Raw genomic sequence first — 72,089 nt, forward strand, 5'->3', positions numbered from 1 at the left:
CTGCCTCTGGGTACCGGGTAGCGTAGTCTACCACAGTAAGGATGTATTGCTTTCCAGAGCTGCTGGGGACGGCCAGCGGGCCCACAATGTCCACCGCGATCCTCTGGAAAGGCTCTTCTATCACTGGCAAAGGGATCAGGGGAGCCTTAAGAGCAGGCCCTGCCTTCCCCACTCTTTGACAGGTGACACAGGAGCGGCAGTAGTTTGACACATCTGTCCCCATCTTAGGCCAATAGAAGTGTTGAGACAGCCGGGCCTTAGTTTTGCTGATCCCCAAGTGTCCAGCTAGCGGGATCTCATGGGCAATCCGCAACAACTCACCCCGGAATTGCTGCGGGACGACCAGCTGTCTTTCCCTCAACCACTCCTTTTGTGATTCTCCGGGTACTGTCTCCCGGTATAACCTTCCTTGTTCCCAGAACACCCTCTCCTTATCAGTCACGGAGGTGGGCGTCTCGGCGAGTTGTCTCAAACTCTCTAGGCTCGCATCTGTGTGCAGAGCGGCCTGAAACTCCTGGCTAGGGGAAGCCAAAAGCGACGTCAGGGTCCCTTCCCCACGGGAACCCTCTTGGACCTGCTCTGGGTCCACCTCTGGTTCAGTCACAGTGGGGACTGAGGAGGGTCCGGAAGGCAGACAGTTATCTGCGTTCCGGGCACTCTGACTGCGGGTGACAGCAGCTACGTAGGCTGTCTCCCCGGGGATTTCTACAGGCCCATCAGCCGGCGCTGCTATGGGCTCTACCTCCCCATCCACCCCCAACACTCCAGGGGCTGTGCTACTTATGGGCCAGTTACCTTCCTCGGTGGCACTGGTCACTTTCATGGCGTCACCTTCCTCACGGTTCCCATGCATCTCCCCATTTTCTGTAGCACCGACACTTGCCCCTGTTAGGGGTTCCTCAGCCGTCTCACTCCGCAGAGCGACGTGGCTGGGCACACCTGTACCTATGGACACATTAACCTTCACAGAAAAATCATTATCAGGTTCAGCTGGCACAGGTACAACATTTTCACCATCAATCCTAGGGAAAAAATCATTAGTAGATGCATCAACACAAGATAAAGCATGGTCAGGTAACACATGCGATTTCCCATCATCATCATCATCAGGGTTAACTTTACCCTCATTAGTAGATTGGGGAGGGGTGTCAGGAACGTAGTATGCATACATCCTCCCCAAATCAGTCCCCAACAAAACATCAGTGGGCAAATTATCAGAAAGCCCCACTTCCTTCACCCCGCTCCCAGCACCCCAATCAATAAAAACCCGGGCCATTGGTAAGGGACAGCTGATGCCCCCAATCCCAGTGACAGTTAGGGTTTTCCCCGGAATGATTTCTTCAGGGGCCGCCAGTTCGGGTCGGATGAGGGTTCGTTCAGCCCCGGTGTCCTTGAGGCCTGTAGCAACATGGCCTCCCACAGTGACGGGCTGTACGTTGTCACACACCCTCCCAACCACACCACCCACCAAAAGAACTGCTGCATTAGGCCCTGGGGCCTGGGCTGGGGGGTTCTTCGGCCTGTCTGGACAGAAGGTACTGATATGCCCAGGCCGCTTGCAGGTGTAACACGCGCGAGGTTCGGTGGTAGGTCTGGTGCTGTTGGCCACAGGGACAGGACCTCTGGTGTGTTGGCTGGCAGGGGTACTGGCGTTGGTTGCAGGCTTACCCCCTCTCCAGCTGGCAGTGACTGGCTTCCGCGCTTCCGATCTACGGTTGGCCTCATAGGCATCGGCAATCTGCGCTGCTTTCGTCACGTCTTTGGGTTCTCTGTCCATCACGAACTGTCGCACCTCAGCTGGGCAAAGATGAAAAAACTGGTCTTTGATCATCAGGTCTCGCAGCTGTGCAAAGGTGGTCACTGACAGTCCTTGGGTCCACTGGTCAAAGTGGGTCCCCAGTCCATGCACCACATCACTGTAACTGTCGTGTGGGCCACGTTGGAGGGTCCGGAACTTTCTACGGTACACCTCGGGTGTAAGCTGGTACTTGGCTATCAGAGCCTGCTTGATGGCCTCATAGTCTCCATCTTGTTCTTGAGGGAGGGCAGCAAACGCCTCCAGAGCTTTACCTTTCAGCCCTGGTGTCAGGTATCGGGCCCATTCATCTGTAGGCAGCCGGTACTGTCTGCAGGCTTTCTCAAAGGCCCGCAGAAAAGTGTCCAAGTCTCCGTCCTTCTCCATAACAGGGAAGTGATCGGGCCGGGGCTTAGGTATCTGAGCGCTGCTGGGCTCACGGTTGGTCTGAGACAACCCCTGCATTTGCAGTCGGGCTAACTGCAGCTGGTACTCCCGCTCAGCTTGCCGCTCGGCTCGCTGGGCCTGTGCCTCTCTCTCAGCTCGGGCCTCTCTCTCAGCTCGGGCCTCTCTCTCAGCTCGCTGGGCCTCCTGCCGGTATTGCTGAATCAGCTGCCGACGTCCCTCATGGTCGTCAATGGGGAATTCTTTCAAGGCCGCCTGCAGGTGGGGGTCCAATTCGCCCGGATTGCTAACAGGGCCAGCATTCAGTGGTTGGACCTCTGCTGCAGCACCATGTTCGCTTGTGCTGGCTTCTGCGGCCTCTGAGCTCTGAGATTGGTCTCGAGCGGCTTCCCATTGCACCAGATCTGCGACCAGTTGGGCTTTGTTTTTGCTTGCAGAGTCAATGTGCTGTGACTTGCATAAGGCGACAAGGGTGTCTCTGGTCTGCTGCTCATAGAAGGTTTCTCCCAGCACAACCATGGTTGCCAAATAAAAGATAGGATAGAAAAACGAAGAGAAAGGGAGGGGATAATTACCAGTACGCAATTGTCTCACAACTAAAAAGCACTGAGTTCGTTCTCCAAACTTATTTGCGCAGAGTCCTCGCAAGAACTTTCTGCAAGTTTTTAGTGAGAGGAATGATTACTCAAACCAAATCACTAATGCTCTAAGATATCCCACCGCCTTGCCACCAATTGTCACGATTCCCCTGACCGCTGTCACCACTGGGTCAGGATTCACACCGTGACCGTCACCCCTACGTCACGGATCAGGGTGACTTTAGGCCAACAGACGGCTATCACATGTGCAGGGGGGCTTATCTTAGTTATCCCTCCACTGCTAACAATGTGATGAAAAACCACACACAAGGCTATTGACCTCTTAGTTTACAGCAGGGGCTTATTCTAGGTATCCCACTGCTTTTCTATATACCACGAACTGCAGGGATTTATGTATATCCCGCTTACAGTTCCACTTAACACTTGCAGCTCTCTGGCGCCCCCCTTACTCTCAGGTCAGATTAGGTACTGCACCCTGGGTAATTAGTCGCCAGAAAGGCTGCCTGCTATGTACTGGCTATTGGGCACGCTGCAGCGACGCGATAACTACTCCCACACAGGCAGGAACAATAATTATCAAACCCGCAGTTGCTTCAGCATAATCCAACCGTCAGCACACTTTCGCTGCCACCAGCTTCGATTAAACGGGTCCGAAGCTAACCCAACACAACAGTAACAGTAGCGTATTTCCCTTCAGAGACTTAGGGTACGGTTTAGAACAGGAGAACGAACTAATATATAACAGTATATCCCATTAAAAATAATTAGGCAATGCTTTATCAAAAATAGTTTATAAAGAGGTTATAAATGAGACAATTGCAAATATGTACAAGGGTAATTATAACATAAAGGGAATAAATGAGAAAAGATAACACTCACATATTAAAAGCATTGCAGGCATCCAGGCTAGTGCAGTTTCCATACATCCCAGTCCATGGGATGTACCAGCTCTTCCAGGACAATAGGACAAAGCAGTCCAGAAGGAGAAATCAGCAAAAAGTGACTCCTCAGAGCCTGCCAGACACTTAAAACATTAAGGCTGTGACATCACAGAAAGGCTGGCTTATCCAGACCCTCCTCTCTCTACATTCTGCCTAAACTTTAAACTATTCTCTCTAATTTCTATAACTTCACTACAAAGCATGACAGAGTCATACCAAACCCATAATTCATCTCGGATTAACGTGAGCATTCTAATGAGATCAAATATGTCCTATCTGGGATACATATTTACAGAGAAAACCCTACTTCTTTACCAGATGGAGTTAGAAACCCGAGTGTCATGAGATGTGTAGCTACACCGAGTGGGACTACGAATATATATTTTCGTATTTCTAGCTTAAATCGTTTGCCTAATATCTAACAAAAACTAAACAAAGAATCTTTCATGGATTTTTGGAGCCATTTTTCCTGTTCTAGCTGGACAAGAGCTTACACAGGAAATGCCAGTCGTAAATTCCGTTCGGCCATAAAACTTCTAACCCCCACACTCTCTGAGAAGGAAAGCCAGGAATTTGCAGCTACAACTGTTACTCCAAGAAGGGGGGGGCTTAGCCCACTCAGGCTAGCAAAAGAACTACTTATGATATTTCATACCATATCGTGACACCTGTATACTGCTCCCAGTACACCATTATATACAGCTTCCAGTATACCAGTATAATATACTGCTCCCAGTACACCAGTATATACTGCTCCCAGTACACCATTATATACAGCTCCCAGTATACCAGTATAATATACTGCTCCCAGTACACCAGTATATACCGCTCCCAGTACACCAGTATAATATACTGCTCCCAGTACACCAATATATACAGCTCCCAGTACACCAGTATAATATACTGCTCCCAGTACACCATTATATACAGCTCCCAGTATACCAGTATAATATACTGCTCCCAGTACACCAGTATATACCGCTCCCAGTACACCATTATATACAGCTCCCAGTACACCAGTATAATATACTGCTCCCAGTACACCAGTATATACCGCTCCCAGTACACCATTATATACAGCTCCCAGTATAATATACTGCTCCCAGCACACCAGTATATACCGCTCCCAGTACACCATTATATACAGCTCCCAGTATACCAGTATATACCGCTCCCAGTACACCAGTATATACAGCTCCCAGTACACCGGTATGATGCTCCCAGGATGTCACTATCAATCACACTAGCTCCCAGTACACCAGTATATACTGCTCCCAGTACACCAGTATATACTGCTCACAGTACACCAGTATAATATACTGCTCCCAGTACACCAGTATAATATACTGCTCCCAGTACACCAGTATAATATACTGCTCCCAGTACACCAGTATATACAGCTCCCAGTACACCAGTATATACAGCTCCCAGTATAATATACTGCTCCCATCACACCAGTATATACTGCTCCCAGTACACCAGTATATACCGCTCCCAGTACACCAGTATAATATACTGCTCCCAGTACACCAGTATAATATACCGCTCCCAGTACACCAGTATAATATACCGCTCCCAGTACACCAGTATAATATACAGCTTCCAGTACACCAGTATAATATACTGCTCCCAGTACACCAGTATAATATACCGCTCCCAGTACACCAGTATAATATACTGCTCCCAGTACACCAGTATATACAGCTCCCAGTACACCAGTATAATATACTGCTCCCAGTACACCAGTATATACTGCTCCCAGTACACCAGTATAATATACTGCTCCCAGTACACCATTATATACAGCTCCCAGTATACCAGTATAATATACTGCTCCCCGTACACCAGTATATACCGCTCCCAGTACACCATTATATACAGCTCCCAGTATAATATACTGCTCCCAGTACACCAGTATATACCGCTCCCAGTACACCATTATATACAGCTCCCAGTATACCAGTATAATATACTGCTCCCAGTACACCAGTATATACCGCTCCCAGTACACCATTATATACAGCTCCCAGTACACCAGTATAATATACTGCTCCCAGTACACCAGTATATACCGCTCCCAGTACACCATTATATACAGCTCCCAGTACACCAGTATAATATACTGCTCCCAGTACACCAGTATATACAGCTCCCAGTACACCAGTATAATATACAGCTCCCAGTACATCAGTATATACTGCTCCCAGTACACCAGTATAATATACTGCTCCCAGTACACCAGTATATACTGCTCCCAGTACACCAGTATAATATACTGCTCCCAGTACACCAGTATATACTGCTCCCAGTACACCAGCATATACTGCTCCCAGTACACCAGTAGACTGTGGAGACCTGGGTGTCGTAACCAGTGCCTTCCCCCCTCCCATCAATCCCGTAATGAAACACACACAGTCCTAGGTGGGTTGAACAGGTCGGTCACAGTTTATTAATTAAATAAGCAGAGAAAGGGCAATTACATATCGTAACGAGCGGCTCGCGCCGAGCTCCTGTCCGTGATCGACAGGGGACTTGGCCTAACGAGCGGTTACGACCTTTGCCCTCCTCCGCTTTTTCCGCTGTGACTTGATAAAGGTTACCAGGGTTAGTTATATCAACATGCATGACAAAAATTTTTTTTTTTTTTTTTTAAATTACAACATAATTCACACATTTACATTCTCCTGTGGGTTAGTTTAACCATTAGCCTTTAAAAGGGAGGGTGGGTGGGACAAAAGCTTCCAGGTGTCCTGCCGGGAGTGAAAGAGAAAGTTTCCGGCCGGACACCTGGATTTAACCCTGTAGGAGTGGCCGTAGGACCCCTCCCCTCTAGTGCCCACTGGCCGGCTGGGGGTCTTCCAATTAGTGCATCACTAAGGGGGGAGTGATGCTAGGGGGGAACTGGCACAGACCACCTTTACGTGCAGCTGTCTATAAGTGCTCCCCAGTCAGAGACGCGCACCTTAATCAGTACCGCGTCTGCCAGACTGTGGAGACCTGGGTGTCGTAACCAGTGCCTTCCCCCCTCCCATCAATCCCGTAATGAAACACACACAGTCCTAGGTGGGTTGAACAGGTCGGTCACAGTTTATTAATTAAATAAGCAGAGAAAGAGCAATTACATATCGTAACGAGCGGCTCGCGCCGAGCTCCTGTCCGTGATCGACAGGGGAATTGGCCTAACGAGCGGTTACGACCTTTGCCCTCCTCCGCTTTTTCCGCCACGGAGGATCCCGTGTATTAACTACGCGGGACTCCGACCCCCCCCCTCGATGCTAAGGCCTGTTCAACCCCATCCTGTAAACCAGACAGAAAAATATCGATGCCAATGTCCGTTAGGTGAACTCCGTCCGGTCTTAATTGTGGCGTGTTATCCCCTTGTAGCGGGCGGTGACGAATCACGATACCGCCTCTTCCTCTCACATATTTTCCAATCCGCGCGTTGAATTTCCTTCTTGTCCGCTCTATGGCTTTTTTATCTCTTACTCCTCGCCAGACGGCCCGTGGTGTTATATCCGACCACACCAGTATCATGTTCCTGAATAGACAGCTGAACCGATCCATATCAGTTGTCACCCATTTGTACAATTCGGCCACCTTTTGTTTGCCCAGGTCATTGCCACTCGCGTGTACCACCATTATCACCGGGTGTTCCGCCAACCTTGCTATGCCAACCATCTCTTTAAACACCTGTTTCCACTGGAGGCCTCTGATACCCCTCCAGTTTACTTTTATGCCCGGGAGGTAAAGATTTGTTCCTCCTGGCCGCAGTTTGGCCCTCTTTTCGGCCCAGTAAACGTAGGAATCTCCTACAACCCAAACTTCAACCCCTGTAAGAGACAACACATGTTAATTAAGCAAGTTAGGTCTTATGTATCTGGCGAAGCATGCGGACTTCCAACGACCGATTCTCTGCACCTCGGCCTCTGACACTCCTGCCCTAGCCGCTTCTGTGGCCGCCCCTATCCTGAACGAATGTGTTCCGTACTCTTTTGGATTCGCCCCGGTTTTTTCCAAGCATAGCTTGAACATTGCCTGGAATTGGTACTTGGTCAGAGGGGACCCGTCTGTATGAGTGAAGAAAAATCTACCAGCGTGTCTTATCACGGCGTATCTTCTAACCATTTTTAGCGGGCAAGCTGGGTCCTCTGTGGAGTTAACCAGGACCCATGTACCCCTACCGGTGGGATCGCATTTGGATTTTCTAACCCTGATGCGCAGGGCGTCGCTGCATATTACCATGTCCTCATTAATTAGGCCTCCTTCCGACGCGTTTTTTGCCCGCGGTAGCAATTCACTGATACGCAGTGCTCCGAAAAAGACGGTCGCAAAAGCTGCCGATAAGAGGGCTGCCTCGTATTGCGATGAGCAGACCGACGGGGATATAGCAATCAGGTCCTGCAATAGTCTCAGAGAAATGGGGCGGCGACATTCTTGGCTCGGCTGAAGCCTTTTCCAACCTTTTATGGCTTGTCTTATGCAGAAGGACTTAGTTACGTCTACCCATCCCAATAATTGAAAGAAAAATGCTAGCCCCGATAATTTCCGTTGAGCTGAGGTGCCCGACGCCCAATCTTCTCTCATCCGCATTAGAAAATCAGTTGTCACCGCGCTTCGTGCTTGATCGCATTTATCGACTGGCCTACCCCGAATTAGTGAGCACCACTCCTCCCAAGCCTTACCATACACCTGCCAGGTAGCTGGCGAAACGGAGGCCCGGATTAAGGGCATCAATGATTGGCCACTGTATCCCACAGGGACAGTGGACACAGGATACCCAGGGGTTGCGCGTTGGGCTGCTGGATTCTGAAATCCTGCCAATTGGAAAATAACAATGGGTTAATGATATTCTCGTCAACCTCCGCCACCACGGTGGCTCTACACCAAATATTGTTTTCTAGGCATAACAGCGCAAGCCGTCGCAAAAGAGCAAGTATGGGCAAGGATGAAGAAGACATGTGATTTAAACTCTTCGCTGTTTTCACATTTTTAGTTTGGAACCGAATGTTCATGTTCCTCAACTGATCGGCCCATATCTCCAACGCTGCTACTACCGCAAACAATTCCCATAGGGCCGGGTCTTGCCCCCACTTTGTTGTCATCCATCTCTCTGGCCAACCAGATTTGCACCATTGCTTTTTATAGATTGCTGCGAAACCCTCTTTTTTGTTCCACCCTAATGTCAGCCCTAATTCCTTGCTTGTGATCTCTTTAGCCATGACGCACGTGTGACCGTTGTACGATTGTAGGAACGTCTGCCATACCAGCAGATCTGCTTTTAGCGAACGAGTGAGCCTAATTCTATGGCCGGGCTGAGAAGCGTCTTTTGTTGCCAGAGATAGTCTGCGCGAGAATGCTCTGCCAGCCGGCATTACGCGGCAGGCGAAGGTCAGTAGACCCAATAACGCCTGCATTTGCTGTAGGGTTACCTTTTTAACTTCGCAGAAGCCTTTCAACATTTGCAGGGTTTTTTGTATTTTATCCTCCGGTAAGCGGAACACCATCCTGTTGGTATCTATTTCAATGCCCAGAAAGGGCAATACATTACATGGACCCTCCGTTTTCTCCGGCGACAAGGGCACGCCGAATTTGAGAGATATGGATTTGAATTTTTCTAGTAGATCGAAGCAGAGTTTAGAATTTCTGGGGCCGACGAACAGGAAATCGTCGAGGTAGTGAATTAGGGATTTACTGCCCATCTCGTACCGAACTACCCAATCTAGGAAGGTGCTGAACAGCTCGAAATAGTGACATGAGATGGAACATCCCATCGGGAGGCACATGTCGAAGTAATAGTATTGGTCCACTTTGCAGCCCAGAAGGTGGAAACATTCGGGGTGCACGGGTAGTAAACGGAATGCCGATTCAATGTCGGATTTGGCTAGCAGGGCGCCGGTCCCGGCTGCCCGCACTAATTCAACCGCCTTATCAAAAGACGCGTATGAGACAGAAGCTTCTTCTGAGGTAATTGCGTCGTTAACCGAATCGCCCTTTGGGTGGGATAAATGATGGATTAGGCGGTATTTACCGGGTTCCTTTTTTGGTATAATGCCTAACGGTGATATTTTAATGTTTTTGAAGGGGAGCGACGTAAAGGGGCCTGCTACCCTACCCAATTCTACCTCCTTTTCAATTTTTTGCCTAAGAATTTTGGGGAATTCGCGAGCTGATTTAAGGTTATCGGATAGGGTTGGCGTTCTTGTTAGCCTAAAGGGTATAAAGAAACCGTCGGTGAATCCCGCCTGCAGCTGCTGAGCCGCTTTCTTATTGGGGTAGAGCTTTAGCCAGGGGGCCATCGCGGTTACGCTCACTGGGGTTCTGCCTTGTAGGCCCTTTGTATGTCTGACGAGTGCACCTTGATGCTTGGTGTCCCCCCCCCGCAAGCGGAGCATTCGTGTCTGAATTTGCATAGCGCGTGGAAACGGCAGTTTCCCTCGTTATATAGCCAGCAGGCCCCGGGTTTTCGCACGACCACTGAGTTCTGACCTGCGGCTCCGGAGTAATGAGTGGTCGTGGCTGAAAAGGGGGGCTGCTTTTGAGACATCATACGCAACCACACGTCTGTCGCTTTTACCCCCCAGCCTAGATCGGGCTGTAGGGCAAGACGCCTGCGGAACTCTTCGTCGTACCGTCGCCAGGCTGAACCGCCGTGCGACTTGTATGAACTATATATCATGTCCTGATATATAAACAATTCGGAGCAGCGTTCCGGATGTTTCTGGCCCATAATACAGCCCAATACTGCGAAGGCCTGGAGCCAATTATTCATGGTTAGAGCAATTTTCGATCTCCCCCTATCAAAACCCCTATCGTTAGCTCTATCCACCGTTTGTTGGTCGGCTGATAACAGCGACCATATATCTATGTAATCGTTGCTCCATATCTTCAGTCTAGTTTCCTGATCTATATGAGCGCCTAGCGGACTGATCCCGCAGAAGAAGGCGTCTTTGTGTAGGTTAGCGGATTGTGGTGTTGTGTTGTTCACCACATTTCCCCTTGCCTGAGATAATTGTAGGATTATCTCCTTTAACGCTGAAGTTAGCTCCATTTCCTTTACATTAACCCCGTAGCGTAACGTTTCCTCGCTATCCTTGGTACACTCACCGCTGTGTGACTCTGGACGAGTGGACACCGATCCTGGAGGAACCCCCGCAGATGTTGACGGGGGGATGTCGCAGGACGGGGAAACTCTGGCTCCCGCTACAGCGTGGGACTGGCCGATGTGCTGGCCGATGCACTGAGTATCGTGCGTTGGAGCCCGATTACTACCACATAGTGGCGGATTAATGGCTCTCTCTTCAGCGACTGCGCGGTGGTAGTTGTGGCTGGAAGCCGCGGGGGATTGTTCTCCCCGGCTGAAAGCCTTAGAGGGTGCCCGCGATTTAGAGGACTTGCCACGTGCACGATGACTCCTATCCGGACTTAGCGATACCTCGGACCCCTCGGATGTTGCTGATGACGGCCATCCTGTGGCCCGGGATCTGCGGCGGCTCCTATGGGAGTTGCGTCTGCGGCGGTGACGGGAGGGGCGTTTAGAGGAGTGTCGGGAACGGCGCCGGGAGTTATCGGAGGAAGATTGGGAGGACGTGCGGCGTCTACGCCTTTGTCCGCCGTTGTTATGCGGTGCAATGGGGGGGATTCTATCAGTAGACAGAGGGGGATAATTGGCCGTAGATGGTCCTGTAGCGCTAATCGGAAGGGGGGGCGTCAGGAGGTAACCATATTCCTCCCCATTGCTGGGATTTGACGGGGCGGTGGTACACGGAAGCTTTTTATTAAGATTTTGGGCAGTGTGGGGAGGTGATAATGTGTCTGTGCTTGGTGCGTTTACTGAGAAGTCGCCGTGATTCCCGCTGCGCGGCTGTTGAGCGCCTTGCTCGGTCCCATGGGACCGAACAACGCGCTCTTCAGCCGCCCTGTGACCTATCCGGCCTGACCCCTGATACCCCCGTACAGGCATCAGTGCTGCGCCTGCCGGGGGTAAGCTGGAGGTCACGCCAGGTGATAAATGAGCACGCTGTTCGGACGAGTTTGACCGAACAGCGCGCTCTGGGGAACATGAAGTGTTAAAACCCGCCCCCAGGTTACCCCCTGCGGGCGGCGTATATGTGCCCGCAGGGAAGGCAACCGAGGACTGGCCAGCGCTGTGTTCAGCGCTGATCTGCGGTGACCGGAAGTGGCTGGGCGGGGACCGGAAGTGGCTGGGCGGAGCCTCCCCAGCACTCCGAGCGGTGCCCGAGGCCTCCGGAAGACGCCTGCAGCTGCGAGGCGGAGAGGCCCTCCCATCCCCGACCTGGAGCCGCTCCGGGGCGCGGGGTAAGCGGGCAGATCGCCTGCCACCCGGCGCCACCACCGGCCTCTCCGGAGCGGCCGGGGAAGGGGGCAACATCGCCCGCTGCCGGGCGCCGCCCGATGAAGCCCCGCACAGCCGGGACGGAGCAACCGGCGCCGGCTGCCCATCGCTGCCCTCCGCCCCCCCCGGAGTCCGGACAAGAGCCGGCGAGGAGACGCCGGCCACCCTCCGACGGGTGCGACGCCCGGCTCTCCCCCGCCGCCTTCGAGAGGCCCCCTGACCATCTACAGCCGAGGGCCCCGATACCGGCAGCGGCACAGAGAGGGGCCCCTGCCCAGCGATCGGGGCCGGACCAAACGACGGACCACAGGGTGCTCCCGAAGGTATTGGAGGTGAGCTAGGCCTGAGGGGGGCCGAGGGCGGAGGGGTAAGGGAGAACAGCCCTGGAGAAGGGATACTGGGGGACGGACCCAGGGGACCAGAGGGCGACGGGGAAATGGGGGACGAACCTACTGGACCTGGGGACAAAGGGGTAATGAAGGACGGACCTATGGGGACAGGGGACGAAGGGGTGAGAAAAGACAAAGCGGGGTCGGGAGAAGGCCCAGGGAGGTGAGCCCTGAGGCCGGTAAGGATGGGCTGAAGCCAGTGCTCACCTCTCTGTTCCAATCCTTTCCTCAGGGCCTCGACCAGGGGGTCCGACATTACTACAGGGATGCAGGGACAAAAGCTTCCAGGTGTCCTGCCGGGAGTGAAAGAGAAAGTTTCCGGCCGGACACCTGGATTTAACCCCTGTAGGAGTGGCCGTAGGACCCCTCCCCTCTAGTGCCCACTGGCCGGCTGGGGGTCTTCCAATTAGTGCATCACTAAGGGGGGAGTGATGCTAGGGGGGAACTGGCACAGACCACCTTTACGTGCAGCTGTCTATAAGTGCTCCCCAGTCAGAGACGCGCACCTTAATCAGTACCGTGTCTGCCATAATATACCGCTCCCAGTACACCAGTATAATATACTGCTCCCAGTACACCAGTATAATATACTGCTCCCAGTACACCAGTATATACTGCTCCCAGTACACCATTATATACAGCTCCCAGTATAATATACTGCTCCCAGTACACCAGTATATACAGCTCCCAGTACACCATTATATACTGCTCCCAGTACACCAGTATATACTGCTCCCAGTACACCAGCATAATATACTGCTCCCAGTACACCAGTATATACTGCTCCCAGTACACCAGTATAATATACCGCTCCCAGTACACCAGTATAATATACTGCTCCCAGTACACCAGTATAATATACTGCTCCCAGTACACCAGTATACACAGCTCCCAGTACACCATTATATACAGCTCCCAGTATACCAGTATAATATACTGCTCCCAGTTCACCAGTATATACAGCTCCCAGTACACCATTATATACTGCTCCCAGTACACCAGTATATACTGCTCCCAGTACACCAGCATAATATACTGCTCCCAGTACACCAGTATATACTGCTCCCAGTACACCAGTATAATATACCGCTCCCAGTACACCAGTATAATATACTGCTCCCAGTACACCAGTATAATATACTGCTCCCAGTACACCAGTATACACAGCTCCCAGTACACCATTATATACTGCTCCCAGTACACCAGTATATACTGCTCCCAGTACACCATTATATACAGCTCCCAGTATACCAGTATAATATACTGCTCCCAGTACACCAGTATATACAGCTCCCAGTACACCATTATATACTGCTCCCAGTACACCAGTATATACTGCTCCCAGTACACCAGCATAATATACTGCTCCCAGTACACCAGTATATACTGCTCCCAGTACACCAGTATAATATACCGCTCCCAGTACACCAGTATAATATACTGCTCCCAGTACACCAGTATATACTGCTCCCAGTACACCAGTATAATATACTGCTCCCAGTACACCAGTATACACAGCTCCCAGTACACCATTATATACTGCTCCCAGTACACCAGTATATACTGCTCCCAGTACACCAGTATAATATACTGCTCCCAGTACACCAGTATATACCGCTCCCAGTACACCATTATATACAGCTCCCAGTATAATATACTGCTCCCAGTACACCAGTATATACAGTTCCCAGCACACCATTATATACAGCTCCCAGTATACCAGTATAATATACTGCTCCCAGTACACCAGTATAATATACTGCTCCCAGTACACCAGTATATACTGCTCCCAGTACACCATTATATACAGCTCCCAGTATACCAGTATAATATACTGCTCCCAGTACACCAGTATAATATACTGCTCCCAGTACACCAGTATAATATACTGCTCCCAGTACACCAGTATATACTGCTCCCAGTACACCAGTATAATATACCGCTCCCAGTACACCAGTATAATATACTGCTCCTAGTACACCAGTATATACTGCTCCCAGTACACCAGTATAATATACTGCTCCTAGTACACCAGTATATACTGCTCCCAGTACACCAGTATACACTGCTCCCAGTACACCAGTATAATATACTGCTCCCAGTACACCAGTATATACAGCTCCCAGTATACCAGTATAATATACTGCTCCCAGTACACCAGTATATACTGCTCCCAGTACACCATTATATACAGCTCCCAGTACACCATTATATACAGCTCCCAGTACACCAGTATATACAGCTCCCAGTACACTATTATATACAGCTCCCAGTACACCAGTATATACAGCTCCCAGTACACTATTATATACAGCTCCCAGTACACCAGTATATACAGCTCCCAGTACACCAGTATATACCGCTCCCAGTACACTATTATATACAGCTCCCAGTACACCAGTATAATATACTGCTCCCAGTACACCAGTATAATATACTGCTCCCAGTACACCAGTATATACAGCTCCCAGTACACCAGTATATACCGCTCCCAGTACACCATTATATACAGCTCCCAGTACACCAGTATATACTGCTCCCAGTACACTATTATATACAGCTCCCAGTACACCAGTATATACCGCTCCCAGTACACCAGTATAATATACTGCTCCCAGTACACCAGTATATACCGCTCCCAGTACACCAGTATAATATACCGCTCCCAGTACACCAGTATATACCGCTCCCAGTACACCAGTATAATATACCGCTCCCAGTACACCAGTATAATATACCGCTCCCAGTACACCAGTATAATATACCGCTCCCAGTACACCAGTATAATATACAGCTCCCAGTACACCAGTATAATATACTGCTCCCAGTACACCATTATATACAGCTCCCAGTACACCAGTATAATATACCGCTCCCAGTACACCAGTATATACAGCTCCCAGTACACCAGTATAATATACAGCTCCCAGTACACCAGTATAATATACCGCTCCCAGTACACCAGTATAATATACCGCTCCCAGTACACCAGTATAATATACTGCTCCCAGTACACCATTATATACAGCTCCCAGTACACCAGTATAATATACCGCTCCCAGTACACCAGTATATACAGCTCCCAGTACACCAGTATAATATACAGCTCCCAGTACACCAGTATAATATGCAGCTCCCAGTACACCGGTATGATGCTCCCAGTACACCAGTATATACAGCTCCCAGTACACCATCATATACAGCTCCCAGTACACCATTATATACAGCTCCCAGTACACCATTATATACAGCTCCCAGTACACCATTACATACAGCTCCCAGTACACCATTATATACTGCTCCCAGTACACCAGTATATACTGCTCCCAGTACACCAGTATAATATACCGCTCCCAGTACACCAGTATAATATACTGCTCCCAGTACACCAGTATAATATACCGCTCCCAGTACACCAGTATATACAGCTCCCAGTACACCAGTATAATATACCGCTCCCAGTACACCAGTATAATATACTGCTCCCAGTACACCAGTATAATATACCGCTCCCAGTACACCAGTATATACCGCTCCCAGTGCACCAGTATAATATACTGCTCCCAGTACACCATTATATACAGCTCCCAGTACACCATTATATACAGCTCCCAGTACACCAGTATAATATACCGCTCCCAGTACACCAGTATATACTGCTCCCAGTACACCAGTATAATATACCGCTCCCAGTACACCAGTATAATATACCGCTCCCAGTACACCAGTATAATATACCGCTCCCAGTACACCAGTATATACCGCTCCCAGTACACCAGTATAATATACTGCTCCCAGTACACCATTATATACAGCTCCCAGTACACCATTATATACAGCTCCCAGTACACCAGTATAATATACCGCTCCCAGTACACCAGTATATACTGCTCCCAGTACACCAGTATAATATACCGCTCCCAGTACACCAGTATAATATACTGCTCCCAGTACACCATTATATACAGCTCCCAGTACACCAGTATATACTGCTCCCAGTACACCAGTATAATATACCGCTCCCAGTACACCAGTATAATATACCGCTCCCAGTACACCAGTATATACTGCTCCCAGTACACCAGTATATACTGCTCCCAGTACACCATTATATACTGCTCCCAGTACACCAGTATATACCGCTCCCAGTACACCAGTATAATATACAGCTCCCAGTACACCAGTATATACAGCTCCCAGTACACCAGTATAATATACAGCTCCCAGTACACCATTATATACAGCTCCCTGTATACCAGTATAATATACTGCTCCCAGTACACCAGTATATACCGCTCCCAGTACACCAGTATAATATACAGCTCCCAGTACACCAGTATAAGAAGTTCCCAGTATCATATGCAGCTCCCAGTACACCGGTATATACAGCTCCCAGTACACCAGTATAATATACAGCTCCCTGTACACCAGTATAATATACAGCTCCCAGTACACCAGTATAATATACTGCTCCCAGTACACCAGTATAATATACAGCTCCCAGTACACCAGTATAATATACAGCTCCCAGTACACCAGTATAATATACAGCTCCCAGTACACCAGTATAATATACCGCTCCCAGTACACCAGTATCATATGCAGCTCCCAGTCCACCGGTATCATATGCAGCTCCCAGTACACCAGTATAAGAAGTTCCCAGTATCATATGCAGCTCCCAGTACACCGGTATATACAGCTCCCAGTACACCAGTATAATATACAGCTCCCAGTACACCAGTATAATATACTGCTCCCAGTACACCAGTATATACAGCTCCCAGTACACCAGTATAATATACAGCTCCCAGTACACCAGTATCATATGCAGCTCCCAGTACACCGGTATCATATACAGCTCCCAGTACACCAGTATAATATACAGCTCCCAGTACACCAGTATATACAGCTCCCAGTACACCAGTATAATATACAGCTCCCAGTACACCAGTATATACCGCTCCCAGTACACCAGTATATACAGCTCCCAGTACACCAGTATAATATACAGCTCCCAGTACACCAGTATCATATGCAGCTCCCAGTACACCGGTATCATATACAGCTCCCAGTACACCAGTATAATATACAGCTCCCAGTACACCAGTATATACAGCTCCCAGTACACCAGTATAATATACAGCTCCCAGTACACGAGTATATACAGCTCCCAGTACACCAGTATAATATACTGCTCCCAGTACACCAGTATAATATACTGCTCCCAGTACACCAGTATACACAGCTCCCAGTACACCATTATATACTGCTCCCAGTACACCAGTATATACTGCTCCCAGTACACCAGTATAATATACTGCTCCCAGTACACCAGTATATACCGCTCCCAGTACACCATTATATACAGCTCCCAGTATAATATACTGCTCCCAGTACACCAGTATATACAGTTCCCAGCACACCATTATATACAGCTCCCAGTATACCAGTATAATATACTGCTCCCAGTACACCAGTATAATATACTGCTCCCAGTACACCAGTATATACTGCTCCCAGTACACCATTATATACAGCTCCCAGTATACCAGTATAATATACTGCTCCCAGTACACCAGTATAATATACTGCTCCCAGTACACCAGTATAATATACTGCTCCCAGTACACCAGTATATACTGCTCCCAGTACACCAGTATAATATACCGCTCCCAGTACACCAGTATAATATACTGCTCCTAGTACACCAGTATATACTGCTCCCAGTACACCAGTATAATATACTGCTCCTAGTACACCAGTATATACTGCTCCCAGTACACCAGTATACACTGCTCCCAGTACACCAGTATAATATACTGCTCCCAGTACACCAGTATATACAGCTCCCAGTATACCAGTATAATATACTGCTCCCAGTACACCAGTATATACTGCTCCCAGTACACCATTATATACAGCTCCCAGTACACCATTATATACAGCTCCCAGTACACCAGTATATACAGCTCCCAGTACACTATTATATACAGCTCCCAGTACACCAGTATATACAGCTCCCAGTACACTATTATATACAGCTCCCAGTACACCAGTATATACAGCTCCCAGTACACCAGTATATACCGCTCCCAGTACACTATTATATACAGCTCCCAGTACACCAGTATAATATACTGCTCCCAGTACACCAGTATAATATACTGCTCCCAGTACACCAGTATATACAGCTCCCAGTACACCAGTATATACCGCTCCCAGTACACCATTATATACAGCTCCCAGTACACCAGTATATACTGCTCCCAGTACACTATTATATACAGCTCCCAGTACACCAGTATATACCGCTCCCAGTACACCAGTATAATATACTGCTCCCAGTACACCAGTATATACCGCTCCCAGTACACCAGTATAATATACCGCTCCCAGTACACCAGTATATACCGCTCCCAGTACACCAGTATAATATACCGCTCCCAGTACACCAGTATAATATACCGCTCCCAGTACACCAGTATAATATACCGCTCCCAGTACACCAGTATAATATACAGCTCCCAGTACACCAGTATAATATACTGCTCCCAGTACACCATTATATACAGCTCCCAGTACACCAGTATAATATACCGCTCCCAGTACACCAGTATATACAGCTCCCAGTACACCAGTATAATATACAGCTCCCAGTACACCAGTATAATATACCGCTCCCAGTACACCAGTATAATATACCGCTCCCAGTACACCAGTATAATATACTGCTCCCAGTACACCATTATATACAGCTCCCAGTACACCAGTATAATATACCGCTCCCAGTACACCAGTATATACAGCTCCCAGTACACCAGTATAATATACAGCTCCCAGTACACCAGTATAATATGCAGCTCCCAGTACACCGGTATGATGCTCCCAGTACACCAGTATATACAGCTCCCAGTACACCATCATATACAGCTCCCAGTACACCATTATATACAGCTCCCAGTACACCATTATATACAGCTCCCAGTACACCATTACATACAGCTCCCAGTACACCATTATATACTGCTCCCAGTACACCAGTATATACTGCTCCCAGTACACCAGTATAATATACCGCTCCCAGTACACCAGTATAATATACTGCTCCCAGTACACCAGTATAATATACCGCTCCCAGTACACCAGTATAATATACTGCTCCCAGTACACCAGTATAATATACCGCTCCCAGTACACCAGTATATACCGCTCCCAGTGCACCAGTATAATATACTGCTCCCAGTACACCATTATATACAGCTCCCAGTACACCATTATATACAGCTCCCAGTACACCAGTATAATATACCGCTCCCAGTACACCAGTATATACTGCTCCCAGTACACCAGTATAATATACCGCTCCCAGTACACCAGTATAATATACCGCTCCCAGTACACCAGTATAATATACCGCTCCCAGTACACCAGTATATACCGCTCCCAGTACACCAGTATAATATACTGCTCCCAGTACACCATTATATACAGCTCCCAGTACACCATTATATACAGCTCCCAGTACACCAGTATAATATACCGCTCCCAGTACACCAGTATATACTGCTCCCAGTACACCAGTATAATATACCGCTCCCAGTACACCAGTATAATATACTGCTCCCAGTACACCATTATATACAGCTCCCAGTACACCAGTATATACTGCTCCCAGTACACCAGTATAATATACCGCTCCCAGTACACCAGTATAATATACCGCTCCCAGTACACCAGTATATACTGCTCCCAGTACACCAGTATATACTGCTCCCAGTACACCATTATATACTGCTCCCAGTACACCAGTATATACCGCTCCCAGTACACCAGTATAATATACAGCTCCCAGTACACCAGTATATACAGCTCCCAGTACACCAGTATAATATACAGCTCCCAGTACACCATTATATACAGCTCCCTGTATACCAGTATAATATACTGCTCCCAGTACACCAGTATATACCGCTCCCAGTACACCAGTATAATATACAGCTCCCAGTACACCAGTATAAGAAGTTCCCAGTATCATATGCAGCTCCCAGTACACCGGTATATACAGCTCCCAGTACACCAGTATAATATACAGCTCCCAGTACACCAGTATAATATACAGCTCCCAGTACACCAGTATAATATACTGCTCCCAGTACACCAGTATAATATACAGCTCCCAGTACACCAGTATAATATACAGCTCCCAGTACACCAGTATAATATACAGCTCCCAGTACACCAGTATAATATACCGCTCCCAGTACACCAGTATCATATGCAGCTCCCAGTCCACCGGTATCATATGCAGCTCCCAGTACACCAGTATAAGAAGTTCCCAGTATCATATGCAGCTCCCAGTACACCGGTATATACAGCTCCCAGTACACCAGTATAATATACAGCTCCCAGTACACCAGTATAATATACAGCTCCCAGTACACCAGTATATACAGCTCCCAGTACACCAGTATAATATACAGCTCCCAGTACACCAGTATCATATGCAGCTCCCAGTACACCGGTATCATATACAGCTCCCAGTACACCAGTATAATATACAGCTCCCAGTACACCAGTATATACAGCTCCCAGTACACCAGTATAATATACAGCTCCCAGTACACCAGTATATACCGCTCCCAGTACACCAGTATATACAGCTCCCAGTACACCAGTATAATATACAGCTCCCAGTACACCAGTATCATATGCAGCTCCCAGTACACCGGTATCATATACAGCTCCCAGTACACCAGTATAATATACAGCTCCCAGTACACCAGTATATACAGCTCCCAGTACACCAGTATAATATACAGCTCCCAGTACACGAGTATATACAGCTCCCAGTACACCAGTATAATATACTGCTCCCAGTACACCAGTATAATATACTGCTCCCAGTACACCAGTATAATATACTGCTCCCAGTACACCAGTATATACAGCTCCCAGTACACCAGTATAATATACTGCTCCCAGTACACCAGTATATACTGCTCCCAGTACACCAGTATAATATACCGCTCCCAGTACACCAGTATCATATGCAGCTCCCAGTACACCAGTATATACAGCTCCCAGTACACCAGTATAATATACTGCTCCCAGTACACCAGTATATACAGCTCCCAGTACACCAGTATAATATACTGCTCCCAGTACACCAGTATATACAGCTCCCAGTACACCAGTATAATATACTGCTCCCAGTACACCAGTATCATATGCAGCTTCCAGTACACCAGTATATACAGCTCCCAGTACACCAGTATAATATACCGCTCCCAGTACACCAGTATATACAGCTCCCAGTACACCAGTATCATATGCAGCTCCCAGTACACCATTATATACAGCTCCCAGTACACCAGGATATACAGCTCCCAGTACACCAGTATCATATACAGCTCCCAGTACACCATTATATGCAGCTCCCAGTACACCAGTATCATATGCAGCTCCCAGTACACCAGTATAATATACAGCTCCCAGTACACCAGTATATACAGCTCCCAGTACACCAGTATCATATGCAGCTCCCAGTACACCAGTATATACCGCTCCCAGTACACCATTATATACAGCTCCCAGTACACCAGTATAATATACTGCTCCCAGTACACCAGTATATACCGCTCCCAGTACACCAGTATAATATACTGTTCCCAGTACACCAGTATATACAGCTCCCAGTACACCAGTATAATATACTGCTCCCAGTACACCAGTATATACAGCTCCCAGTACACCAGTATAATATACTGCTCCCAGTACACCAGTATATACCGCTCCCAGTACACCAGTATATACCGCTCCCAGTACACCAGTATATACAGCTCCCAGTACACCAGTATAATATACTGCTCCCAGTACACCAGTATATACAGCTCCCAGTACACCAGTATATACAGCTCCCAGTACACCAGTATATACAGCTCCCAGTACACCAGTATATACAGCTCCCAGTACACCAGTATCATATGCAGCTCCCAGTACACCGGTATGATGCTCCCAGTACACCAGTATCATATACAGCTCCCAGTACACCAGTATAATATACAGCTCCCAGTACACCAGTATATACCGCTCCCAGTACACCAGTATATACAGCTCCCAGTACACCAGTATAATATACCGCTCCCAGTACACCAGTATCATATACAGCTCCCAGTACACCAGTATAATATACAGCTCCCAGTACACCAGTATATACCGCTCCCAGTACACCAGTATAATATACCGCTCCCAGTACACCAGTATATACCGCTCCCAGTACACCAGTATAATATACCGCTCCCAGTACACCAGTATCATATACAGCTCCCAGTACACCAGTATATACTGCTCCCAGTACACCAGTATCATATACAGCTCCCAGTACACCAGTATAATATACCGCTCCCAGTACACCAGTATGATGCTCCCAGTACACCAGTATAATATACAGCTCCCAGTACACCAGTATATACAGCTCCCAGTACACCGGTATATACAGCTCCCAGTACACCAGTATAATATACCGCTCCCAGTACACCAGTATGATGCTCCCAGTACACCAGTATAATATACAGCTCCCAGTACACCAGTATATACAGCTCCCAGTACACCGGTATATACAGCTCCCAGTACACCAGTATATACAGCTCCCAGTACACCAGTATATACAGCTCCCAGTACACCAGTATCATATACAGCTCCCAGTACACCAGTATATACAGCTCCCAGTACACCAGTATAATATACAGCTCCCAGTACACCAGTATAATATACAGCTCCCAGTACACCAGTATATACAGCTCCCAGTACACCAGTATATACAGCTCCCAGTACACCAGTATAATATACAGCTCCCAGTACACCAGTATATACAGTTCCCAGTACACCGGTATGATGCTCCCAGTACACCAGTATATACAGCTCCCAGTACACCAGTATATACAGCTCCCAGTACACCAGTATCATATACAGCTCCCAGTACACCAGTATATACAGCTCCCAGTACACCAGTATAATATACAGCTCCCAGTACACCAGTATATACAGCTCTCAGTACACCAGTATATACAGCTCCCAGTACACCAGTATATACAGCTCCCAGTACACCAGTATATACAGCTCCCAGTACACCGGTATGATGCTCCCAGTATGTCACTATCAATCACACTAGCTCCCAGTCTCCTTGCACACTGGCCGCTGCGCACTATTTCGCGTCCTGACTCTGGCGGAGGGATCTGCACGCTGCAGTTTGCTCTCCGCCTGACTTGTTCGTTGCAGATACGTTTCCTCGTCACAGTAATGGCGGCTGTTCCCCACATCTCCGCTCCCGCCGCCCCCTCTCGCCCTAACGATGGCATTCTCATCGGCGACCGGCTGTACTCCGAAGTCTACCTCACCATTGATAACTCCATGATCCCCGAGGAGCGGCTGTCGCCCACACCCTCCATGCTGGACGGCCTGGACCTAAACTCGGAGACCGACCTCCGCATTCTGGGCTGCGAGCTCATCCAGTCGGCCGGCATTTTACTTCGAATGCCGCAGGTACGGGGGTTCCGGGCCCGGCGGTGTCAGGTCTGGGCCGGGGCGCACAAGATGGCGGCTTCTCTCACGTCTTCCTCCTCCTCCTCCTTCTCTCCTCAGGTGGCCATGGCGACCGGGCAGGTGCTGTTCCACCGCTTCTTCTTCTCCAAGTCGTTTGTGAAGCACAGCTTTGAGGTGAGGACGGTGTGTGCTGCTGTGTGACCAGACCTGTAGAGGCCGGAGCTGCTGCTGCTGGAGGCCCCGGGCTCTTTGCCCTTGTGCTGTGTCCTGGGATGTGGCAGAGCCATACCAGGCACAAGTCTGACGACTGGGGGTCCCACAACTGTGAGCCCCTTTATCTAACCGCTATTATGTGGACAGGTGATCATTTAGAGCAGATACCCCTGTGTCCCACCAAGCAGCCAGGCTGGAGCTTGTATTTATAGATGTTTGTGTCGTTCTGTAAGGCTATGTGCACACGTTGCTGAATTTCCGCAGCAATTCTGCAACTCCCTGCCCCGGGTAAAACGCATGCGGAATTGGCACGCATTTTCCTGCTAAACACTAGTGTTTTACAAGCGTAATTAGCTTGCAGAATACTATCATTTTCCATGCGATCTGTAGCATCGCTTGGAAAACTGATTGACAGGTTGGTCACACATAGTGTTTGACAAGTGTGACCAACTTTTTACTATTGATGCTGCCTATGCAGAATCAATAGTAAAAGAATGTTAAAAATAATAAAAAATCGTGATATGGTCACCTTGCGGTCACCCCCGATGCTCCCGGCAGTTCCCGTTCTCAGTAATGCCTCGCGACAATGACCCCAGATGACGTAGCATCACGTGAGACCACTACGTCATCACAGGTCATTGCCGCAAAGCATCACTGGGAACGGGAGCATCACTAAGGTCTGGGCTGGTTCTGGGGGCCGCCAGAAGGTGAGTATATACCATATATAGAGTATAAGGCGACCCCCCCCCCCCCCCCCCCTAATTTTGCCACAAAAAACTGGGAAAACTCATTGACTCGAGTATAAGCCTAGGGTGGAAAATGCAGCAGCTTCCAGTTAATGTCAAAAATAAAAATAGATATCGATAAAAGTAAAATTAATTGAGACATCAGTAGGTTAAGTGTTTCTGAATATCCATATTGAATCAGGAACCCCATATAATGCTCCATACAAAATACGCCCCATATAATGCTCCATACAGTTCATGATGGGCCCCATAAGAAGCTCCATACAAAATACGCCCCATATAACGCTCCATATTAAAATATGCCCCATATAATGCTGCACAAAGGTTAATAATGGCCCCATCAGATGCTCCACACATTATGGCCCCATCAGATGCTCCACACATTAGGGGCCCCATGAGATGCTCCATGCATTGTGGCCCCATACGATGCTCCACACATTAGGGGCCCCATGAGATGCTCCACACATTGTGGCCCCATATGATGCTCCACACATTGTGGCCCCATATGATGCTCCACACATTGTGGCCCCATATGATGCTCCACACATTGTGGCCCCATAAGATGCTCCACACATTGTGGCCCCATAAGATGCTCCACACATTGTGGCCCCATAAGATGCTCCACACATTGTGGCCCCATAAGATGCTCCACACATTGTGGCCCCATACGATGCTCCACACATTTGCCCCATATGCTGTTGCTGCGATTAAAATAAAAAAAAAAATCACATACTCTTCGCTCAGGCCCCTGGCATTTGCAATAGTCACCTTCCTCGTTCCACTGCTGCGCGCTGCTCTGTCTTCCATCCTCTGCACTGACTGTTCAGGCAGAGGGCGGCACGCACACTAATCGCGTCATCGCGCCCTCTGACCTGAACAGTAAGGCTATGTGCACACCTTGCAGATTCCACTGCGGATTTTTCCGCAGCAGAATTCCTAAATCCACAGTGAAAACCCGTCACGGTTTTTACTGCGGATTTATCGTGGTTTTTACCGCGGTTTCTTCTGCGGATTTTCATCTGCAGTTTTCTATTGGAGCAGGTGAAAATCCGCAGAAAAGAAGTGACATGCTGCGGAATGTTTCCGTGCGGTTTTTTCCGCAGCATGTGCACTGCGTTTTTTGTTTCCCATAGGTTTACATTGTTCTGTAAACTCATGGGAAACTGCTGCGGATCCGCAGCGGTCAAATCCGCTGCGGATCCGCAGCAAAATCCGCAAAGTGTGAATATAGCCTAAGTGCAGAGGATGGAAGACAGAGCAGCGCGCAGCAGTGGAACGAGGAAGGTGACTATCGCGCAATGCTCTCCTCCCCCTACATACTCACCTGCTCCCGGCGCGGTCCCTGGCAGCGTCTCACTTTCAAATGGTCTCCGGGAGGCGGCGGCATCTTCCTGTGTTCAGCGGTCCCGTACCGCTCATTACAGTGATGAATATGCTTTCATATTCATTACTTTTTTTTTTTTTTTACCAGAAAATTTTATATTTTATTAAACATTGTAGAACAAAACAGGGTCTTACAAGTATTTAGTTTCTGTATAGAATGCATGAGCAATAAACGATATAGACGATATAAGGCTATCAATGACCTTAATTCTACAAAGACATATATGACAAAGACAAGACAGTAAGGGGTAGAGGGAAGGGAGGAAAGAGAGAAGAAAAAAAAAGGTGGGGGGGAACCTCAGTTAAATCGATTAATCAAATCCGAACTCAGTCGCACTACAGGTCGGATCCCGCTGCATAATAATCCCACGGGGACCATATAGCCTGGAAGCGCACCACCGAGTCATTTAGTAAGGCTGTAAGGTGTTCCATCCTTCTGACATCCATGATCCGTCCAAGGAGGATCTGAAGCGAAGGGGGACTCGGCTGTCTCCAAAGACGCGCAATCGGGCATCTGGCTGCCGTAAGGATATGTTGCAATAATCTATTGGAAAGTTTGCCCATACCCGGCGCCCCGTGACCATATTAATTACTTTAATGAACGGTACCACGTGACCGCTGAACACACAAAGATGCAGCTGGCTCCCGAAGACCTTGGGAAATGCAGGAACAGGTGAGTATGTCACCGCGCTGCTCCCCCGCCGACCCCCCCCCTCACCTGCTGACAATGACTCGAGTATAAGCTGAGAGGGTCACTTTCAGCCCAAAAAGGTGGGCTGAAAATCTCTGCTTATACTCGAGTATATACGGTAACTATTTTTTATTTTAATTCTTTTTTTAACAGGGATATGGTACCCAGGGCCTGGAGGAGAGTCTCCTCTCCTCCACACCCGGTTACCATCCGCACATGATCCGCTTACTTTGCGCATGGTGGGCATAGCCACATGCGGGAAGTGAACGGATCACTGTATTCCTGTGTGTGCGGAATCGCCGCGATTCCGCACAAAGAATGAACATTCTGCGTATTTTTCCGCAATGTGATTCCACTGTGGGAAAATACGCAGCATTACCACAGCATTGTGGAATCCCACTGAATTCAATGAGCTGTGTTGTGTATGCGTTTTCGCGGCAAAAACGCATACAATCCGCAGCATGTGCACATAACCTAAATTTAAGGCTAGGTTCACATCGCGTTAGTGCCATCCGTTTAACAGATTTGTTAAACGGATGCGCTAAAGCTGATACACAAAATCTTTTTTTCTACAATCGCGGTACCATTGCGTTGGGATGCGTTGGCAATAGAGGTCTATGCACAGCGAACGGGTCCGTTCACTGTGCGTTAGACCTAACGTACCCGAAAATGTGGTAGACAAAGTAATGCAAGCCGATTTTGACATGTGTTACGATAATGGAAGTCTATGGGCACGTTAACGGTTCCGTTACATAGCATTAATGCTGCTAAGTAACGGATCCGTTAAACGGATCGCCCAAACGCAATGTGAACCTAGCCTAAGAAACTGAAATGTAGTGTGAGGCCTCTTTCACACTTCCGTTTTTTGCAATCAGTCATAATCCCGGTTTTTTTTTTTTAAAGGTTCCAGTGCATCCTAGAAGGCTATGTGCACACGTTGTGTATGCATCTTCGCCGGGGTTTTTTGCAGCGAAAACGCATACACAACACAACCCATGTTAAAAATAAAAAAATGAAAAACCGTGATATTCATACCTTCCGGCGTCCCACGCAGCCCCCTCAGCCTTGCCGATGCTCCGTTCCCAGTGATGCATAGCGAGACAATGACCTGTGATGACGTAGCGGTCTCACGAGACCTATAGGGCTGCCGAGGCCTTTTCTGGCAGTTCTTAAAAAAAAATAAATAAATGGAGCAATGGTCAGACGTCCAACCTGCCTCGCTATTATGTAGCGGGGATAAGACTTCTCCATTCTCATGGTCAGACCCCCCACTGATCAGCAAGTTACCACCTTTCCTGTGATAAATCCTTTTAACCAGGCCACCCCTTCAGTTCTATTTATCCATTCTTCATGTCTGAACAGACAGTGAATTCTCCAAACCTTAAGGTACCTTCACACATAACGATATTGTTAACGATATCGTTGCTATTTGTGACGTAGCAACGATATCGTTAATGAAATCGTTCTGTGTGACAGCGACCAACGATCAGGCCCCTGCTGGGAGATCGTTGGTCGCTGAATAAAGTCCAGAACTTTATTTCGTCGCTGGACTCCTGCTGACATCGCTGGATCGGCGTGTGTGACACCGATCCAGCGATGTCTTCACTGGTAACCAGGGTAAACATCGGGTAACTAAGCGCAGGGCCGCGCTTAGTAACCCGATGTTTACCCTGGATACCATGCTAAAAGTAAAAAAAAACAAACACTACATACTTACCTACCGCTGTCTGTCCTCCAGCGCTGTGCTCTGCACTCCTCCTGTACTGTCTGTGAGCCGGAAAGCAGAGCGGTGACGTCACCGCTCTGCTTTCCGGCTCACAGCCAGTACAGGAGGAGAGCAGAGAAGCAGAGCGCAGCGCTGGAGGACAGACAGCGTTAGGTAAGTATGTAGTGTTTGTTTTTTTTTACTTTTAGCATGGTATCCAGGGTAAACATCGGGTTACTAAGCGCGGCCCTGCGCTTAGTTACCCGATATTTACCCTGGTTACCGGCATCGTTGGTCGCTGGAGAGCGGTCTGTGTGACAGCTCTCCAGCGACCAAACAGCGACGCTGCAGCGATCCGAATCGTTGTCGGTATCGCTGCAGCGTCGCTTAATGTGAAGGGGCCTTAAGAAGAGGGATTTTGTTGATTTTATGTGGTCCTTCTGAGTTACATTATGTGCGTTTTTAGAATTCAAGAAAGTTATGTATGATGTTTTTTTTTTTTTTTTTTTTTCCATCGTTTCTAAAAACAGACTTATCATGCAGAAGTTTTTCTTCTGTTCTAAAACCTGATGCATAACAGAATCCAGATAACCCGTGTGCGATGTCTTTCTCAGAATAGGTGCATTGTCCAGATACAAGTGTGAGCGATGCCTTTTAGAATGATTTCATTGGGGGTAATTATTGTGCCAGATTTAGTACAGAACTCCTCCATCCCGGTGATCAGTTGGCATCTCGGTGATCATACTCTCCCAATCTAGAAGTTATCACCTGCCCAGTGGATAGGTGATGACTTCTAGCACTACCCTTTTGGGTCCTGTGTAGATCCTAAATAGAGGATGAGGCATTGGTACATTGCCATAAGCTCACTATCCTGATATGATAATCACAACTGTACATCTACGGTCTAGGACTGTTTTATCTCCAGCAGTGAGACTATTTAATATGTTGCACATACTATAAAAGTTAGATGGGTTGTCCAGTTAAAAAATGTTTAGATGTGTAGATAAATATGGATATTGCTAACGTACTTGTATTTTTAAGGTGTCCCGATCTCCAGGCGCACATGTGTCTTACTCCCCGATCTCCAGGCGCACATGTGTCTTACTCCCCGATCTCCAGGCGCACATGTGTCTTACTCCCCGATCTCCAGGCGCACATGTGTCTTACTCCCCGATCTCCAGGCGCACATGTGTCTTACTCCCCGATCTCCAGGCGCACATGTGTCTTACTCCCCGATCTCCAGGCGCACATGTGTCTTATTCTAATGACTTGGACAGTAGCGCACCATAACTGCTGGCTGTGCACTTGTTCTGGCAGGCACCTGTATAGGCATGCTGGTCTTTGAAATGTAAAGCCATCTGTAACTATCTTCTCTCTGTCCTTCATTCCTGAGCAATTGGCATTTTTTGTCACATGCAAATGAGTCCAGTGCTCTGGGTGTGAGTGAGCTCTTCCTTTTGTTTCCTCAGGTTGTTTCCCTGCCCAGCACCTGCCTCCTTAAGGTACCGTCACACTGAACGATATTGCTAGCGATCCGTGACGTTGCAGCGTCCTGGCTAGCGATATCGTTCAGTTTGACAGGCAGCAGCGATCAGGATCCTGCTGTGATGTCATTGGTCGGCGCAGAAAGTCCAGAACTTTGTTTCGTCGTTGGAACTCCCGCAGACATCGCTGAATCGGCGTGTGTGACGCCGATTCAGCGATGTCTTCACTGGTAACCAAGGTAAACATCGGGTTACTAAGCACAGGGCCGCGCTTAGTAACCCGATGTTTACCCTGGTTACCAGCGTAAACGTAAAAAAAAAAAAAAAACACTACATACTTACCTTCCGCTGTCTGTCCTTCGGCGCTGTGCTTCTCTGCACTGTGAGCGCCGGCCAGCTGGAATGCAGAGCACAGCGGTGACGGCACCGCTGTGCTTTCCGGCTGGCGCTCACAGTCAGTGCAGAGAAGCACAGCGCCAGGGGACAGACAGCGGAAGGTAAGTATGTAATGTTTGGTTTTTTTTTTAACGTTTACGCTGGTAACCAGGGTAAACATCTGGTTACTAAGCGCGGCCCTGCGCTTATTAACCCGATGTTTACCCTGGTTACCAAGGGACCGGCATCGTTGGTCGCTGGAGAGCTGTCTGTGTGACAGCTCTCCAGCGACCACACAGCGATGCTGCAGCGATCGGGATCGTTGTCTGGATCGCTGCAGCGTCGCTTAATGTGACGGTACCTTTAGTGTATTTGATGGCTCACTCTCTAATTTCCTTGCCTGATACCACACACAGTGTGAGAGCAGTGATTCGGGCAAACAACCGCACTCAGACAATATTTTGCATCAGAGGTGTGAAGTATTTATTAAGTAACACCACAGTGGTCAAAAGAGTTCTGAGGTAACGTTTCGACCCGAAAGGTCTTTCTCAAACCTGCTGGACCCACAGTGCTTCTAGGGACGCTGCGCCGTGTCCGTGCCGTTCCGGACCCTCGTACCTCTTTACTCCTCAGGACCATTTGTGGAGCCTCTGTCTCCATTCATCGGACAAGTGTCGTCCTCCTCCTCTTTCTTCCATCACTGTTCACTAAGTGAGGTTTGAGAAAGACCTTTCGGGTCGAAACGTTACCTCAGAACTCTTTTGACCACTGTGGTGTTACTTAATAAATACTTCACACCTCTGATGCAAAATATTGTCTGAGTGCGGTTGTTTGCCCGAATCTATGATTGAACTGGATCCAGTCCAGGTTCAGCCAGCACCAGCTTCATTCTACAGAGTGCACGCCTTTTCCCTCTAACTACAGTGTGAGAGCAGTCACATGTGGGGCACTTAGTTCCTCATTTGCATACAAATGAAAACACTAATTACATGGGATTGAGGCATTAGATAGAAGATATAAATGTCAGTGGATTTATTTAGACCAGCATGTCCATGTAGGCGGGTTGGGGCTTGATTTTACTGACCAATTCCCTTTCATAGCTTATGTTTATACAGATGAGAATGTAATGACTGTTATTTATTATTACCGGTCTGATTATCCAGCATGTTTCCAGCTCTTGAGTACAGCGGGTTGACCACATTTTCCTGTATGGCTTTTCATAGACCTGTGATGTCACATTGATATATGGTACTCTCATCAAATTGGCTTCTTTTCAGATTGTTGCGATGGCTTGTATCAATCTCGCTTCCAAAATCGAAGAATCTCCCAGACGAATTAGAGATGTGATAAATGTCTTTCATCACCTGCGCCAGTTGAGAGCAAAACGGTATGTTTCTATATGTGGCTTTTCTGAGCAATTCCTTCCATTCTGTAGATTGTGATGTCCCATTTATTGGTGGATGGAGAGTTTTAACTTACAAAAGTGGTGCACAAGGGACCATTCTTTTACTGCTTTTTTTTATCTTACCCGGATGCAGGATTACTTGTGAAGAGCTTGTATTAGAAAAGTATATTTCTTGTGCCATGATGATATTTTCATTCCCATCGGTCATGCAAGAGTTCTCGATGACACTACATCTTGGTGCTCTTGTTTGCTATTGCCTCTTCCATATTTCCTGCGTTCTTTGTGCATCGTTGCTGTGTTACCACATTGTCCAATATAAAATCACATCAGACGGCTTCTGAAATCTTTAGCCAGTGTAATGTTGTAGTATGTGGCCATGCAATGGGTAAAAATAGCTGTGCAAGTAGAGTTTTGCTAATTGTTTGTCCTTTTTTTAATTAATTTTTTTTTTTATAAAACCCATCTTTGTTGAACAATAAACAAAGGGAACATAAATTGTTCAGAAGCATTAGAGAAGATCTGACAAATAGTTTTACAGTACTTTGAACATTAGACCGTGTATTATAACTATAACCAACCCTCCCGGGCACACTTTTACTTGATTTTAATGCTTATGCATTGCTCATTGGGCCTCATGTATCAAAGTAGAATTTGGATAGTGGGGTGGCATCGCCATGAATTACGTGGTGAATGAATACAAAGTCCTTCAAATCACGTAGAACTGTGGTCTGTTTTTTTTTGTTTGCTTGTTTTGTTTTTAAAGCAACCATATCATACATTTGTTTACACCAAAAACAATCCATAAAGGGTTACAGAAACTTTAGTTGAAGCTCTGAGCACTAGTGTGAACAGATCCTTTTTTTAAAGACCTGTTTAGGCTCTTAGCTGGCCATTTGAGCGCTAATTGACCCAGCTATTCTCACTGCACAAGCTCCATAAAGCGGGGATTCGAAGGGGCAGTGGTCATGCCCTCTACTACCCCATTTAATGTCTGTAAGGCTTGTGATATGTGTCATCCAACAGCAATTCTTAGACAAGTTGTGTGACCAAAACATCTGTGCAGCTTGCAACAATTGTAGAGTTGTGATTTTTGTTGTGAAAAAGTCAAATCACTTCCAAGCAGCATGCAAGTTGCAAACACTTGTAACTTTCATAGAAGTCTATGGTAAGTGAGTCACTTGCACCACAAAATCTATCATCTTTGGAAATATTTGTGACTCTACATTGCAGTTGGTCACATTGCAACACCATTGAAATCATGGGGCTAAGGACCACACGGTGACATTGCATGCAAGGCTGACCTACTGATCACTTAGCTGTAGGGCCGATGAAAACAGCTGTGAGTGAAGTTTCGGTGCTCATATCACCGCTATACTTTTTTTTCCTTCTTGTGGTCAGGTAGTGAAGAGGAATAGCAGGCTCATTCTCCACTCCTTTAGTGATGAGGAGTCCTAGCTGGGAGAAGTGTCCTTTTGTATTTTTTTAGTTTTTTAGTGCATTCTCTTAATTACATATAATTTAGATGATATATTTCTCAATTTTAGAATTACTTTCTAATTGACCTCTTGAGGCTTAGGTTCAGCTTCTGAACATTAGTTGCCAGTTTGCATAATTAGAAGCTGCATTAAAAATGTCAAGAGTATTGTACGTACTCTTGTTCATAGATGTATTACTGATACAGCGTTCATAGCCCCGAGTAATGTATTCAGCATCGTCATATGGCGACACAGGACAATTACCACTTGCTATAGGGAGGTCATAACTTTAGTTTTAATCCTGTGTAGTTACCTAAGATATTTGCATTCAGAGCTAAGAGGACGGCATTAAGTGATCACATCAATATATGCTGTATCTCAAGAACAGAATCCGATTTAGGGTGTATTTTGTATATGTAGTCTGCTATACACGTCATTGGTTTGTTCTTGGACGTGGTCTAACTTGGGGAACTTGTCACCACTCCTGACATGTTGGCTTTAGGAAGTTCTTGTATTCCACATAAAGTAAGCCTTGAGTATCTTGTACATTCTGCATTGTGCGATCACAGACTTTATACACTAACTGGGTGTTACCGTTCTTCCTGTTATTGTGGATTGTCACGATTTACCCACTGTGTTTAGTTAAATATTGTAGGGACCCGAAGCATTGACAGTGGGGAAGGTAAGGGCCCAGATGCCAGTTTATCCACATTTACAGGAGTAACACAGCGATGGCACAATGCTGATTTCTAACACAAGGTGCTCCAGATTTGTATTTATGGGGAAAGCAAGAGTCTCCTGAAGACGAGTCAGGAGTGGTCTGGGATCTTGTGATCACACGGCTGCTATGATTTTGTAATGCAGGCAAGTAGGAAAGAAGTATGTAGTATTTATACCAGTGTCATGCTTTCTTAAACTCTCCGGATAGGTCTTTGAGACTCCCAAGTTTTGCTTCAGTTTAGGCTGGTGTCACACATCTGCAGATCACGGTGTAGGTGTGGATTGGCCCACGGTCTCCAGACGCTAACTCACAGCTTCATGTATTCCAAGAGACCCATGACCAGTCTGTACTTGCACCATGATTTGCAGAAATGTGAAACCAGCCCAAACTTTAAATAAAAAAAAACAAATCTGGTCAGATTTTGGTGAAGTCTGTTCATCTTACCAGTGTTCACAAACAGTCCTGGGCTTTTGGCAGCCTGTACTCTGTAGACTGCGTTTGTGGCATGTTATACTTTTTCCTGATCCGTCCAGACTTCTTGTTTTTCCTGAGATGAGCAGTGCACCCATGGTGAAACGTGGCTAAATGTGCATCTTCATTGAGGTGGGGGGGTAGTAGCTGATCTATGAAATTATTGTGTAATCGCTATTAGAAGATGTTTTACCTATTAATTTTAGAATGTACTATGTGAATTTATAAATACTTTGATTCAATGTGCTTTTGTACAAATCCTTACTAGGCCCCCATTTACATAAGTGAATCAATACCTGAACATGTTGCCTTCTGTTTGTTAGATGCCTGTATTGACTTTACATTTTTTTCCCCTTGCAACCGACTATACAGCAACCAGCTACATTTACCAATGCCTGGGTGATGTGGAGTGGTACATAGAGATGAAGCTGTCGTCTTGGCAACAGTGAGTGAAGTGTCGAAAATCCCCATGGAGAAGCCAGTGCTCTGAGAATAGGTCACTGGAATCGGGGACTCACAGGTTGGCCACTGGTGAACCATTCAGACAAACTCCTGTATCATGTTAAGCCTTTTTCTTTGCTGTCCAAGTTTGATTTAACTGTTAATATTTACAATTTTATGTAAAAAAAAAAAAAAACATATTTAGACCAGCATTTCTTGCTGTTTATAATACTGTGTGACTATAATTCAGCAAATCCTGATTTTATTTAAAAAATCCGCAGCACATAGCCCAACACTAACAAAAAGAAAAAATGTTTCATGTTTATTCATGTACATTGAATCAATCGGTAACTTGATTGAGTCCACTATGTAATATAATGAAGGAAACAATGTAATATTTCCCAGAACTCAGTCCTCATTCTTCCTGAATGTTTTGTTTGCAGGTTGCAGATGGCACATTTGAGGACTGAATGTGGAATTCTGCTGAGAAAATCTGCAAGATAATACAATATAAGTGATTGCCCATTTATATGTACAAATCACCTTTGTAAATTTGAGCTTGCTGTTAATTTTGGTTACAAAACATCATGTAACACATTCTAAGACTATCCCCCAAAGTGGAATTTTTTTCCATTATACGTGAGGTCAAGACTTCTGCCACGTAATACTTAGTTGTGTATAGAGAGCCATAATATTTTTGCCCTAGAGATACTTGGGACTCCTACTATATACATTTCATGCAGTGGTTTACATAGATTTTTCTCTGTTGTATTCCCCAAGAAAATTAGCAGCATGTTCCAGCAGAGTCATTTACCTTAGGACCACATTGCCTTGAGCTTCCACAGGTCTTTTCAGGAGACCCATAGGCTGTGAAAGTGACATACAAATCTGAATCTAGCCTCAGAAGCATTGCCTGAAGTGAAATAATATAGGTGCATCATGGTTAAAACAGTCATGCACTAGGACATACAAACCTATACAGTACATCAAATATTGTAGGCTGATATCAGTGATTGTGTCACATTTATGTATGATATTGTATCTATAAAGTTAAGTTATAAATGAGGGACATGAATGCTTCTCAGCTGCTTTATCGTGTTCATCAGCCTCTAGCTACATTGTCACTTGCCACTAAACTGATACCAATGACTTGATTTGCCTATATATTCTGTACTAGAGATCTTATAATGTTTTTCACTTGCGTTACCATGTCTGATACAAGTTCAGTACTATTAAAGGTGAGCGCTCACATCAGGTGGAAGATCAGTTTCCCCCTGGAATTAAACTTTGCAAATGGAAATGTGAATTCAGTGTTCTCTATCGCTGCTAGTCTGTGTTCACATAGCCTCAACTGATGGTTGTTTGTCATGTCCGTTTTTATATGACAAAAACTGTTTAAGGCCATGTTCACACAGTGCGTTTTTTACTGCGGAACCGCAGCGGTATTGCCGCTGCGGTTCCGCAGCAGTTTTCCATGCAGGGTACATAACAATGTAACCCTATGGAAAACAGTCACTGCTGTGCACATGGTCCCTAATTTCGTTTAAAAAGCCGCGCAGAATAGCTGCGGCAAAAAAGGAGCATGTCACTTCTTTTTCCTGAACCGCAGCGGTTCTGCACCCATAGACCTCCATTGTGAGGTCAAAATCGCAGTAAAACCCGCAGATCAAAAATATATCTGCGGGTTTTACTGCGATTTGATGTGCAGAACCGCTGCAGCAGGAAGTGCGGGGGAGCGGGCGGAAGTGCGTGGGCGGAGTGTGGCTGCCCCCCCCCCCCCCCCGTGCTCCGATCCCGCCCCCCCGTGCTCCGATGCCCCCATCCCCCCCCCCCCCCACCCCCCCCAGTGCTCTAATCTCCCCCCCTTATACTTACCCGGTGTCCGTCCGGCCGTCTTCTCCCTGGGCGCCGCCATCTTGCAAAATGGCGGGCGCATGCGCAGTGCGCCCGCCGAATCTGCCGGCCGGCAGATTCGCTCCAAAGTGCATTTTGATCACTGAGATATAACCTAGCTCAGTGATCAAAATAAAAAAAATAGTAAATGACACCCCCCCACACTTTGTCACCCCCATTGGTAGGGACAATAAAAAAAATTAAGAATTTTTTTTTTTTTTTTCACTAAGGTTAGAATAGGGTTAGGGTTAGGGGTAGGGTTAGGGTATTTTCAGCCATTTTAGCCCTAAAAAGCTTCCTAGGAAACACAGTCTCTGCATAGAAAACTGCATAAAAAAAGGATAAAAAAACGCATCAAAAAAGGACAAAAAAAGGACCAAAAAAAGGACCTGCGTTTTCTGCCAAGAGCTGCAGTTTTTTAAAAAAACTGTCCTGAAAAAAAAAGGATGGAAATCCTGAACGTGTGAACATACCCTTAAGCTTGATACCAAACCACTGCTTTACTAGTTTGCATTGGGATTGGAATACTACATGGAGAAATAGTAACTATTTAAATGCATAGCATTTTTTTTTAACTTTAAGGTTATGTGCACACGTTCAGGATTTTTTCACGTTTTTTCGGCCGTTTTCTGCAAAAAAAAACACGCTAAAAAAGCATACATAAGCATTCCATCATTTTCAATGCATTCCGCAATTTTTGTGCACATGCTGCGTTTTTTTCCGCGAAAAAAAACATCGCGGTAAAAAAAAATGCAGCATGTTCATTAATTTTGCGGATTTTTTTTGCGTTTTTTCAGCTATATTGCATTGGGAAGCTCCGGGGGGAAAAAAACGTGAAAAATCCGCGATAAAAATGCAAAAAAAAATTTTTAAAAAAATTTTTGTTGCAAAAAATAATTGGTTTTGTATTAAATGTGTTTGTTTGTTTTTTTTTTTTTCTTCCATTCGATATCAGTCTTCATTTCTCTGAATTTTCCTACTTAAATTTTTCCAATTGCTGCTGCATTGATTCTGCAACAGTATTTACAAGCTTGTTTGTTTTTCTTAATTTTTTTCCTTCAACCCTTGGGGTGTACCACAGAACTCTGTTGGAGTGGCCATGTTTAAAGGGAACCTGTCATCAGTTTTATGATGTGTCAACTAAAACTATGACCTTAATCAGCCCATGCGCTTCAGTCCATCAATGGTTATGTGACTCCCTGACTGCCCCAGTATACCTCCCAAAAAACCTTTTCCCGTTAAGCTGTCGGTCCGATGGGTATGGTTTCTGCATTCTCTATCCCTGCTCCTAGCTGCTGATAGGTGTACTCCTGTGTCATCCACATACCCAGGCGCAATCATGCGGTAGCGCATAGAAATTGCCGGCCCTAAATTGCAGAGCCTAAATCATAACTGCGTGTCTGTTTTTGGTTCTGCCCACAATAAGGCTGGGCATAGTACGCTGGCGCAAAATTTTTCCCGACTATATGGATGATGCCTCCTACGTCATCCACTTCAATTACAGCAGGAGTACAGCTATCAGCCGGGGGGAGAGAAAGAGACCACAGAAACTGTGCCCATAGGACCGACAGGATTAACATACAGCGCGGGAGAACTTCAAAAGGTTTTTTGGGGGAGGTATACAGGGGCAGTCAGGGGGTTACATAACCATTGATGGACTGAAGCGCATGGGCTGATTAAGGTCATAGTTTTAGTTAACACAGGACAAAACTGGTGACAGGTTCCCTTTAAATTTGCAATCTGGACTGAGAAAGAAAATGCCCACAGAAGTTTAGTGGTATACGCCCAGTTGGTTGAGTAAAATCTGCAACTATTTGGTTTGGAGGGGCACGTGAAAAAGACACTGTTCCAGAGTTGGTGGGAGTGTAGAAGGTAATCTTACAATTTCTACAATAGCCACCGGGCCTTTTTCAGACTCGTACCTGCTGTCCTTGTATGAAGTGTTTACAGCAAGGATCCTAATCACTAATGACAGGAATGCAATGACAGACATCGCCTCTATAAACAGCTAACATAGGATCCACCAATCCCAATATGCCATGTCTCAGCTGACCATGCTTTCCCTTACTTCAGTCATCTTTTGCACATGCTCACTAGATGTTTTAATACAAAAGTCAGAGCTGCAGTCTGTCCATTGTGGCTATTGTACATTCCTGAAACAGAAAGTTAAATAGTGTCTAATGTGGAAAATGAAAGAGTTTTTATTTTTAATGTGGATTGATATATGGGAAAACAAACCTTTCACACACAAACCTGATTTAAAGGGAACCTGTCATCCCCAAAATCGAAGGTGAGCTAAGCCCGCCGGCATCAGGGGCTTATCTACAGCATTCTGGAATGCTGTAGATAAGCCCACGATGTAACCTGAAAGATGACAAAAAGAGGTTAGATTATACTCACCCAGGGGCGGTCCTGCTGCGGTCCGGTCTGATAGGCGTCGCGGTTCAGGGCCTCCCATCTTCATACAATGACGTCCTTTTCTTGTAGTCACGCTGCAACTCCGGCACAGGCGTACTTTTGTCTGTCCTGTTAAGGGCAGAACAAAGTACTGCAGTGCGCAGGCGCCGAGAAAGGTCAGAGAGGCCAGCACCTGTGCACTGCAGTACTTTGCTCTGCCCTCAACAGAATGCTGTAGATAAGTCCCTGATGCCGGTGGGCTTAGCTTACATTCGATTTTGGGGGTGACAGGTTCCCTTTTAAGCAATAGGTCATTTTCTGATGGCTTCCTTATAAGGCCCCATAAACATTAGACTATTGTCAACTGAACAGAATTGTCCAACAGTCTGTGCATGGGGTCCTGCTGACCGTACCCTGCTAGATGGTGTCTCGGGAGAGAAGGTCCTGGCACTATGGGTTTCTGACAGCTGATCCTTTTGGTTCTCTGGGAGATAAACTTGAGAGGAGTCTGCCACGGAGCGCCAGCTGATTGCAGCCTAATACAGAACAAACTCCCCACTCACAATAGATCCGAGTGAGCAGATCTGCTCTGTTCTGTATGAGCATAAGCCTTCTAGGAAGGCAGCAGATGGACATAGAGTGATTATGAACTGCATGTCTGTAAACACCAGAGAAATGGATTATGGGTAATTGTATATCCTGAGCCGAGCTTCAGAAAATCCTTCTTCAATGTGCAACCAAGTAACCGAGGAATCAAGTTCACAATAAAGATGAAATTGCTTTTGCGTAACATCTTGGTCCTGTAGTGTTGCAATATAGCTTATTGGAGAACGCCTTAAGATGAAAAAGAAAATAAACTGTTAGCGATGGGGGTGGCTTCTCTTATATAAATGGTTAAGTATTAGGATCAAGTATGCTTGTCTACTTACAAAGATAAACTGTGCCATTTAGTTGTACACAGTGTTTTAATTTTCATGCACAGATTTCTCACACTGTCTTTAGGAACAACCTTCAGTTATTTTAGGCTCTGCCAGTCACTTGTTTCCTGTACATAGAAACTTGTGATACTGACAACTTAATACAAGAATCGGGAGCTAGATTGTGACTAAAAACCCCTGACCAGCCATCATGAAGAGTTTTCATAGCTTTTATGTAGGTTTTCTAGTAATGATCCACCTGAACAAAGGGCTATGGACTCTGTGAGCCAGGATACAGATTCCTTTATCTTTCCACAATCTGACTGTCTGCCACCTTCATAAATGGCCAATAATTAGAACAAATTTACTGTTGTGAGATGGTGACATTGTGTTTTTCATGAATGAGGTTTAGATTGATAGAACAGAAAAATGTATTTATATTAACAATTCTTAACTTGTCCACAATCCTATACAAATATATAGAAGCCCCCCAAGTAACTCCTCAACTCCAACTTCACAACCCTGCCTGGACATCATTTTTCTGAAGCACTTAAAATACTAACTTTTAATTATTTTATGCCTTTTATAGATCACACCACGATTTTATATGGTATGGCAGGCTTAACAATCTGATAATAGGAAATGTGCCATCAGAAAATGTAATCTTTCTTTTTTTGTTTTGTTTTTTTCTTTATAATTTTTCATCTTTATAAGTTTTCATATTACTATTAAAAATGAATATCCTGAATCTTGCAGTTTTCAAACTGGCCACTGAGCTGTATATTAAGGCTTCTTTCACACTTCCGTCGGTATGGGTCTGTTGCAAAGCGTCGGCGCGACGTACTGACGGATGTTGTGAAAATTCGGCACAACGTGGGCAGCGGATGCAGTTTGTCAACACATCCGTTGCCCATTGTAAAGTCCCGGGGAGAAGGGGGCGAAGTTCCGGCCGCGCATGTGCGGTATGAAATGCAGGATCCGACGTACGAAAAAAAGTTCCCTTGAACGTTTTTTCGATACGACGGTCCCCCAAAACACGATGCATCCAGTGCACGACGGACGCGACGTATGGCCATACGTCGCGATCCGTCAGCAATACAAGTCTATGGGCAAAAAGTGCATCCTGCGGGCAACTTTGCAGGATGCGTTTTTTGCACAGAACGACGCATTGCGATGGAGGCCAAACAACGCAAGTGTGAAAGACGCCTAAGCGGATTCTTTTTTTTTTTTTTGGTCCTGGATTTCAATGAAATAGAACTAGTTTCACAGACCAAAACACACACACACCACACACACACACACACACACACACCCTCTCGTTCAGTGGAAAAAAATTGTTTATTTGCATTGCCCCATTGAATTACTGTGCCGAGTGTGGTCTGTCTTTTACTCGGGACAGCACTCAGACCAAAAAATGAACGATCCCTTAATATCAATATCCTAAACGGCAGCTCAGTCAAGTGGATGCTCCTGTAATCAAGTGCAGGACGTAGAAAAAAAAACCTGTTTCACTGTCCTGTTTAACCCCTTAGTGACGGAGCCAAATTTTTAAAATCTGACCAGTGTCAATTTATGTGGTAATAACTCTGCAACACTTCAACAAATCCCAGTGATTTTGAGATTGTTTTTTCGTGACACATTATACTTTATGATAATGGTAAATTTAGGTCGATATGTTTTGTGTTTATTTATAAAAAATATCAAAAATTTAAGAAAAATGTTAAACTAGCAATTTTCTAAATTTGAATGATTATCCCTTTAATCCAGATGGTCATACCACAACAAACCATTAATAAATAACATTTCCCACATGTCGGCTTTACATCAGCACCATTTGTAAAACATTAATGTATTTTGTTAGCATTTTAGGAGGTTTAAAAATGTAGCAGCAATTTTTAATTTTTTCAAGGAAATTTACATTAATTTTTTTAGGGACCTATTCATGTTTGAAGTGCTTGTAGGGGTCTCGTATATTAGGAAGCCCCCAAACGTGATGCCATTTTAAAAACCGCACCCCTTGACATATTGAAAACTGCTGTCAGGTAGCTTATTAACCCTTTAGGTGATTTTCGGTAAATAATGCAAAGTGGCATGACAGAAATGAAAAAGTGTATGTTTACCACATAAATGCCGCTAACTTTTGAACAGGTTAGGCTACGTTCACATTGGCGTTCCGCCAATGTGCGTCGTTGTTGCGCCGGCGACGCAGCGGCGACGCGCCCCTATGTTTAACATAGGGGACGCGTGCGTCGTTTTGGTGGCGTTTTTCGCCACGTGCGTCGTTTCCGACGCTAGCGTCGGACGCAAGAAAACGCTACATTGTAGCATTTTCTGTGCGTCCGATTTTCGTCAAAAACGACGCACGCGTCGCGCGTTTTTGCGCGCGTTTTTACGTGCGTCGCGCGTTGCGTCGCCGACGCAGGGCGGCGCAACGCTAGTGTGAACCTAGCCTTACAAAAGCCGGCAGACTCTAAGGCCGCTATTTAGTCGTGAATTGCCATCGCAAACATCAGGACCACACAATCATGATCTTAGTGCACCAATTGGGATAAAGAGGAAGCCCCCACACTGTTAACCGTTTATAATGAGGTAGTCACTATTGACAGAAGCATCTAAGGGGTTAAACAGATATGGACGATGCAAACACTGATCGTGGCTGATGCAGAAAGTTGTCAGCTATAGTGTACAGCCGACAGCTGCTGGATTGTTACTTGTATGGGGAGGCTATTCTCTTATATGTAAGGTCAGTTAAAAGGCGTATTGGCTGTCATTAAGGGGTTAAATTAGTGTAAAAAAAATAATATATAAATATATAAAAAATCGAGACGCGAGTGTTATAGTAAATTCTAACAAGACATTTAAGGCTGTGCCCTTGTTGCTTATTCGTGTACGGGTTTTTTCGCACTTTTTTTTTTTTTTTTTTTTAAATCCACAGGTAAAACGCACTGCATTTTACCTGCGGATTTACCGTGGATTTCCTGCGTTTTTTTTGTGTGCGGATATCACCTGCGGATTCCTATTGAGGAGCAGGTGTAAAACGCTGCGAAATCCGCACAAAGAATGGACATGCTGAATGGAAAATGCAACGCAGCGTTTCCGCATGGTATTTTACGCACCATGGGCACAGTGGATTTGGTTTACATGGTACTGTAAACCTGATGGAAAACTGCTGCGGATCCGCAGCCAAACCCGCAACGTGTGCACATAGCCTTAACCCCTTAGTGACGGAGCCAAATTTTTGAAATCTGACTAGTGTCACTTTATGTGGTAATAACTCTTCAATGCTTCAACAAATCCCAGTGATTTTGAGATTGTTTTTTCGTGACACATTATACTTTATGATAATGGTAAATTTAGGTCAATATGTTTTGTGTTTATTTATAAAAAATATCAAACATTTGAGAAAAATGTTAAAAAATTAGCAATTTTCAAAATTTTAATGATTATCCCTTTAATCCAGATGGTCATACCACAGCAAACCATTAATAAATAGCGTTTCCCACATGTCGGCTTTACATCAGCACCATTTGTAAAATGTTATTTTTTTTGTTAGCATTTTAGGAGGTTTAAAAATGTAGCACCAATTTTTCATTTTTTTCAAGGAAATTTACAAAAAAAATTTTTTAGGGACTTATCCATGTTTGAAGTGAGTTTAGGGGTCTCATATATTGGGAAACCCCCAAACATGATACCATTTTAAAAACAGCACCCCCAGACATATTGAAAACTGCTGTCAGGTTATTAACCCTTAAGGTGCTTTACAGGAATTAATGCAAAGTGGTATGACAGAAAAGAAAATCTGTATTATTACCACCTAAATGTCTCTAACTTCTGAACAGATTACTACAGTCATCAGACTCTTAAGGCCGCTATTTGGTCGTGAATTGCCATGGCAAACATCAGGACCACAAAATCATGATCTGAGGGCACCAATTTGGATAAAGAGGAAGCCCTCACACTGTGTTAACCAGCTATAATGATGTAGTCACTATTGACAGCAGCATCTATGGGGTTAAACAGATTTGGACGGGGCAAACACTGATTGTGGCTGATACAGCAAGTTGTCAGCTATAGTGTACAGCCGACAGCTGCTGGATTGTCACCTGTATGGGCACGCTATTCTCTTATATCTCAGGTCAGTTAAAAGACGTATTGGCTGTCATTAAGGGGTTAAGGTTGAATGTTGACGACAAATTGGCAACATATTTGAGTGTCCGTGCTAAATTATGGAACATGGATAGTTATTGAAAATTCTGGAAACTTTTTACTGCGGGATACCGCGTCGTTTTGCAGAAAAAACGCATCCTGCAAAAGTGCTTGCAGGATGCGTTTTTTCCCCATAGACTTGTATTGACGACGCATTTGGGACGGATTGCCACACGTCGCATCCGTCGTGCGACGGATGCGTCATTCTTTGGCAGACTGTCGGGAGCAAAAAAACGCTACATGTAACGTTTTTTGCTCCTGACGGACCGCTTTTTCCGACCGCGCATGCGCGGCCAGAACTCCGCCCCCACCTCCCCGCACCTTACAATGGGGCAGCGGATGCGCCGGAGAAATGCATCCGCTGCCTCTGTTGTGCAGTGCGTTAAACGCTAGCGTCGGAATCTCTCCCCGACGCATTGCGACGGGGAGATTCCAACACTAGTGTGAAAGTAGCCTTAGTTGCTGGTGGTACCAGCTGGAACAGTCAGCAAACCCTTCAGTGCAAATTGCCACATGCAGTAATCTGCTTGTCTGATGGCACCAACAGGGCTTTACACTTTGTGCTTTAATATGACGTGGTGACACGTTACCTGCACCCTTTTAGACTTCTGTAGTAAAATAAATAAATAAAAAATTTATTTTTATATAGCGCTAACATATTCCGCAGCGCTTTACAGTTTTGCACACATTATCATCGCTTGTCTCCGATGGGGCTCACAATCTAAATTCCCTATCAGTATGTCTTTGGAATGTGGGAGAAAACCGGAGTACCCGGAGGAAACCCACGCAAACACGGAGAGAACATACAAACTCTTTGCAGCTGTTGTCCAGGGTGGGATTAGAACCCAGGACTCCAGCGCTGCAAGACTGCAGTGCTAACCACTGCGATGCAAGTGTATTGGGCCACATACATTTTCCTGCAAGAATTGTACTCAATGCTGAGATCAGGTCATATAGAGTAAAGCTACATGCAGCTCATCATGCTCTAACGGACCTTTTTGTTTTTGTTTTTTTTTTTTGTTTTTTTGCTCCCCTCTATTAAGCTACAGTCCTTTTTGTTAAGCACTAAGTGAATCTCAAAAATATATGATGACCAAGTGACTGTTGCCTAAAGCAAGGGGACCTTCACCTTTTGTATGGACTGTTGTCGTCTTCTTCTTCTTCTTCTTTTTTTTTTTTTTTTTTTTTCTTAAAGGGAACCAGTCACCCCCAAAATGGAAGTTGACCTAAGCCCACTGGCATCAGGGGCTTATCTACAGCATTCTGTAATGCTGTAGATAAGCCCCCGATGTAACCTGAAAGATGAGATAAAGAGGTTAGTGTATACTCACCCAGGGGCGGTCCCGCTGCGGTGGGCGTTGCGGTCCGGGGCCCATCTTCTTACGATGACGTCCTCTTCTTGTCTTCATGCTGCGGCTCCGGCGCAGGTGTACTTTGTCTGCAGAACAAAGAACTGCAGTGCGCAGGAGCTGGGAAAGGTTAGAGAGGCCCTGCGCACTGCAGTACTTTGCTCTGTCCTCAACTGGGAAGACAAAGTACGCCAGAGCCGCAGCGTGAAGACAAGAGGACATCATCCTATGAAGATGGGAGCCCCTGGACTGCGACACCCACCGGACCGCAGCAGGGCCCCCCCCCCCCCCTTTGTGAGTATAATCTAACCTCTTTTTCTCATCTTTCAGGATATATCGGGGGTTATCCACAGCACTACAGAAAGCTGTAGATAAACCCATGATGCCGGTGGGCTTAGCTCATCTTCCATTTTGGGGGTGACAGGTGCCCTTTAAATCCATAAATTGAGTGTTTTAAGCTAAGTGCACATACCCTTCATGTTGTCAGATGAAGTCCCAACGATCCACACCCATACATCTGTTTTTATAATTCAATATTTTTTTTCTTTTCATCTACACTGTAAAAAAAAAATTCCTAACCACCCTCAAAGTTTTCTTGCACATAGGTGTCTGAATCAATCCCATTTGTAGCGCTAAAATAATGGCTGCCACTAGGATGTAAATAAAGCAGTCATTACGTCATGTTATAAAGGCTCCTGATGTCTGTTTAAATGAAAGTCTCTTTTTTATGTAATGCACATTAGATTTATTTGTAGAGTTAAAGTATTTTATGATGAATAAGACCGCAGATTCATTGTCACAGGAGAGATGGTGATACAAAGTAGATGACTGTTGGCAGACCATCTAATGTGTTTAATTTGCCGTATCTGTCCTGATGTCAGAGGCAGAGAAAAATGGTTAGACATGTTAGCTTTCAACACATCACATCCTTCAGTTCTCATGAGATGTCTCTCTGGCAGTGACTCTGTCCTCTCCCCACTGAGAATGCATACCAAACCGTGGGATTGGAAGGAACAGCTGTGAGCTGAACTAGCCTGACAGTATGGTCACCGCAGGGGATGACCACTCTTGTAGATATTGCTCAGTGCTTCCTGATTTTTTTTTTTTTTTTTTTTTTTTTTTTTTTTTTGTTCTGTTGATGTGTGGACATTTGCTAGACACATTTGAGCAATTACATGTTTGTCATTTTTCCAATGTACTGATGCGTGATTTTACTTATTTAGACACTTAGTAGTAGCGACCACTTGATCCACAGTAGATGCTGCTGTATCCTAGCGAACATCCACCAAGATTCACTTAAATTAAACTTGGACAGCACAAGGTTAAAGTCTTGGACATGCCTGCAGGAAGCCAAAACTTTGGTTTCTGTTGCCGTTTAGTCAGTTGAAAGGGGGAAAAAACCTTCAAGACATTTTTCTGTTTTCAAAGCAATATTGATATTTTATTTCCCATAAATTAGGAGCCCAAGCCCTCTGATACTTGATCAAAGCTACATAAACACCAAAAATCAAGTAATCAAAGCAGAAAGAAGAGTGTTAAAAGAGCTTGGATTTTGTGTTCACGTGAAACATCCTCATAAGGTGAGCAGCTGCATTATGGAGAATCAGAATCATGGGCTAAATGAATTCTTTAAGCCTATATCATTCTGGAGGAATAGGAAAAAAATGTTAGTGGGAACGTCATCTGATTCATGCTAGTGTAAAACTAGAAAGTGCACTAATTGGCTTTCATTTCAGCACCGTATTGTTTCTATAAGGTATGTCTACATGGGTCTTTCCATCATGAAATCTGTTGCTGCAAAATTCTCACCAACTAATGATTAGGATTTTGAAGGTTTGGTTACATCTTTTCACCCTTTGCAACACAGAGGAAATGGAAAATCCACAGCATAGATTTGTCATCCATGGTACTGCAGATTCTGTCTGCCCCATGTGCACATACATTTTTTTTTTCCCTTGTCTAGTGTTTATAGTGAAGATTGAAAAAAAATATATATTTTTTAAATGTATTACTAACTAGATATACTGTAGGTCTTTAAAGGGACTCTGTCACCTGAATTTGGAGGGAACAATTTTCAGCCATAGAGGTGGGGTTTTCCGGTGTTTGATTCACCCTTTCCTTACCCGCTGGCTGCATGCTGGCTGCAATATTGGATTGAAGTTCATTCTCTGTCCTCCATAGTACACGCCTGCGAAAGGTAAGATTGCCTTGTGCAGGCATGTACTACGGAGGACAGAGAATGAACTTCAATCCAATATTGCAGCCAGCGGGTAAGGAAAGGGTGAATCAAACACCCGAAAACCCCGCCTCTATGGCTGAAAATTGTTCCCTCCAAATTCAGGTGACAGAGTGCCTTTAAAATTGAATGTTTTCAATACCATATTGTGTACATGTTACTTCACTGCTTTTTCAACTGACTTGACCACTTTCTATTGTGAGGATGATCTTGCATCCATTTAAGGGCTCATTCATATACTTCCAAAATGTATGGAGCCTTGTTGTAGCTCCCATATAAGAGTCTTTACAAGTCTTCTAATCTCAGTTGAACGACCTGTTGAAACATTCAGAATTTAATGAAGATCCTACCAATAATCATTAAACTATCATTCTATCTCAAATGCATATATGTGGGGTTTTAGTAGTACTCTATAGCTATACAGGACAATATGTATTAGTTTTCTGTTGGATGTATACGTTGCAAGCCCACCCGGTGTACAGTGGGTGCGGAAAGTATTGTTACCCCTTTAAATTTTTCACTCTGTTTCATTGCAGCCATTTGGTAAATTTAAAAAAAATCTTTTTTTTTTTCTCATTAATGTACACTCTGCACTCCATCTTGACTGAAAATAAATGAAACCAATGTAGTAATTTTTGCAAATTCATTAAAGAAAAACTGAAATATCACATGGTCATAAGTATTCAGACCCTTTGCTCAGTATTGAGTAGAAGCCCCTTTTGACCTAGTACAGCCGTGAGTCTTCTTGGGAATGATGCAACAACTTGTTCACACCTGGATTTGAGGATCCACTGCCATTCTTCTTTGCAGATCCTCTCCAGTTCCATCAGGCTGGATGGTGAACGTTGGTGGACAGCCATTTTCAGGTCTCACCAGAGATGCTCAATTGGGTTTAGGTCAGGTCTCTGACTGGGCCAGTCAAGAATGGTCACAGAGTTTTTCTGAAGCCATTACTTTATTTTAGCTGTGTGCTTAGGGTTATTGTCTTGTTGGAAGGTGAACCTTCTGCAAAGTCTGAGGTCCAGAGCACTCTGGAAGAGGTTTTCATGCAGGATATCTCTGTACTTGGCCAAATTCATGTTTCCTTCAAGTAGTCGTCAATTCTCTCAAGCTGAAAAACACCCCCATAGCATGATGCTGCCACCACCATGTTTCACTGTTGGGATTGTATTGGGCAGGTGATGAACAGTGCTTGGTTTTCTCACACATACTGCTTAGAATTATCACCAAAAAGGTCTATCTTCGTCTCATCAGACCAGAGAATCTTATTACTCATAGTCTGGGAGTTCTTCGTGTGTGTGTGTTTTTGTTTTTTTTGAAAACTCTATGTGGGCTTTCATATGCCTTGCACTGGGGAGAGGCATCCGTTGGGCCACTCTGCCATAAAGGCCTGACTGGTGGAGGTCTGCAGTCATAGTTGACTTTGTGGAACGTTCTTCCATCTCCCTACTGCATCTCTGGAGCTCAGCCACAGCGATCTTGGGGTTCTTCTTTACCTCTCTCACCAAGGCTCTTCTCCCACGATTGCTCAGTTTGGCTGGACGGCCAGGTCTAGGAAGACTTCTGGTGGTCCCAAACTTCTTCCATTTAAGTATTATGGAGGCCACTGTTCTCTTAGAACTTCTGCAGTACTAAGGTTCCTTTCGTAACCTTGGCCAGATGTGTGCCTTGCCAGCTGGACTCTAATGAAGGAGTAGAACCATCTCAAGGGGGACCACAAGGAAATGGATAGCATGTGACTTAAATATGAGTGTCTGAGCAAAGGGTCTTAATTCTTATGAACATGTGATATTTCAGGGGTTTTTTTATGAAATTTTTTTTTTTTTTCAGTCAAGATGGGTTCAGAGTCTACATTAATGTGAAAAAAAACTTTTTATGAATTTACCTAATGACTGCAATGAAGCAGAGTGAAAAATGTAAAGGGGTCTGAATACTTTCCGTACCTAATGTATATCCCCAATGGCAGGCTCAAAGTGAGTGTGAACTTGGCTTTGGTTTCATAGACCCCAGCTGTTATGATAATAATAATAATAATAATTTTATTTATATAGCGCCAACATATTCCGCAGCGCTTTACAAATTATAGAGGGGACTTGTACAGACAATAGACATTACAGCATAACAGAAATACAGTTCAAAACAGATACCAGGAGGAGTGAGGGCCCTGCTCGCAGTTATGATGCCTTCATTTGGTCTTACTGCTTTTAGGATTTCACTGTTTTTGTTTTTTGTCTTTTAGATCATAGTTATGTACCTCCAGGTCCTAGAATGTGAAAGGAATCAGACACTCGTTCAGACCGCCTGGTAAGTTTTTGTTTGTTTGTTTTGTATTCAAAGGTTGTTTTGTTTATTTTTCTCGCTAACCAGTTACTGGCAGCAGAAATATGTTAGTGGCATAGTCAAAGACTTAGATTGTAAATCATTTTAACACATGTACACATACATGATTTTCTGCTTATTGTTTTCATGGCATGAGCAAAAAATTAATTGGAGATCTCTGTTTAACTTTGTTCTTTTTTCTACTCTTTGGTTAAAGGGTAGTCCATGATGGTAAGTCATAGAACTCTGCCCTCTGCACCACACCAACCTCCGGATGGCCTGATTGGCTGCCCTTCTCTTCAGCCAATGCAGTGCGAGCTCTCATCCGTGATTCACTGAAGTGGTCCATATCCATCTGGTCGCATCTTCTAGTTCTGTGCTGGTGTCCAAAGGATTTGTATATTTGCTTTCAGAAATCTTTTTGTAATGTGCTGTTCACAAAAGGGAAATGTTATGTTTACAACAGTTGCTGTCCTTACAGTTCTGTAATGTTTGATTGTTGGTATGCATTGGAGGTAATGCTGCTATTGTAAATTGTAAGGTGAGTTATAAGCCAGTAATGATGCAACTTACCAATGATCGTTTTAATGGAACTTTATGTAGCTTGAACATTGTGTAATGTTTTGCAACTCTCTAATATACTGTACTTTGATTTCTCAACAATTAACAAGATCTCCGCTTGCTGTGAGTAAATGAAAACTATACATGAATAAATGTGGACCTGTGATTGGTGGTACCGTAAATATATTACAATACTATATATCATTTTATCTGAATACATAGTCTAAAAAATACTACTGTAACCACACCATAAGAGAAACATAAGGGTAAATGCTGCCTAGTTTTAGTCAGTAATTCATGTAAATTACTAAAGGATTATCATGGGACTAACAAATATTTGAGATGTTTAGCCAACCAGCTTGGTCACAAGTTTTATGTTGTCCTGGAAGTTGTTTAGCACTTCAAGTACGTGCACAGTGGGCATGGGAGTTCTATAAATCTCATTCACTGTGCTTGTAATGTAAAACGCTGCGTTTTGGAAGCAGCTAAAATACACTGCATCCAGCACGCTACTGTTCCTGATCGTGGGAACGTATCCTTATGTTTGCTACATAAGATAATTTTCCTAAGATGATACAGGACTTTGTCTTAAGCTTGGGCTTGCACCGTATATAATCGTGTATAAGCCGAGGCATTTCATTTTGCCACAAAAAAAACTGGGAAAACTTACTGACTCAAGTTAAAGCCGGGTATGCATTGTCCCCTTATCCCCATCCTTGCGTCCTTGTCTGCATGACTCCTCATCCCCATCCTCGTCTTGGCTCCTTATTCCCAATCGTTGTTTGCATGGCTCCTTATTTCCAATTGTTGTCTGTGTGGCTCCTTATCCCAATCCTTGTCTGCGCGGCTTCTTATCCCTAGCCTTGTCTGTTGTCTGTGCGGCTTCTTATCCCTATCCTTGTCTGCGCGGCTTCTTACCCCTATCCTTGTCTGCGCTGCTTCTTATCCCTATCCTTGTCTGTGCGGCTCCTCTTTCCAATCCTTATCTGCGTGGCTCCATTTTTTTCCCCATCTTTGTCTGCGCGGCTCCTTTTTCCCATCCTTGTCTGCATGACTTTTTGTCTGCATGGCACCTTATCCCTATCCTTGTATACATGGTTCCTCATCCCTATCCTTGCCTTCGTGGCCCCCATGAGAAAAGCATTAAAACAAAATCCTATTTACCGTCCCTTCACACCCTCGCAGCATCTCGTTCCAGTGCCAGCAGCTCCTGTGGCTCAGCGATCACGTGTCCCCGCTCATTAAGGGAATGAATATTCACCTCTCTGCACCTATGGGAGTGGAGAGAGGTGAATATTCATTACCTTAATGAGCGGGCACGTGTGGTATACGGGTAGCTGCTGGAAGCCGGTGGCCGTTACTGTGCACTCTATAAGAGATATCAAAATTCATTTCTGTTTAGCAGAGGGCACAGGCTTTAGCCGCAGCCGCTCCCCCTCCCCGCAGTCTTCTGGGACAATGACTCATGTATAAGCCAAGGGGGGCATTTTCAGCATAAAAAAATGTGCTGAAAAACTCCAGCTTATACACGAGTATATATGGCATATTATTTAAACCGTATGCTACAGATAATACATATATGCATACATATATCTCCCGTTATGTTTCACCACATGTCCAACTTCTTCAGGTGTATGTAGCAATAGCACTTATTAAATAAAAAATATATATATTTTTAGAGACAAAGTCTGTCCTGGTCACATCCAAATGACATGTGCACAGCTCATAGTCTATTTTGTGAAAAGCTGCTGCAGTCTTAGAAGCAGAAGGATATCAAAATTCTTTCATTCACTGTCAGCAAGCCAAGATTTTGAAACCTATAAAAGTATATTCAAGCGTTTCCACTTTTCATTATTCAACTGTTTGGCTCTTATGTAAAAGCGGAAAGCCCTTTTAGTTTGTGAGGCTTATTAAGAGTACAGCTGATTTTTCTATTTCCACTCAATTAAATGGAGAGGAGAGCTGAATGCAACATATATCTACTGTGCTTCAGACCTGGGGTAAAGCGGTCATACATTACTATAGTTATGCAGTGATTGTATCTCCATCATTCTGTACTATGTCTTACTGATTGTAGAATGAAGTGCACCATGGGCACTTAAAAAAAATGTCCCAGTCTTTATATTGGGTAAATAATTTAGTGGACATTGTAGGAATAAGAATTGCAGAAAGTATTGATACAAGAAATCCTTACCATTAAGCACTCAGGACAAGTTCACATGTGATAGATTTGTGGCAGAAATTTCAGCGCCTGAATATTCTACTTAATACAACTAGATCCATTACATGAAGGGGCAGTCACAAATGTCTGCTACAGATCTGCCCTGTGTTCTTACACCTTTCTAGGTTATTCCTTTAGCTATGTGAAAGAAAAACCTAATGTTATAACTGACACATTTTTCTTTACCCTTAATTTTACATGATTTTAAATATAACCAAAATGAGAAGAAAAAACAAAGTATACTGAGTCTCCAAAGTTTCCTTAATATTGTTTGTCCCTTGTTTTTTATATAACCATCTGTTGATTGCAAAGTAATGTGTCATAATTGTTTTTTTAGGAACTACATGAATGATTGCCTTCGAACCAACGTGTTTGTCAGATTTGAAGCAGAAACTATTGCGTGTGCTTGTATTTATCTCGCTGCTAGAGCTTTACAGGTGAAGGTTTAGGAAGTGTTTTTGTTTTTTTTCCTACTTTTCCTCTCTTGGGGTTTACAAATAGCTGAGTATAATGTGGGGCATATACATACATATTACATGCATTGTCACGTCTGTCAAGATTTGCCTCTGAATAGTCTCCTGGAGATTCAGACGTCGATAAAACCCATTTCTCTATGTAATGCTGCCGCCTGCTGGTCAGAGTAATTAAGCATTTAATCTAATGGCAAGTAGAACAGGGCATAGTTGACTTGGCCATCAGGATGGGCAACTTTTACTCTATTTTTTTTTCCATTTTTAATGTACAGATCTATGCAGTATTGCCATCATAAAACTGGTTATGATGGGAATACTGCATAGATATTTACACTAAAAGCTGTGATGATTGTGATACCTAATATTCTGCAGCATCGGTTAATTAGGCATCCTCAGGAACCCAGCCTAACCAAACTAATGGGTTTTCTTTGTGTTTTCCTTGTTGCAAGGTTTTCCCAAAGATCTAGTGTTAACGTCCAATTTCCCAGGCTGTAGGGTCTGACCTTGATTGAACCCCTCCTATTTGTCTTTAGATTCCGTTACCGAATAAACCACACTGGTTTTTACTTTTTGGAGCTACTGAAGAAAGCATTCAAGAAATCTGTGTGTCAACCTTGAGGCTCTATAGTCGAAAGAAGGCAAGTTGTATTGTCCAAGTCGTCATTTCAGTGCTCCTTTATAGTATCTGGTTCTTAATAGGAGGGGAAAAAAAATCTTTGTTTAGGATTTGAGGGGGGTAATTTTGTTTCTTTCAATTATTTTTTTTCTCTGTCAATATAATTAATTTTAAATTAATTCTCATGATTTTTGACAGCCAAACTATGACTTTTTGGATAAAGAAGTGGAAAAAAGGAAAGTTGCCCTGCAGGAAGCAAAGCTTAAAGCAAAGGGGCTGAATCCTGATGGAACCCCTGCCCTTTCTACAATGGGTGGTTTCTCTCCAGGATCAAAACCATGTATGTTTTCCATTACTGGTCTGTATTGCACATTATTGAAGGCTTTTACCGTTTTGTTGGAGAAAAAAGTCTTCTGTGATCTTTTTTTTTTAGCCGAATTTCTTATTAGTCAAGATTAGAAATTACAATATGAAGCGTATTCTGCAAGTTTTTCATAAGCTAGTTAATGAGACTATTTCTGTACAAAATATATTTTTCAGCAATGTAATAAGTGACATTATTTGTACAGCATCTCCAAGAGAAGTAAAAGCAGAGGAGAAATCCCCAGTACCTACAAAGATCAAGCGCGAACCAGAGGAAAAGCAGACATTGAAGAGTCCTTATAATGGGTAAGTGGTTCTGAGTTATTAGCATGTACTCATTGGTGTGCAGCTGCCATTGGGCTACTTTTCACTTTTTTATGCACTGTTCAATGTCCACAATACATATGTTTTTTTTTAATTTGAAGAATTAAGTGAATTACATTATAAGTATAGGTTTATCGTTAAGTTGCTGTAACAAAGATTCAGCCTTGTGATATTTATCTGCTATGGCATCCAGCAGACGCTCTGGAGCAGGGCAGCAGTGGCATCTATGTACCAGTGCAGTCCAGCTTGATTCTGCTCTCCCTACAGTTGTCCTTATTAATAGCACTATTGCATCATGTTAGTAAAACTTGCCTCGGCTTTTCACCAGTGTACACAATAAACAATTAGTATTGCACAAAGGAGAGTCCATTCTTTCTTTTGGCAATCCAGTAGTCATGGGATCTAATGAATTATTGCTCATAGACTCAAGATTTATCCACTGCTATATGCTGAAGGGTTTATTAGCTCCATTTTGCAGAGCCTATGGATGAACTGAATGCCATCCTTTGTGTAAATGACACAGGGTTTTCTGCAGCAACAACTGTGGGTAGCTTTTACCAAGGCAAATAACACAGGTCTGCAAAAAAATAATTTTCAAGAGCTGTTTTGGTTATTCCACGTAATCTTTGTTTTTAAGTGCGCTGAATCCGAAAATGACCTCCGTTTTGTCATAGGACATCACGTTTTCTGACAATTTAAGTAACTGTTAAATAAGACAATACCTCAAAATAAATGAAAATAGACTCATAAAATTAATTTATTACAAATGTTTCATGAAAATCATTTTTTAACTGCAATGAGCTCACTAACACACTAAAATCGATTCTTTCCTGTGAGGCTTCTCTTAGTACATTTACGCTTGTGAGTAGCATCTGGAATGTCTCTCTGAAGCGTCCAACAGTAGTCTGCCATCATTGTAATGCTCCATCTTCCCTGGTATCTTCTTTCCATCTCTTTAATGTCCTGGTGGAAACGTTCACCTTGCTCTTCACTCACAGCTCCCAAATTTTCAGGAAAGTTGTCGAGGTGGGAATGGAGGAAATGCACTTTCAAACTCATCAGGCAACCTAAAGCTTGAAATGCTTTCAGCAGTTGTCCGACGATTTTTTGTAGTGAGGGTCTTGTATATCTTCAGTGCATTGATGTGAATTAATTAATAGTAATTTTGACATTCAAAACCCTAAGATAAAAAAAATACCAAAAATTGAGAAAAATCTACTAAATTTGAAGAGAATTTTGCATTTTGTGGCAAATCCTGACGGCCATGATTTTTTTTTTCTGTATTTTTTTGTTTTCAGCACACCAAAATACATGGAAATTAGATGAAAATAATCAAACAGCTTTTTAGTCGCAGACCTGTGTAATGTGTCGAATATCATATTTTTTTTTTGTTTCGTTTTAGCTTGCGAAAAGAAAACAAAAGAAGTCGAAGTGGAAGCAGATCAAGGTCACGAACAAAATCAAGATCCCGCTCTCCAAGAAGACAGTGAGTAATTACATGTGATTTGCTACTAACTGTGATGCAGGCTGAGTATATAGTTTTTACTTTTTATTTGATGATGATGATCCCTCTACACTGTGACATTCCTTCAGATATTTGTAATATCTGATTGGATTAGATACATGGCTCAGCGGACTGTATCACATGATTGGATTAGATATACGGCTCAGTCGACAATTACTGGGATCTGAATGGTGCCGTCATATTCAGATGGCAGAAATTAGAGTTACCCGATCATCAGGGCTGTGGCAGTGGGTTCATCCAGCAATGATTAGTCATCTGTGGATGAAATGCTCTTCATAATGTGATGCTGGTGCCTAGACTTGTGCTCACCGGTAATTATTGTGATCTGAGACACTCCAATGACATGATGGCTCTGCTCAGATGAGTGATTACAGGTGACGGGGATTAAATGCTGAGCTGCTCCTACAGCTGTAGATTGGGCAACCCAAGGGATGTGCCCAGTTAACATTTAAGGCACCACAGCGTGTAGGAGGTTACTGTAATAATAATAATTTTGTTTCTATAGCGCCAACATATTCTGCAGCACTTTACTGTACTTATCGTATGCTTATTTCCACACCACCAAATATAAATGTCACATTGACACATTCCCTTTAAAGCTCTAAGAATAGGAGTGCCCTAATGTGTAAAGATGGCATCCCAGTTATAAATCCACAATACTTCGGGTAATGCTGCAGTCTTGTGAACTTTGCCAGTACTGTATGCAGTCATAAGTTATTGATGTAGGGTTTTTCCTAATGTTTCTAATTTTTTTTTTTTTTTTTCCCCTCTCTTCTCCCCTTTTAGCTATAACAATAGACGGAGTCGATCTGGAACTTACAGCTCAAGATCAAGAAGCAGATCTCGTAGTCACAGTGAAAGCCCAAGAAGACATCACAATCATTCATCTCCACACCTCAAACTAAAGCATCGTGGGGATGATTTGCGGGGCTCAAACAGACATGCCCACAAACGAAAAAAGTCACATTCGCCCACCCCAGGCAAATCAAGGGAACACAGTGATCCTTCCAAAAAGCACAGACATGACCGTGGCCACCACAGGGATAGGAGGGAGAGGTCTCGTTCATTTGAAAGGTCACACAAAAGTAAACATCATGGTAGTGGTCACTCTGGACATGGCAGGCACAGGCGCTGAATGCCGCGATCCAAAGGAAAATGTGTTTTGTAAGGACTCTGTAAGTAGGCTTTTGTAACTATAAAGCATTTGACTGCAAAAAATGGACATTCATCAAATATTTTTGGTTTTCTTTAAGTGTATTATCTTTTTTGCACATTATACCTTCACAGTATGACATTAAAGAACCATAGTTGGAAGACATTGATCTTGAGTTGTATGAACCCAGCTTATGTGAATGGTTTGCTGTAAAGGTCTTATTTTTTTTTTATATAAACTGACTGCAGACACTGGTATATTTAAAGATTATTTAAAGACGTGTGAAATCTTTCATATTGGTTTTAGTCTGCATGTATACAAATGGAATTTTATTAGGAAATAAATTAGAAAAGTAAAATCTGTGCTGCACTACTATGAATTGTGTGTAATATTCCCTGCTACGAACGTATGTACATAGTACGTTTGCGGATTTCTTTTTCGATATTAGTCATTGAATATTTTTCAGACAAAATAAATCTATTTTAATTGCTAATGGTTTTCTCACCATTAATGCGGTCTTATACCCCAACTGCATGTTGGGAAAACAAATTGTAGTTTTCGGACTATAAGACGCACTTTTTTTCACCGAAAAATTTGGAGGAAAATGGTGGTGCGTCTTATAGTCCGGATGTACTTACCAGGAGTCCTATCCGAGGCTGATGCGCGGTAGTTTCGCAGATGCTCGGTGGTGTGAGGGCTCCCCCAACATTTTGTGGAATCCCAGAGCCCCCACACATCCATCCCAGGCTGGTGCGTGGCAGTTTTGGAAATGCTCGGTGGTGCGGGGGCTCCACCAACATTTTGTGAAAGCATGGAGAACCGCACTTCCATTGCTGTAATGCTGTGGTCTCCAGGAAAATGGCTGCCGGAGGCAGCACATGTGTCGATCGAGATCTCGGCATTGAGATCACATTCTGTGCTTGCGCCGCCTCCGGCGCCATTTTCCTGGAGACCACAGCATTACAGCAATGGAAGTGCGGGAGCTCCGAGAGTTCACAAAATGTCGGTGGAGCCTCCGCACCACCGAGCTTCTGCGAATCCTGCCGCCCACCAGCCTGGGATGGATGTGAGGGCTTTCACAAAATGGCAGAGCCACCAAACCTGCACCAGCCTGGGATGAGTCAGATCATTGCCAGACCACCGAATGCCTCCTGTGACCCTGCTCCACCAGCGCTTCCGATCACCCTTCCTTTCCCCCCCCCCCCCCCCCCCCAAGCTGATTAATTCAGACTAGAAGACTGACTCTCATTTGACGCATTCATTTTTTTTCCCGTTCTTCTGAAAACTTGGGATGCGTCTTATAGTCCGAAAAATACGGTAACAAAATGAGGCAAATTTGTCCGGCTGTATATATCGGGCTATATATAAGGCATGTTATCAGACTATATATTCTGCCATATGGCAGAGCTCTGGCTGGCGCATTTTATGCCAATTGGTCATGACTTGCACCGTAGAAAGTGTCTAAAAGACATAATTTACACCTTGTCCACCAAGGAGACTCCACATTGCCAAAAAGGGTCATAGTCTAACTTGCACCCAAATTTCCAGAATGTTGGTACTAATATCTTGCACAAAGTAAGCCAACTAATACTTATTGTAAATGCCAAGTTGGATTAATTACACCAACTTTATTAATAGTCAATGGGATTGCCTTCTTTCTTTGTATTCTGTAATAGAAGTTGTCAAAACTTGGCATATTACACATAGGGGTTTGCATTTTTCCCAGAAGTCGTAACTAGGAAGAGCAACTCTAAAAATGGGTGAACACTGCATTTACTGAGGAAAAGTAATGCCCTGAACAGGGTGCTACACTGCCAATATCAGTAACTAGTATTCAGTTTTGACCTTTGAAATGTTGTACCTCATATGATACATCACCTTACTTCAATGAAGACTTGGCCATTAGCTGGGCACACACTGCTATCAGTATAACAAATGATGGCAACTCCCGCCCTTACTGTACCCTGAATGGTTTAGTCCCCGTCCCAGGCTTTGTGTATAACCAGAAAGCGTGGTGTAATTTCCACAATGCATACAGTTTCCCATCTTGTAAGTCACTGCACAGTTCACAGGCAAACAGAACAGCTCACCACAACTGTGTCATTGACATTCCCGGTGCTCCGCAGCCTAAGCAGGCATGAAGATAAATGTGACTGAAGAGAAAGTCGACACTCATGCCTCAAGGATGAACTCTTATTCTTTATTCAAAAAATCATGTGCAGACAATGTTAAAAAAAATTCAGAACATCATCTTGTGCGCTTCACAATAAGCTTCCTTAATCCTAGTTGTTCAATACATGTCACTATCACCATTGAAAAAGATTATATCGCACCCCTTCCCTTTTAAGATTTCTCAAATCGGGTCAGTTAATTAATAGGTGTGCATTCTCCACGTGAAAATGATAACCTATATGCATAAACCACAAACTCAAAATACAGATTGAGTGGAGTCGGTGTACATTTTGGGTGGTGTCAATCGGTATAAAATGTATAAAGGCACGGATGATTGACCTCGTGGAGACCAAAACATCCAACACCGCGGAGACACCATCACGTGTTTCTCAACGCAGTGATCCAGAACACTGCCCCCAAATATGCAAATGCATGTAGAGGAGCTGCGGAGACACCATCACGTGTTTCTCAACGCAGGCAGTGAATAGCCAGGCCTTTCCCCGGGAAGGAACAACCAAGGGAAGGGCAGCATCCAATAAAGGAAAACATCCAATAAAGGAAAACCACCTATGCCAAGCATGGTATCCATCCACAGACCGCTGTTTCGGGGGTTTTGCCCCTCATCAGTGTGGAGTAGGAAACTGGCTATCAGGAGCAGTGCCTAGTAGAAAGTCTATAAAGGCACGGATGATTGACCTCGTGGAGACCAAAACATCCAACACCGCGGAGACACCATCACGTGTTTCTCAACGCAGTGATCCAGAACACTGCCCCCAAATATGCAAATGCATGTAGAGGAGCTGTGGAGACACCATCACGTGTTTCTCAACGCAGGCAGTGAATAGCCAGGCCTTTCCCCGGGAAGGAACAACCAAGGGAAGGGCAGCATCCAATAAAGGAAAACATCCAATAAAGGAAAACCACCTATGCCAAGCATGGTATTCATCCACAGACAGCTGTTTCGGGGTTTTTGCCCCTCATCAGTGTGGAGGTGTCACCTATCCTGGGCCCCTTCCCGTATAATGTTGACCATCCTGGGTCTGCTCCTGTATAATTTCCCCCATCCTGGGTTCCCTCCAGTCTCCCATTCACGCCGGTTACAGGCATCAGCTGATGAATGCTATTCCAATCAGCCTACACCTACTGTCGCTGATAAGTGAGAGCAAACGCCGCTGATGGCAGTATTAATCAGCTGACTCCTGTGAATTTAAATAAATAATAAAAAAAAATTGTGTGATGTCCCTTCTAGTTTTGATAACCAGTACAGGCAAAACTAACAGCTGCAGATGGAAACTCCCAGGTGCCAGCTTTATCATTGCTGGCTTTCAAGAACAGAAGTGTCCCCCAACTTCTTTTTTTTTTTTTTTAATTTAACCAGCCAAGTTAAAGCAGACAGCTGGGGGGCTGCTGTTCTCAGACTGGCAAGGGACCATGGATATTCCCCTCACCCCCCCCCCAACCTAAAAATAGCAGCTCAAAGCCACCCCAGAATAGATGCGCCAGTTCTGGCAATTTGACTTCTCACTTGCCCTTGTGCGGTGGCAAGTGGGGTAATGGTTGTGGGGTTGATGTCAGCTGTCTTATGGCCACTGACATCAAGCCCACAGGTTAGTAATGGAGGGACGCCTATAGACACCACCATTTCTAACTCCATAGCTAGATTGTAAAAAAGACAGCCTGAATAAAGTCCTTTAATTGAAAGAAAGCCATAGATTCTTTTATCTGAAATATAGACGGCAGCTCAGCGCTAGATACCGCAGGAGCGATGACGCTCCCGTCGGTGTGTTCCAGCTGCCTGGGAGAGCAGTCACTGGAAACACCCAATGTTCGGGCTGCCAAACTCAAACGGTAACACTAGGTGTTCAGTATGGACCTCGAATGTTACTATTTGGGTTCACACATTTCTATACAGCAGTATGGTTGGGTATCCACATGATTCGCCAGCAGGAAATGCCAGAAAGGGGGAACATATGTAAAGCCGCACCTGAAAGGTGATAGGGCAGAAAAATGAGAGACCGTAAGCAAGGATAACAGAAGATAAACACCCAGAGAAAAGCTGTATCTTCTGTGGCTCGAAGGATAGAGACACTGACCACAAAGCACAGGCTCAAGGATTTGAAATAAGATGCACGACAGTAGCCATCCTTAGAGGACCCACTAAGATCCCCATCCGCTGATGCCGCTGACAGAACTCCCTTATTAGGTGATAGGCATACAAATTTTCTGCATGAACCCAGGAATTTTCCTCCCATTTAACAAGATATTTTAGTCAACGTCTGACACATCTGGTTCTCAAAACTTGTCTGCGGTTCCAGTTTTCTTGGTCTGATCACAAGTTATAAACAGATCTTTTTCAACTTCTCTCCAGACCTTAATAAAGTGAAAATAATATCTTTCCTCCCCTGGGATCGCAGACTGCAAACAAGAAAAATTTACAAAAGCTGGATGAAAACTATCAAACGAAAAAGTGAAGTAGAGGTGTGATTACTGAGAGTGAACTCAGGCAGAGGAAGAAAATCCATTCAGCCCTCTTGAGTAGAAAAAATAAAACATCTGAAATTGAAATATTGTTCTAATTCTCTGTTCATTCTCTCCGTCTCACCATTCGTCTCCGGATGATAAACTGAGGAGAACGAAAGCTTAAAGGGACACTGTCACCTGAATTTGGAGGGAACAATCTTCAGCCATGGAGGCGGGGTTTGGAGGTTTTTGATTCACCCTTTCCTTACCCGCTGGCTGTATGCTGGCTGCAATATTGGATTGAAGTTCATTCTCTGTCCTCCATACTACCCGCCTGTGCAAGGCAAGATTACCTTGTGCAGGCATGTACTACGGAGGACAGAGAATGAACTTCAATCCAATATTGCAGCCAGCATGCAGCCAGCGGGTAAGGAAAGGGTGAATCAAAAACCCCCAAACCCCGCCTCCATGGCTGAAGATTGTTCCCTCCAAATTCAGGTGACAGTGTCCCTTTAATTCCTAATTTAGAAAAGAAGCTAGCCATAAAATGAACCCCTCTATCGCAATTAATGTTTTTAGGAACACCATGTAACTTAAAGGGACACTGTCACCTGAATTTGGAGGGAACAATCTTCAGCCACGGAGGCGGGGTTTTGGGGTTTTTGATTCACCCTTTCCTTGCATGCTGGCTGCGATATTGGATAGAAGTTCATTCTCTGTCCTCCATAGTACACGCCTGGGCAAGGCAAGATTGCCTTGTGCTGGCATGTACTACGGAGGACAGATAATGAACTTCAATCCAATTTTGCAGCCAGCTGGTAAGGAAAGGGTGAATCAAAAACCCCAAAACCCCGCCTCCATGGCTGAAGATTGTTCCCTCCAAATTCAGGTGACAGTGTCCCTTTAAAGGCATGAGAGACAATGTAGCTCTTAATAGTGGAACCAAGTGAAGCGTCTTGCTGAAACAGTCCACCCCTACCACCCATACTGCGGTAATACTACCAGAATTGGGTAAATCTGTGACAATATCTGTGGACAAATGAGTCCAGGGTTGCAACAGCAACCCTCATAGTTTGGCAAAAGATTTTAGACCTGGCGCAAACTCTGCACTTATAGGCATACTCAACATCCTTTTGAGCACTCTGCCACCAAAAGGACTCGGAAACCAATCTCCAAGTGGCAGAGGAGCCAGGATGTCCGGCCAAAACAGTCATGCACTTCCATCAGAAGATCTGTGCAAAGCAAGGAAGGCACAAAACGCTTGCTGAGTGGCAAGCCCTCCGGTGCACCAACCTGAGCTTCCACAATCCGCTTTTTTAGATCAATCCCCAGAGCACCAACCACTATCTTCACTAAGAATTTTGACTGGATCTTCATCCGTCAGCTCCGGAAAAACTGTTATAAAACATCAGCCTTAAAGGGAACCTGTCACCTGAATTTGGCGGGACCGGTTTTCGGTCATATGGGCGGAGTTTTCGGGTGTTTGATTCACCATTCCCTTACCAGCTGGCTGCATGCTGGCCGCAATATTGGATTGAAGTTCATTCTCTGTCTTCCGTAGTACACGCATGCGCAAGGCAAGATTGCGGCCAGCATGCAGCCAGCGGGTAAGGAAAGGGTGAATCAAACACCCGAAAACTCTGCCCATATTACCGAAAACCGGTCCCGCCATATTCAGGTGACAGGTTCTCTTTAACATTCTTTGTACCAAGGAGATATGTCACAGAGAAAGCAAAGTGAACAAAAAAGAGGGTCCTCCGGGCCTGTCTAGTATTCAAGCACTTTTAGCGGTGTCAATATACAGTAAATTTTTGTGATCAGTGAAGTCTATTCCTAGTCCACTTCAATAAATTCTTCCATTCCTCGAAAGCTCTCTTAAAAGCCAAATCGTTCCCGATCACCTATATCATAGTTGTACTTTGCTTGTGAGAATTTCCGAGAATAAAAAACACAAGGATGAAAGTAACCTTCCTTCTGTGAAAGAACAGCACCCATCGCCACAGAAAAAATGTCTACCTCAACCACAAAAGCCAAATCTACATTGGGTTGACAGAGGACTGGAGCTTTAGAAAAGGATGTCTTGAAAGCAGCAAAAGCATCAACAGCCTCAATTGACCCAAAAGGAAAAGTCATTACCCTTCTTAGTAATTAGTAAGTAGTTTGACTATGACTGAGAAGTTCTTAATGAATTTATGATAACAAACCGAAAAACCTCTGTAAATCTTCAAGATTAGTCTGCTGTACCCAATCAATAATGGCCTATACCTTAACAAAATCCATCTGGAAACCTTTAGCAGAAACCAAATAACCCAAAAACTGAATCCGCTGCACCTCAAATTGACACTTATACAGTACAGACCAAAGGTTTGGACACACCTCATTTAAAGATTTTTCTGTATGTTCATGACCAGGGGTGGGCAATTAATTTTGCCATGGGGCCGGATGAGAAAGTGGGATGGTTTTAGAGGGCCGAACTAATAATTACCGTATTTTTCGGACTATAAGACACACCGGACCATAAGGCGCACCCCAAATTTGGTGTGAAAATTGCAGAAAAAAATATTTTTTTATAAGATGGGGGTCCGTCTTATTGTCCGAATTTACAGGATCTTACAGTAAGATTCTTACCTGAGGGCTGGCGGTGGCAGAGCAGGGTCACAGGAGGCATGGTGTCGGCAGAGGTGGGGTGATGCGGTGTGGCGTGCTCCTAAGCAGGGTCCCTTCCTGCTTAGATGGGCGACGCCACGGCCTCCTGGTGTCCATGGGGGGGTTGCAGCAGTGGTGGTGCGGCGGCAGAGGTGCGATATGGCGTGCGCAGTGTCCCACCGGTGAGGTGACGCAGCGGCCCGGAATGCAATGTGAGCAGCAGAGCCGGGTTGAATATCGGTGGCGGCGGCCATCTTCCCGAGGCCGTGCGTGCACAGATGGAGTGCTCTGCTTCACGGGGCTTCAGGAAAATGGCCGCGGGAGGCCGTGCGTGCGCAGATGGAGATCGCGGCGGCCATTTTCCTGAAGCCGAGATCTAAATCTGCAAACTCGGCTTCAGGAAAATGACCGCCGCGATCTCCATCTGCGCACGTGCGGCCTCCCGCGGCCATTTTCCTGAAGCCCCGTGAAGCAGAGCACTCTATCTGCACACGCGCGGCCTCGGGAAGATGGCCGCTGCCACCAATAAACAGGTAATCAACCTGGCCTTCACTCCAGCCGCCAGCGGTCCTCAGATGCGGCTGGTGGCTGGCCGAGCGGTGCCGGGGGTGGCTGTCAGAAGTGACAGCTAGCTGGCGGGCCACTTAAAATCATCAGGCGGGCCGGACCGCATCTTGCCCAGGTCTGTTCATGACTATGAAAATTGTATATTCACACTGAAGGCATCAAAACTATGAATTAACACATGTGGAATTATATACTTAACAAAAAAGTGTGAAATAACTGAAATTATGTCTTATATTCTAGGTTTTTCAAAGTAGGTGTATTTAAGTAGCACTGGACCTAAAACTTAACTTTTACTTAAATCTAAATAAAACCCAAAGACAATGTGATAAACCCTATCCACCTATGTGAGGGGAAACAACTACAAGACATGAAAGGGAATATATAAAAGAAAACTGATCACAATGCGGCCCTATTAAACAGACCTACTTAGTGTGTATAATGTATGTTACTCGTCTCTTGATAATGGTTATATATACATTTTGTGGCAATGTATGTCTCCCAATCAAGCCTCAATCTCAAAGGAGGCTGTACAGGTCCTTCTCAAAAAATTAGCATATAGTGTTAAATTTCATTATTTACCATAATGTAATGATTACAATGAAACTTTCATATATTATAGATTCATTATCCACCAACTGAAATTTGTCAGGTCTTTTATTGTTTTAATACTGATGATTTTGGCATACAACTCCTGATAACCCAAAAAACCTGTCTCAATAAATTAGCATATCAAGAAAAGGTTCTCTAAATGACCTATTACCCTAATCTTCTGAATCAACTAATTAACTCTAAACACATTCAAAAGATACCTGAGGCTTTTATAAACTCCCTGCCTGGTTCATTACTCAAAACCCCCATCATGGGTAAGACTAGCGACCTGACAGATGTCAAGAAGGCCATCATTGACACCCTCAAGCAAGAGGGTAAGACCCAGAAAGAAATTTCTCAACAAATAGGCTGTTCCCAGAGTGCTGTATCAAGGCACCTCAATGGTAAGTGTTGTGAATTCTGTGGCTGAATTCACTCCTGTGGTCACAAGTGGTACTGCAGCTTCTGAGCTTCCTCCCTCAGGTGTTCTGGTGAGCTCGTTAACTGCTTCATTACTTAACTCCGCCTGATGCTGCTATCCTTGCTCCTTGTCAATGTTTCAGTGTTGGATCTGAGCTTCTCCTGATTGTTCCTGTGACCTGCTGCTCTGTATAGCTAAGTGCTTTTTGCTTTTTTGTTGCTTTTTTTCTGTCCAGCTTGTCTTTTGTTTTGCTGGAAGCTCTGAGACGCAAAGGGTGTACCACCGTGCCGTTAGTTCGGCACGGTGGGGTTTTTTTGCCCCCTTTGCGTGGTTTTGCTTTAGGGTTTTTTGTAGACTGCAAAGTTCGCTTTACTGTCCTCGCTCTGTCCTAGAATATCGGGCCCCACTTTGCTGAATCTATTTCATCCCTACGTTTTGTCTTTTCATCTTACTCACAGTCATTATATGTGGGGGGCTGCCTTTTCCTTTGGGGAATTTCTCTGGGGCAAGTCAGGCCTATTTTTCTATCTTCAGGCTAGCTAGTTTCTTAGGCTGTGCCGAGTTGCCTAGGTAGTTGTTAGGCGCAATCCACAGCCGCTTTTAGTTGTGTTTAGGATAGGATCAGGTGTGCAGTCTACTGAGTTTCCACGTCTCAGAGCTCGTTCTTGTATTTTTGGGTATTTGTCAGATCACTGTGTGCGCTCTGATCGCTAAGCACACTGTGTTTCTGGATTGCCTTCATAACACTTGTCATTAGCAAACATAACAGTACAAGGAGCCCAAACTAATGATTCTCAATAGAGGGAAAGAAAAAGTTCTGACATCATTTTTTTTTTTTTTTCTGCTCTGTGTTCACTTTTTTTTTTTCCCCTAGACATTTGGGTGATTCTGGACACAGGTGTGGACATGGATATTCAGGGTCTGTGCTCTTCAATGGATAATCTCGTTATAAATGTACAAAAAATTCAAGATACTATTGATCAGAAATCTATGTTAGAACCAAGAATTCCTATTCCTGATTTGTTTTTTGGAGATAGAACTAAGTTTCTAAGTTTCAAAAATAATTGTAAGCTATTTCTGGCCTTGAAACCTCATTCTTCTGGTAATCCTATTCAACAGGTTTTGATTATTATTTCTTTTTTGCGCGGCGACCCTCAAGACTGGGCATTTTCTCTTGCGCCAGGAGACCCTGCATTGAGTAGTGTCGATGCGTTTTTCCTAGCGCTCGGATTGCTGTACGATGAGCCTAATTCAGTGGATCAGGCTGAGAAAAATTTGCTGGCTTTGTGCCAGGGTCAGGATGATATAGAAGTATATTGTCAGAAATTTAGGAAATGGTCAGTACTCACTCAGTGGAATGAATCTGCGCTGGCAGCTTTGTTCAGAAAGGGTCTCTCTGAGGCTCTTAAGGATGTCATGGTGGGATTTCCTATGCCTGCTGGTTTGAATGAGTCTTTGTCTTTGGCCATTCAGATCGGTCGACGCTTGCGCGAGCGTAAATCTGTGCACCATTTGGCGGTACTGCCTGAGGTTAAACCTGAGCCTATCCAGTGCGATAGGACTATGACTAGAGTTGAACGGCAGGAATACAGACGTCTGAATGGTCTGTGTTTCTACTGTGGTGATTCCACTCATGCTATTTCTGATTGTCCTAAGCGCACTAAGCGGTCCGCTAGGTCTGCCGTCATTGGTACTGTACAGTCCAAATTCCTTCTGTCCATTACCTTGATATGCTCTTTGTCGTCGTTTTCTGTCATGGCGTTTGTGGATTCGGGCGCTGCCCTGAATCTGATGGATTTGGATTATGCTAAACGTTGTGGGTTTTTCTTGGAGCCTTTGCGGTGTCCTATTCCATTGAGATGAATTGATGCTACACCTTTGGCCAAGAATAAACCTCAATACTGGGCCCAGCTGACCATGTGCATGGCTCCTGCACATCAGGAAGTTATTCGCTTTCTGGTGTTGCATAATCTGCATGATGTGGTCGTGTTGGGGTTGCCATGGCTACAAACCCATAATCCAGTATTGGATTGGAATTCCATGTCGGTATCCAGCTGGGGTTGTCAGGGGGTACATGGTGATGTTCCATTTTTGTCGATTTCGTCATCCACCCCTTCTGAGGTCCCAGAGTTCTTGTCTGATTATCAGGATGTATTTGAAGAGCCCAAGTCCGATGCTCTACCTCCGCATAGGGATTGTGATTGTGCTATCAATTTGATTCCTGGTAGTAAATTCCCTAAAGGTCGATTATTTAATTTATCCGTGCCCGAACACGCCGCTATGCGCAGTTATGTGAAGGAATCCCTGGAGAAGGGACATATTCGCCCATCGTCATCACCACTGGGAGCAGGGTTCTTCTTTGTAGCCAAGAAGGATGGTTCGCTGAGACCGTGTATTGATTACCGCCTTCTTAATAAGATCACTGTTAAATTTCAGTATCCCTTGCCATTGTTATCTGACTTGTTTGCTCGGATTAAGGGGGCTAGTTGGTTCACTAAGATAGATCTTCGTGGTGCGTATAATCTGGTGAGAATCAGGCAAGGAGATGAATGGAAAACTGCATTCAATACGCCCGAGGGTCATTTTGAGTATCTAGTGATGCCGTTCGGACTTGCCAATGCTCCATCTGTGTTTCAGTCTTTTATGCATGACATCTTCCGTGAGTATCTGGATAAATTCCTGATTGTTTACTTGGATGACATTTTGATCTTCTCAGATGATTGGGAGTCTCATGTGAAGCAGGTCAGAATGGTTTTTCAGGTCCTGCGTGCTAACTCTTTGTTTGTGAAGGGATCAAAGTGTCTCTTCGGTGTGCAGAAAGTTTCATTTTTGGGGTTCATCTTTACCCTTTCTACTATCGAGATGGATCCAGTTAAGGTCCAAGCCATCCAGGATTGGATTCAGCCGACATCTCTGAAAAGTCTGCAAAAGTTCCTGGGCTTTGCTAATTTTTATCGTCGCTTCATCTGTAATTTTTCTAGCATTGCCAAACCATTGACCGATTTGACCAAGAAGGGTGCTGATTTGGTTAATTGGTCTTCTGCTGCTGTGGAAGCTTTTCAGGAGTTGAAGCGTCGTTTTTGTTCTGCCCCTGTGTTGTGTCAGCCAGATGTTTCTCTTCCGTTCCAGGTCGAGGTTGATGCTTCTGAGATTGGAGCAGGGGCGGTTTTGTCACAGAGAGGTTCTGATTGCTCAGTGATGAAACCATGTGCTTTCTTTTCTAGGAAGTTTTCGCCCGCTGAGCGTAATTATGATGTGGGCAATCGAGAGTTGCTGGCCATGAAGTGGGCATTCGAGGAGTGGCGTCATTGGCTTGAAGGAGCTAAGCATCACGTGGTGGTATTGACTGATCATAAGAACTTGACTTATCTCGAGTCTGCCAAGCGCTTGAATCCTAGACAGGCCCGTTGGTCGTTATTTTTTGCCCGCTTCGACTTTGTGATTTCGTACCTTCCGGGCTCTAAAAATGTGAAGGCGGATGCTCTGTCTAGCAGTTTTGTGCCCGACTCTCCGGGTTTATCTGAGCCAGCGGGTATCCTCAAGGAAGGAGTCATTGTGTCTGCCATCTCCCCTGATTTGCGGCGGGTGCTGCAAAAATTTCAGGCGAATAAACCTGATCGTTGTCCAGCAGAGAAACTGTTCGTCCCTGATAGGTGGACTAATAAACTTATCTCTGAACTTCATTGTTCGGTGTTGGCTGGTCATCCTGGAATCTTTGGTACCAGAGAGTTAGTGGCTAGATCCTTCTGGTGGCCATCTCTGTCACGGGATGTACGTACTTTTGTGCAGTCCTGTGGGATTTGTGCTAGGGCTAAGCCCTGCTGTTCTCGTGCCAGTGGGTTGCTTTTGCCCTTGCCGGTCCCAAAGAGGCCTTGGACACATATTTCGATGGATTTCATTTCTGACCTTCCCGTTTCTCAAAAGATGTCAGTCATTTGGGTGGTCTGTGATCGCTTTTCTAAAATGGTCCATCTGGTGCCCTTGGCTAAATTGCCTTCCTCCTCTGATTTGGTACCTTTGTTCTTTCAGCATGTGGTTCAGTTGCATGGCATTCCTGAGAATATTGTTTCTGACAGAGGTTCCCAGTTTGTTTCAAGGTTTTGGCGAGCCTTTTGTGGTAGGATGGGCATTGACCTATCCTTTTCCTCGGCTTTCCATCCTCAGACTAATGGCCAGACCGAACGAACCAATCAGACCTTGGAAACATATCTGAGATGTTTTGTTTCTGCAGACCAGGATGATTGGGTGTCCTTTTTGCCGTTGGCTGAGTTCGCCCTTAATAATCCGGCCAGCTCGGCTACCTTGGTTTCTCCATTTTTTTGCAATTCTGGGTTCCATCCTCGTTTCTCTTCAGGACAGGTTGAGTCTTCGGACTGTCCTGGTGTGGATTCTGTGGTGGATAGGTTGCAGCAGATCTGGACTCAGGTAGTGGACAATTTGATCTTGTCCCAGGAGAAAGCTCAACTTTTCGCTAATCGCAGACGCCGTGTGGGTCCCCGACTTCGTGTTGGGGATCTGGTTTGGTTATCTTCTCGTCATATTCCTATGAAGGTTTCCTCTCCTAAATTTAAACCTCGTTTTATTGGTCCGTATAGGATTTCTGAGGTTCTCAATCCTGTGTCTTTTCGTTTGACCCTCCCAGACTCCTTTTCCATACATAATGTATTCCATAGGTCGTTGTTGCGGAGATACGTGGCACCTATGGTTCCATCTGTTGAGCCTCCTGCCCCGGTTTTGGTGGAGGGGGAATTGGAGTATATTGTGGAGAAGATTTTGGATTCTCGTGTTTCTAGACGGAAACTCCAGTATCTGGTTAAATGGAAGGGTTATGCTCAGGAAGATAATTCCTGGGTTTTTGCCTCTGATGTTCATGCTTCCGATCTTGTTCGTGCCTTTCATGCGGCTCATCCTGGTCGGCCTGGGGGCTCTGGTGAGGGTTCGGTGACCCCTCCTCAAGGGGGGGGTACTGTTGTGAATTCTGTGGCTGAATTCACTCCTGTGGTCACAAGTGGTACTGCAGCTTCTGAGCTTCCTCCCTCAGGTGTTCTGGTGAGCTCGTTAACTGCTTCATTACTTAACTCCGCCTGATGCTGCTATCCTTGCTCCTTGTCAATGTTTCAGTGTTGGATCTGAGCTTCTCCTGATTGTTCCTGTGACCTGCTGCTCTGTATAGCTAAGTGCTTTTTGCTTTTTTGTTGCTTTTTTTCTGTCCAGCTTGTCTTTTGTTTTGCTGGAAGCTCTGAGACGCAAAGGGTGTACCGCCGTGCCGTTAGTTCGGCACGGTGGGTTTTTTTTGCCCCCTTTGCGTGGTTTTGCTTTAGGGTTTTTTGTAGACTGCAAAGTTCGCTTTACTGTCCTCGCTCTGTCCTAGAATATCGGGCCCCACTTTGCTGAATCTATTTCATCCCTACGTTTTGTCTTTTCATCTTACTCACAGTCATTATATGTGGGGGGCTGCCTTTTCCTTTGGGGAATTTCTCTGGGGCAAGTCAGGCCTATTTTTCTATCTTCAGGCTAGCTAGTTTCTTAGGCTGTGCCGAGTTGCCTAG

The 72,089-nt window shown here is 44.9% G+C and overlaps 1 protein-coding gene across 3 annotated transcripts; it reads left to right on the forward strand.

The window, feature by feature from the left end:
• The first annotated feature begins 23,725 nt into the window (after positions 1–23,725).
• CCNL1 (cyclin L1) lies at positions 23,726–58,179 on the forward strand. Of its 3 annotated transcripts, XM_069727446.1 has the most exons (11): positions 23,733–24,023; positions 24,123–24,197; positions 31,898–32,007; positions 47,355–47,475; positions 50,371–50,435; positions 53,570–53,669; positions 54,239–54,343; positions 54,520–54,661; positions 54,891–54,990; positions 56,411–56,494; positions 57,320–58,179. In XM_069727446.1, the coding sequence occupies exons 1-11, from the start codon at positions 23,781–23,783 to the stop codon at positions 57,666–57,668; spliced, it is 1,494 nt and encodes a 497-aa protein (XP_069583547.1). In that variant the 5' UTR covers positions 23,733–23,780; the 3' UTR covers positions 57,669–58,179. The 3 variants fall into 3 exon arrangements, 1 of the variants encoding a protein (XP_069583547.1); XR_011312475.1 differs by lacking the exons at positions 54,520–54,661; positions 54,891–54,990; positions 56,411–56,494; positions 57,320–58,179 and adding an exon at positions 50,668–50,681 and having other exon boundaries at positions 23,726–24,023; positions 54,239–54,257; XR_011312474.1 differs by lacking the exons at positions 54,520–54,661; positions 54,891–54,990; positions 56,411–56,494; positions 57,320–58,179 and having other exon boundaries at positions 23,727–24,023; positions 50,668–53,669; positions 54,239–54,287.
• Positions 58,180–72,089: the final 13,910 nt, after the last annotated feature.

The sequence above is a fragment of the Ranitomeya imitator genome, chromosome 5 (assembly GCF_032444005.1).
Source record: "Ranitomeya imitator isolate aRanImi1 chromosome 5, aRanImi1.pri, whole genome shotgun sequence".
NCBI lineage: Eukaryota > Metazoa > Chordata > Amphibia > Anura > Dendrobatidae > Ranitomeya > Ranitomeya imitator.

Coding starts and splice junctions, on each gene's coding strand:
- CCNL1 (XM_069727446.1), top strand. CDS start 23,781: ATGGCGGCTGTTCCCCACATCTCCGCTCCCGCCGCCCCCTCTCGCCCT. Junction 47,476..50,370: donor ACGTGAAACATCCTCATAAG/GTGAGCAGCTGC, acceptor TTTGTCTTTTAG/ATCATAGTTATGTACCTCCA. Junction 56,495..57,319: donor TCCCGCTCTCCAAGAAGACA/GTGAGTAATTAC, acceptor CTCCCCTTTTAG/CTATAACAATAGACGGAGTC.